Consider the following 72,089-nt stretch of genomic DNA (forward strand, 5'->3'; position numbering starts at 1 on the left):
CGCCTGAAGATTTCATAATTATGGGGAAAATAATTTTTTTTTAGTAGTATATAACCTCATCATAGGTACCAGTACTTAATTTTGTATAAATGCCAGACGTGCATTTCCTTTACCAAAGACTCATCAATGACGCTTGAATCCCAAAAAAGTTAAAAATGCCAACTTAAGTATGGAGTTGAAAAGCATTGAGGACCAAAAATTGAAAATTCCTAACAGTTTTGCCAAATACAGAATATAGAATTACGGTATAGAGTTATATAATGCTACTAAAAATATTGTATTTCCTCCATTTTTTTGCTATAATTATGAAATCTTTAGAAGACTAGTCTTTTGAAGAAATTGTTTTCAGACTGCAATATGGGACTATGCTTCCTATTCTATTGTTTAAAGTTAAAATGGGTATTTATACATACCATTAAATGGTACGATAAAGGCAGGTTCTAGCGAGAACATTGTATATCTGAATGGCCTTTTCGTCAAAAAGATGGAAGACTCTAGAAAATATCGAAATTCCTTAGTCACGTTTACAAATGGCGACTACACTTAAAGAAATACTGTCATAAAATATCAACTGTCGCATGATTTAGATTTGTATCAAAATGGCAGCTAGGCAGTATCATTTGAAATTTGACAAATCTGCAGCATCTGCTGTGGATGCATATGCTGAGTATAAAAGGTGTTACACGAGCAAAAATAATTGATTAAAGTTGGTTTATGCACAGTCGCCTGAAGATTTCATAATTATAGCGAAAAAATGGGGGAAATAAAATATTTTTTGTGGTATTATATAGAATAATTAATTCCCCCATTTTTTCGCTATAATTATGAAATCTTCAGGCGACTGTGGTTTATGAGACTTTAATGAACAAAAATTTTAACTGATTAATTGTTGATTGCTTGATTTTCAGAGATATTTCTTGCCACTGATGGTAGTTGGTTGCTCATATAAAAATTGCAATGACACACTATGAAAAAGGGATGAAAGATACCAGAAGGACAGTCAAACTCATAGATCGAAAATAAACTGACAACGCCATGGTTAAAAATAAAAAGACAAAAAATGGTACAGAAGACAAAACATATAGAAAACGAAAGACATAGTAACACAAACCCCACCATAAAACAGGGTGTGTGTGTGTGTGGGGGGGGGTCTCAGGTGCTCCAGAAGGGGAAGCAGATCCTGCTCCACATGTGGCACCTGTTGTGTTGCTTACATGTATGTTATTACAAAAGCCTTATTTGGTAGGTTTGTTCTTTGTTTAAAAGTTAAATTATCTATACACATTCATAGGACAAAAGTGAGCTCCCACAAAAAAAAATGCACAAAACTAGGGAAGGGCTCAATAAAACTCTCCATTCCAGAGTTTCTTGGATTCTTTCAAAAAAGTATATATTTTTCTGACATTGACCTAATATTCTATATATGTATTCCCCAACTTAAACACTTATAATACTATAAAAGTCCCAGTAAAACAGGGTTCAAATAATATGACATAATTTAATAATAAGAAAAAAACTGGTAGGCACAAACCTGTTATTATCTTCGATTTTGAAGACTTCCTAATATGTATAGAGCGTATAGAGCAATTTAATAACATGTACATGTTTCCTCCATGTTTTGTTTAGAATTGTTGGAGATGATGATGGGGGTGTTATGTTTACACCTGATCAGTATGAAGATTATAAGAAGAGAGTTCTTCCAATGGTAAGAATAGGCTAACTCTTTAATATTTTAAGATCTCATAAACCAGTGTAAATACACATCTACATTTATATGGTCAACAACTTATCTAAGACTTGTATCCATATAGGGTTTTATACATTTATTATGGAAATGTGTCCTGGGGAAACAAATGATCACTAAAAACTTTAGACATAGATGTACATCTCTTTTTATTTTCCTTATATTATATGTTAACTTGTAACTTGTTGATTTTACTCAGCCTTTCATTAATGATTTTTATGTCAACCCAAATTATTATTGTTTTGAGAAGTAATTTAGCACACATTTACATTTGTTTATAAATTTGTGAATATGCAAGGTTCTTGATAGTTCTCACAATGGATATTCTTTAAAAAAAATCGTCTAAATTTTCATCAGAATTCAAAAGCAAAACATTTACAAATGATAATTTTGAAATACATGTATTGCCATTTATTCAAGTTCATCTTAAAAATTTAGGTTTTATTTTAGAGGTAGTAAGACTGAAACAAAACCTATAAAATGAAAGCATATATCTATTGAAGGGACAATTTATACTCAGAAATCCGAAATAACAACAATAACAAATGATGCATGAATGTGTACAATTTAAAGAATGTACAACCAGGAATAAATTTGTTTGAATTAATGTTTAAAATTTTATCCTATTTTCTTCAGAGAATGGAGAATCGGGTGTTTGTATCCTTTAGTAATTCCACTGGTATGGACTGTAAGATGATTGGACCAGAAACATTGTGCTTTTGTCAACATAGGTAAGAAAGGTATCAGTAAGTTTATTTAAAAAAAAATGACAACAAACTGTTTTTACCATGTGCATTTGTATTTTATTTCATCAGGTGTAACTTTTATGCAGTTGTAATGACCATATCATAATACTAGACTTTTATGCTTAATTGTATGCTTTGTACATATTTGCATTTTTGTTTTTCAACATTTTTTATGATGATTTAATATTTTGAAAAGACTCTTAAGTACATGAAATACAGTTTAGGACTGCAATGCATGTAAGTGTAGGATAGAAAGTTTAGCATATAAATTGTAATTTTCCCCGTCTTCTCCCACGCATGTGCTCTCAGATAGATATTATGTAGGTGTCATAGAGTAGAATCATTCTTAGTGTTTTTTTTTGTATTCAATAATTTCTAGAAATTTAAAGAGCCAAATAAAACTATATAAACATTATTTGATTTCCATTCTATTCTATTACAGATTTAGACAACATAAAACAGACTTCACTACTATTCCAACAGAGAGACCTATAATGTTACCATGTAAAGTTAAAGGATGTGGCTGTGTTAGTTACCATTACGTTCCACAGAATGGCACACAACCAATCAGATGTTCTTGTAAACATTTCACAGATGAACATTCAGTTAAAAAACCTCACAAATGTAAATTAAGTGTATCAGGTACATTTTTTCCCTAAATTATCTGTCGTCCTTTTGTTTGAATGTACATTAAAAAAATTTAATTATTGTTTTAACAACAAAAGACTTTGAAACTATTTTTAGTAACAAATAAAATAAAATAATCTGACTTCAATCAGTGTTCTCCCCATATATATCATTTAGCATCCTGGTAAATGGGAAATTGAAATACCATCTTGTTTCACATCCATAACGTAATCTATAAGAAAACCACTTCTGATAGCATCACATTTAAGATTATAGCATCACATTACCATGATGCTAAAATGCCCTTGGGAGAACACTGTTCAATATTTTCATTGAAATAGTGACTTGTGAAAGTAAATTTATCATACTTTTTAATGAACAGGAGGCTGTAAATGCTCAGAATTCAGGAGCTCCTATACATGTGGCTGTGGTGAACCTTATCATTCACATCACATGATAGCTGAGACTAAAGATGAAAGGATAGCTAGAGGTCATCCTGTAGGTCAAGATGTTCCATACCAGGCCATGGGTGGTCTTACAGGGTTCTCATCATTGATGGATGGATATATGAGGTTGGATCCAAGTGGAATAGGTATTGATTTGTGATATGCTGTAATTTTTCAACACCATTTACAAAATAAATGTAGTTGTTAGGTTTTCAAATGTTGTTTTTTTTTCAAATTTCTGTCTTTTCTAGAAGAAATGTGATAAATATTTCTCAGGGCAATATTTTCACTGTGTATTATTATTTTAATGTGAATAAAAGGACATGCTAGTTTGGTACCATGACCAAACAAAACAAAAATCAAATACCATCTAATATCATTATTTGAATAATTAAAAAAAAAAATGAAATACATTTACAATTTACCAAAGACATTTTCGAAAGGTTAAGTCTATTTGTGTAAACTACAAGGAAAAACCTATTGAGCATAATTTTGTTTTAATAGGTGCACCATCAAAAGAATTTTTAGAACAACCTATAACCTCACATGACCATCCTTTCCTGAGAGCTAATGTACAATCCATCAAGACGCATAGGATGAATCAAAGAGCCATTAAAGGTATGTCAAAACTAAGATACAGTGGGTCAAGGAAATATCAGTAGAGAAGAGAACAGTTCCCTATTGAAGTAGAAAAATCCTTATAAAAAAATCAATGTGCTAGTAAATCCAAAATTGTTTAATGTCTATTTTCCTTGTTTAGCATATTTCAGTATTTTTTCTTTTTTTTGCAATTGTTTTTTTTTTTTGGAAAAAGGGGGAAGGAGAGGCAAATTACATCAATAATATTTTGGTTTTATTTTCAAAAGTAGATATTTTTATTTGAGTTTTCAAATCTTTAAGGTGGTACTGAGCCAGAGATAGATGAAGATTTAGCAGAGAGAATGTCTGCCATGAGACGACCAGATGAATCAGACATGGATTATTTTGAGCGACGTTATCAAGAGAGAGTAAGTTTTCACACATGTCATATAAATCAGTGAAAAAGAAAACTAAAAGTTGTTTTGTCTAATATTTTGTTTCTGTATATATTAAACCTCTTTTTGATATGCAATATCATCAATTTTGTAAAAAAACAATACCATCATAACAAATTAACTTTATTAGAACAGATGTTCTTTACTTGGAATTTTAAATCTAAATTACTTATTTACTTAAATTTTGTCAGTGGCTGAAACAACCTTAATAAAAGTTGTCACTTTATTAGTTTATGTTGACTTGAATTATTTACCAAAAAATGAATAAAATAAAAGGAAAGAATTAAGTTTTTATTTTCTCAAATGAATATTATCTACTTGTTAAAAATAGGATATTTGAGTATTAGATCTGGTAAATAAAATATTTGAAAACAATATTTTTGTAGCAAAAGGCTGAAAGGGAAAGATCTCGTGCCAGAGTTGTAGCAGCAAGGTCAAAACCAGCCATTGGAAGAAGGACAAATCCAGCAACTAATTCTAAGTCGAAGTAAACTGAAGTTATACTCAATTAATTAAATCTGACTCAAATTCAAGACTGTGATATTCTAATACATACCTTAAAATGATACATTCTGGGGAAAGGATATTTTAGCAGTTTTAATCACCAAGTAGTTAAAATTTTAGTATGTCAATTTTTGGCACTATGTGTTTGGTTTTGTCACTTGTGGAAACAACCTTTAAAAAAATGATCACCTTATTAGTTTAGCATGTTAAGGGGGAATTGTTAATATATACTGAAATATGTATTATTTTACCCAAGCTTACAAAGTTTTTGGGTCATATAGGATCCACCCTGTCCCTGCCTCCATCTGTCTATCGGTCTTGTCCATTTGCCTTTAAAGGGCTTCTCCTATATGGCTGGGCAGATATTGATGAAACTGTACACAGTAATACACCACTACAAAAGTAAGATATATCTTCCTGGTCCTACACCTGACCAGGGGAGTTAATCAGATTTGCTTCCAATAATATTGTATTAAGTAGTATAAAAGGTATTCTTTTATGCGTTCACTCTCAGTTCTAGTTTGTTTTGACTGAAATACAATTGAAATCCTCTACATGATCACTTTTGATGACTAGAAATAAAGTTAAGGGGGCTCCTGGGTATAAATGATTTTTTTTCTAATATAGGATTTCGCTATATTTTTTCATAAATGAACTTTATCATATACTTAAAAGAAAAATGAAATAAAAAAATGGGGTCACCGTTCATTTAAGCTAAAATCTGCCTCTGAAAAAAGCATACATTTTTGTTAATGTCCTTTTTTTCTGTTGAACTAATAGGAGAAAAAGAGGAAATATCCTAATATAAGAAATCGCTTAAATTTTACAATAATTTAGTTTATGTACAGCTTATTTGAAAACAATAATAAAAAATATAGGTCACCGATGAGTTAAAAAAGATATTTCAAATTTAAGGCCAAATAATGGCATTTTCGCACCAAAGGGAGATAATTTGGAGCTTTTTCAAGTTTTAAAGTCATCTGGGGCTAAACCAAATCATTTTTGTGGGTTGTTTTTTGTACCATATCATAAAGTAACAACTAATTGTGTAATAAATAAAATTTGTAATGAAAAAATAAAGATTTAATTTTTTGCTAAAATTTTTGTACCCAGGAGCCTCCTTAAGTTTCAGTTACTAATCACAATGTACATGACATTACCTAAACTAAGAAACTTACTTTTATCTGCAATTTTATTTTTTATGCCACTTTCTATTGGATAACGTAGCAGGTATTCTATTTAATCCACAAAATACTCTAAATGTGTTATTCATCTGCTTCCTGATCCATCTTATACACTTATTATTGAAAAATATATTTTTAAATCCACATTTCACTAGATGCTTACATTTATTTACTGGATGATCTTAAATGTCACACAGTAATTTATTTTGTAGTCATTAAGTCAAAAGTGCTGCCATAATTTGGTTATGCAACGTTATATTTATGATGATTTTTTTTATTATGATTGCCGTTCAGTATTTTTTATTCAATGTTAATTTTGCATACATATTTATGTTTTCAAATAAAGGAAAATAACAGAAATGAAGTGCATTTATTTATTGACAACACATACATTGAAGTAACAGCTCTTTTATTGCTATTCTTTCTCTTAAAACCACAAGGAGCAAAGTTGCACACCTCACTGCAATTTCATGATTGCTTCTAGCTTCTGATATTGATAATAAAAGATCTGTGAATCTAAGCACACATTTGAAGGGTGTTGTCACCAGTCAACAAACTATTACAAATATTGGCATTAATCACCTGATTATCTTATTGGTGGAAAATAACCAAGAAACAATCAAAAGATTTAGACAACCAAAGAACAAAGTAAACAGTTTAATAGAAAACTTGGCAGTTCATATTAGATCCCAACATCGAGAAACTTTAGAACCTCCACACAATAAGAGAGACAAACTAGGGCAATATAATTAAAAACAAAGGGAAATGGTGTATAAATTCCCTGTACTAATTCAGTGCAATAATTAATTAAAAAATGTTGAGCACAGGAACAAGTGAGTTTCTTTATGTTAAATTCTCAAGGGTTTTAACATTGAGCTAGAGCCCATACATCATTGCAATCAGAAAAAAACCACTAGCACTGTATTTTGAGCAATTTTTTGCCAAATTGAAATAAGTTGCATATTAAGTGGATATCAGTTATAATATCATTGTAAAAGACAGAACTAACACAAACATTTAGACACCCTTGGGATCCATTCAAGTTTTGTTTGATAACTTTGCATGAAATGATGTAAGAACAGGGCAAATAAAAAAAAAAAATCACAAAAAAACTGAACTCTGAAGAAAATTCAAAACGGAAAGACCCTAATCAAATGGAAAAATCAAAAGATTACAAACATCAAACGAATGGACACCATTGTCATATTTCTCACTAGGTACAGTCATTTTCAAATGAAGAAAATTGTGGATTGAACCTGTGTTTATAGCCCTAAACCTCTCACTTGTATGACAGTCACATCTAATTCCATTAAAATTACAATTATGTGTGAACAAAACAGACATAAAAGGAAAGATGGACTTCATGTCTAATATTTTTGATAAACATATAAACAAACCACATAGAAAAATGTGAGACAGTTCATTGAAACTCATCTATTTAATATAAACAGAGAATTTATGAGTAGACCATTTTTACCCTAAAACATTTATTTGGATTAAAAGATGTTCATATTCTAAAGGCCAATTTTGAAAATATTGTAATATGCAATCATCTAGACACATGCATCAATTGATAAACTATCCTAACTTCAGTGTAAGTGAACAGTTATACATATAAATTAAGGCAATAGAAGAGTTTTGATATTTAGAAAAGTGAAGGAATCGATTGAACTCCAAAAGGAGCAAGACCAGACGCCTTGACAGAGTATACGTAATCGTCTTCTTCCTACAAGCAGATCCACACCCTATCAACATGTTAGAATAGACTGTAGGGCATAATAATTTGTCAAAATTGCAGGACAGACGAATATTCTGGTATATTTTAATCTAAGACAGCCAAAACATGTCAGTTGTGAGTTTGAGACACCGACTCATTGCATGAGTCAACTAATTCGTGATTTTGATTATAAAACTTGTGAAGTTGATATTTTGTTACACATTTAAGAGTATTTGTTGTCTATGAGAAGGTCTGTTTGTATTCCGCTCCGTATGATTACAAAAACATGTAATGGTGCATAATCAGAACCATATTGATTACATACTTTCTGGTGACATATCGATCCACCAAATTAAAAAAAAAAGTGTTGTCGAAAAAGGAATAGTTTTAATTTTTTGAATTGTTTGAAATACCAATTCTTTTCTACCTCAGGCATAGATTAGCTTAGCTGTATTTGGCAAAACTTTTAGGAATTTTGGTTTTGAATGCACTTCAATTTCGTACTTTATTTGGCATTTTAAACGTTTTTGGATTCGAACGTCACTGACGAGTCTTCAATAGCAGACGAAACGCACGTCTGGCGCATGTACTAAATTTAGTCCTGGTATCTATGATGAATTTATTTATAGGTCTAGTTATTTAAACAATGTTTTGAAATATTCACTTGCAAACTGTTATTTTTGATAAAAGTTTTTTATATCCAAATCAAACTTTTTCAACTAATCTTCCTAATACGAAAGAAGGTGTTTTATTTCCTCAGGTGTAACTTTCCAATTCCTCGACATTAAAATTTTAATCACTAGGACTGGTTGGTTACATTTGTTTTGATAACAGAGCGTGTTAGCTTTATACTAACAGTGATGCAACAACAATGAGGTAATTTAGAGACAACAGTAGTTTATCGATGTTAAAATATCATAATTTGTTTTAAGATTATTCATTAAAAGGTAACAAACAATGACTGCATTTTCAGTTCTCCCTTGACACCATTTGCGAGTATAGTCTTCAAAACTTGATAGTCCGTCGGAAGGGGACGACAAATGGCTGACCCGAGTTAAGAGAGAGAACCATATCTCATGCACGTAAAAGACACCCTTGTAGTTTTCGATAAAGAGCAAGCTGATGCTGCTACAAGGCAGCCAATCGCACATGTAAAGTAGAAAGGGATTAATATAAATTGCAATTACTTGTTTCCCAATCCTCTATAAGTTTATATGTTCAAACTAAGGTAACAAAAAAAACCAACCTGGAGGAATCGCATAAATTACAAAAGCAGCAAAACCGGTTGCATCGATAACAATGCAAACATCACCTACTGGTATGTCAATCAACACCAAATCATATAGCATTAACGGTACTATGTTTATTGCACCAGACATCACAATCACATAGAACGAAATATGTAAAATAACAGATCAGAACTTTACAACTTCATTCAGAAGGTTCTGACTTGTATGAATTCTGTTTCATACGCGTACAAAAACAAATCGACCGAAAGGGATGCATAAAACGCAGCGATAGACATACTTCCACTCAATCAAAATATAACGAAGATCATATCATAAAAATGCTGGACCTTTTTTTTTTATATCGATAACATATTATTGCGCACCCTATTGAACCTTTCCATAGATTCACCTGATAGTTACCTGTCCATTTAAACTTTTGGCAGTTCTATTGTCCCATCTAACAAATACAACAGGTATTGTTTTCTGTGTAGTTTATTCACTGGGACCTTTAAATTTCTTGTAAGAGAAATCTATCACTCATTGATTAATCTACCAGAGTAAAAAGTTTATCTGCTAAACTGATAGAAATTACATGTTTCACATTAAAAAAAAAAATGCCTGTGTTTTCGTGTTTATTAAACATTTATTATAATTTTTTCAATCTGTTCAAAAAAGATAATAATTTAATCATAAAAAGTTTGTTTGAAAAAAAAAAGTATTGTTCTTTTGAAAATTTGCATCTTTTAGTTTTTGTTTAGTTATAGAATACTTTTAATATATAAAAATCACCATTTTTAGGGTTTTTTTATCAATTTTTTTTAGGAAATAGGAATAATGTTGATTTTTTTTCAGAAATCAACTTTTATTAATGTTTGAATCAGTGTTTACATTCAACAGATTGAAAATATAATACATTCAAACTCATATACAGTTTTAATATTAATAGTCAACATATTATTTCCTTCAATTAAGCAGATCATTTTTTTAATCTGGTAGATTAATCAATGAGTGATAGATTTCTCTTAGAAGAAATTTAAAGGTCCCAGTGAATAAACTATACAGAAAACAATACCTGTTGTATTTGTTAGATGGGACAATAAAACTGCCAAAAGTTTAAATGGACAGGTAACTATCAGGTGAATCTATGGAAAGGTTCAATAGGGTGCGCAATAATTAGATGATATGTTTAGCCAGTTCTCTTATAGACTTGTACTTGGCTCGCACCTATTATAGATAAATAAAAGCAACAGTAATAAACCGCTGTTTAAAACTCGTAAATCTATTGACAAAAAACAAAATCGGGATAGCAAACTAAAACTGAGGTCAACGCAGTAAATATAAGAGGAGAACAACGACACAACATTTAAATGCAACACACACACAGAAACGAACTAAGCATTATACAAAATCCGATGAGAATAACAAATAGATAACATTATCACAGAAGCGCATTCCTGACGAAGTCGGATATTAAGAATGTTTAATCGATATAATACCACAAGCGCAAGGTATGTGCCATTACTGATCGACTGCCAGGTCCGTAACCAGTAACATGTTACAAATGTGTTACAAATTTGAAATACCAACATAATAAATTTATTGTTAATTATCTGCTGAACTGATGAGGTAATTCATTTATATTGTTCTTAAAAGTAGTTTTGTCAAACTGAGTTTGCAACGGACTCTGCCGTATTTAACCTTTTAGATTTTGACTGTTATGGGTAATTGATTATTCCAATACACGTGTAAGTACATGTCTTATGCATGGGAATGTTTTTATCAACAGCATATGTCTTATAAGCACTGAAGTTGTTTCATGCAAATGATCATCTGTTATCAAGGTTGTCTAGTAGTCTTAGGTGCATTTTGAGTTCATATTTCAAAATATAAACATGTTTTTGTGTGACAATTTGTATCATTTTTTGAAATATATTAAGGAATTGAATACATCTGATTTCCTGTTTTCGAATTAACCGTAGCCGCCAAAAAAAATGGACAACTAAAAATCTCAGTTCATTATACATTACCTTATGTGTTTTTTTACCTTTTGTAAAAAAAAATAGAACGAAATAACTCATTTAAATTAAAACGTGTACCTTTATATATCAAGGATTGCGCTTAGATTTTTGAATAGTAATACATGTTTACATCTAGTTCAAGGATGTAAACATGTGTTAGTTAATAAACACAAACAAATAAATACGAATTAAATTTAAAAAAATGAGTATCAGTTATTTTCAAGATTACAACATCTTAAAAAAACTCAATTACATTATTCTGGATTGGAATAGACAAGATGTGCTTCAGTTAGAACATTTTGTATCAAGTACAACAAACATATTGAAAACTAAAAACAATTATACTTGAAACACCAAAACAACAGATCGTGGTTTTCATAATCTGTCATAAGTGTCATAAAGTGACGTTTTTAACTATATAGTGAAAATATGCGAAAGATATCAGAAGGAAATTCAAACTTATAAGTCGAAAATAAACTAACTACGCCAAGGTTAAGAAAAAAACCCACAAAAAAACCCAAAACAACAGGACCCCAAAACACAACATAGAAAACAAAAGACTCAACAACACGAACCCCACCAAAGACTGGGAGTGTTCTCAGATCCTCCGAAACGGTAGCAGATAATACCCGATATGTTGCATCCGTGAGAAAACTCGAATATTCAGGTCTAAATTGTTTTCTTCATTATCAAAATCGAAACAAAATGTACACACGTTCTTAAGTCAGACTTGTTATCATGAGGTACGATAACATAGCAATAGACAAGGTCTCCACACATAATGCCAAACAAATTTATAGGTAAGAAATCAAGCAATTGTATCTATGACCGAGATTGATGTTTATCATTTTTACTTTGTCTCATGAAAACACAAGAATATTGAAAATGTTATATAAGTGATAACTAATACTTATTTCAATTCATTTTATTAATTATTTCACAGGGTATCATAAGCTACGTACATATGTATCTAGTTTTCTGGACAGACATTTTACTGTAATTTGCAAGTTAATAGATTCTGCAATTGTACCAAATCTTAACTTTTCAACAACCTGTGCCATTACAGATTTAAAGCACTGTATGTGTTCTGTGTAGGCAATTCTGTCTGTATGCTCTCAAACTTTTTTTTTTAATTTCGAAGTATTAGGTCTTGAGCGTATCTGATGAAGGTCATTAAAAAACCACAAGTTGAACGTAAATCGGTATTTTAGGTTTTTTTTTAACCCATTTGGTTAGAATTTTTCTCAGCGGACTCTTTTTAGGTATTATCCGCTCGGTAACTGATGCTTCTAAACTGATACATCTTTGATTCGATATTTTGATTTTAAAATTAACTGTATAGTTTAAAGCATTAAAGGTAACATTTTGTAAATTTGTACTTTGTGCTTTTATTAAGCGTTGTAAAATCTCTTGGAAAATTTAAGCATAGTCGAAAAAAATGTCTTTATGAACTATAAATATGACTAATCAAATACCTTCAAATTATGGCTAGAAAATAGATTTTTTTAATAATTTGAAGAAGTACTGAATTCATATGCAATATAAAAAAAATCTCTTTCATAAATCCAAAGGACTTTAACTTCCAATGATACAAATGAAGCTGTAAAAGACTCAAACGTACTGTTTTTGTCAGCAGCGGAACCAAAATTTCAAGAGAAACAATATTGTAAAAAATGGTTTGATTTTGATATTATTCAAATCAATAGAAAGATTCTGATTGTGTTATTACCATGCTGCTTATACAGAACCTACTATATAACATTTTTTTTCCATATAGGGCGCTTATAATTTTTCGTCATCATTGTTATCATTACTTAACCACTAATGACTCCAGACTGGTGAAAGATATTTAGCATGGTGTTTTGCTTCATTTCAGTGATCTCACTGCTGTCATCGTTTATTTTTGAAGTTACAGGTATTTATAATTGATCATTGAATATAAGGGTTCAGCAATAGGAAGCATGGTATCACGGATTGATTTCTGACCTTAAGGAACAGCAAAAATGTCCTGCGCCAAAAGGTGTTACTTACTGTTGTAATAACATGCTCGTAATTCTGTTTCCAAGACGCACGTTAGACAACACCAAATAGGGATTATCAGTGTGATGTAGGTTGACAAAAGTCAAATGAAGAATCATTGATTTGTAAATATGAAAAAAAGTAAGGCTTTTTCTACGTCAAAAATAGATTACTTTAGCTTTGTTTGGCAAAACTTTAAGGAATATTTGGTCTTCAATGCTCTTCAACATCGTACTGTATTTGGCATTTTATCGTTTTTTTTTATTCGAGTGTCACTGATGAGTCTTTTGTAGACGAAACGCGCGTCAGGCGCAAATTCTACATTTCTTTCCCGGTATCTAGGATAAGTTTATCGACTTTATAACTTTCCGACACTGATGATTTCATACTATTTTTGAAAATAGTAAACGCTTATGACAATTCCAAGGTACAAGTATAGACGAAATTGTGTTTGACACTACAATACATGTAAATTCAACACTAGACCATAAACAAGACAAATTCCCTCACAATATTCTAGTACCCATTTAATGTTTTTTTCAAGTTTGAGTTAGGAGATGTATCGAGCTATTAAGTAGACAGAAATACGAGAACAGATGCCACAAAAAATGCCAATCAACCTTACTAATGAAGACCACTATTTTTATATGATTTAAAAAACATGGTATATGTTATATTCTGCATGGGGCATGTATGTACGTCTGCATTCATTCATGACTTATATTAAAACTACACTTTATTACAAGCTACACATCATGATATTATATTACAACAGTAAACATTACTATACAGATAACACGTGTAAAGCAGTTAAGAGTCTGTGTGTGGTCAGAGTACCGTGAGAACTGTTGGATTATATTAATCATGTTTATAGACATGATGATAGATATGACAGTATATAATAATATATAATATGCAATTTGCTTTTGAAAAACATTGTTATATTATGTTAACGTTCGTAACGATGTTCATCACACTAGTTTCAAAATGTTGCAGGATTAGAATGTTATAGTTGTGACGATGTCCACCAAATTTCTGAATGTAAAGTGTCTAAAGTATGTGACCAGGCTGACCAGGTACGATAGTTTTCTGATTAATAGTATAAACGATAATTAAATTCTACTGGGTTCTATACGATAGAAATATGACTTATCAAGATCAACTCCAAATAACACGAGAAAACCGTTCTTTTAGAAGTCTCTCGCCAGGTTGTATGCAATTCAAAAATTGTAACATTATTAATAGTAAAGAATTCTTTTAGCGTATTTATATCACAATGTGGACAATTTTCAAACAGAAAGCATCTAAAAAATACAATGGAAAAGTTAACATTGGATCTTCGAAATAGACTGTCATAAAGAGCAGAGGACAAATATGTGTAAACATTTATACTAAGTTTGTACCTGATATATTTCTTATTTGAAATTAGTTTGAGACATTTGAGTACAAATATATACTTCATTAAATGCGTATTTTAACAATGAACATGGCTTCAGAAATGATCGAGGTCAAATGGTTATATTTGATAATCCAAAACCTGATAAAATATAGTAAAATCAAATGGGATCAGGTGCAATTAATTTAAATCACTCTTTTTGTTCTCAATATATTTTACTGATTTAGTTGTTTTTAGGTTTAAATGTTATTTCTTATCTCGATTGTCACTATTCATCCTCTTTCCAAATAAAAAAAGATATCAGTAGTTTTTACATTTTATATGAATTATTACAGGTGTGCATAACAGCAGAAAATATCAACGCAAATTTCCAATTTTCTTATAAGCTAGGATGTGCAAGAAAAGAGGTATGTAAAAAATCACATAATATGTAAAAAGTATTAAGATGGAATTCTGTAAAAACAGTCAAAAATAAAACGTGTGCCAATGTTTACAATGACAAAGAAAAAAAGTTTTTATTGTCATATTTTGACCAAATAGTACATTTTAAAACTTTTTTAAGAGGATGTGATATGAAGAAATCTGAACACGTGTAGCAAACGTGAAAAAAATCAGTGACAGTGACGCTCGTATAAAAAAATTAAAAAAGTCATATAAAGTACGAAGTTGAAAAGCAGTGAGTACCAACAAAAAATCAAAGTTTGTAAACAGTAAGTTTAAACAATGTTTATTCAGATAAATCAACATTACACGATATCATACAAATGAAATAATATTCAGGATTCACAAAACAAGTAATTTGCTTTTACTATGCTGTCTCCTTTTACAATTCAATTCAATTCAATTCAATTCAATATTTTATTGGAAAGAGCACAATAGAGGCGTGATCCAAATACAGACAATTATAATATTAAAACAACATTTACAAAAATAATACACTTATTGAACATTACTGTATTTGGCAAGGCTTTTGGGAATTTACGGTCTTCAATGTTGTTCAACTTCTACTTTATTTGGCCTTTTTAACATTTTTTTGACTCGAGCGTTACTGATGAGGCTTTTGTAGACGAAACGCGCGTCTGGCTTATATATGAAATTTTAATCCTGGTATCTATGAGTTTATTTGCAACCACTTGGTCGATGCCACTGCTGGTGGAGATTTATTTACCCGAGGGTATCATCAGCCCAGTAGTCAGCACTACTGTGTTGACTTGAGGTATCATTGATATGTTCATAATTATAAATTAACTGTTAACAAACCTTTGAATTTTTCAAATACTAAGGCTTTTCTACCTCCGGAATAGATTACCTTAGATGTATTTGGCAAGACTTTTGGGAGTTTTCTGTCTTTAATGCTCTTCAACGTCTACTTTATTGGGCCTTTTAAATTTTTTTTTGACTCGAGCGTCACTAATGAGTCTTTTGTAGACGAAACACCCGTCTGGCGTATATATGAAATTTTAATCCTGGAATCAGTCAAGACAAAACATCATAACCGTAAAATACATGTTTGATGCATTACCCAGATTTTAAGTATTCGGACCGTAAAATGAAAACGAATGATAATAGTTATTTCCGAAATCGATTTGATCTTTGAACAATGTGGAAATATTTCTTTCTTTTTAAGTATTGTGGACAAAAAAACAGAAATCTAAGACACATCTGTTGTACCACAAATCTCTGTAACAAATACAATTTGAATACAACACAGTCAACCACCATGGTTACAAAACCACAGTATACCACTACTGTTCGGCAGATCACAAAACAACCAGCGACGATGCAGATAACACAAGCTCCATCTACTACAAAATTAACTATTACAGTCCTACCAACTACAGTAAGGTTACAGCAAACATCACGTATGTTCAAACATAGTAGAATTCGGAAATTAATTTTGATTTGTGAATATGTCTCCCTCATGTTAAGCTTTTATTCATTGTCCGGATTCGGTTATAGTTTATAGTTTTTTTTCTCTGTTTTATTCCCTTTGAAAACATTAGAATACATATCGGCTATTTAAAGTTGTTGACCTAAAAAAATTACCGAAGAAACATTAATTGTCGAATTGAGCATCTGGGCACTAGTGCATTAACATTTGGACCGTTTTGTGCTATTTAAGCTTTATTCGTGAATTGTCTTCTTTTTGATATATCCTAAACCATTATCCTATTTTTTCAAGTTGAATGTTCATGCACATCTATTAAGAATGGATACTTACAAATACCTACAAGTTAACAATTATTGGTAAAAAAATTGTTATTGAAAAAAATACCGAATTTAACAAGGAGGAATACAATAAAACCTGAATTCAAACGTTTGAGAAAATCACCGAACAGAGCGACTGCAAAACAACTGTCATATTCATGACTTTAAACTCGTAAAAAAAAATTACCACCAACATTATAAGAATAATAATTTATATCAATTTAGCAAATAATCAATGCACTGGACATGGTTACCATCTTTGGAGAGCTCACTGTTATTTCATAATTGATCTTCCTGAAATTTGGGCAGGAGGGAATGTAGGAAACCACCACTTAGTAAGTATGACTAACACAGATATATATTTTTTTAAATTGTTCAAAATCTCACAACCACTGTTGCTTTATTTATTCATCCCTTATCTTATTAATTTGGAATTTACATTGTGTCAAATTTATTCATCCAGTGTGTGTTCACTAGTGTTGATAAGTCTTTTGATTGAGTTAAGCCATTTCAATTGATATTGTATAGTGTGTCTTTCAATGTCGTGAAGTTACATTGTTGTTTGTGATAAGGGGTGAACGTTCGTTCGTATTAAAACGTTTAAAGCCGCAGTATTTGTTAGCACCTATCCTAAGTCAGGATTCTGATGTTCAGTAATTGTCGTTTATTGATGTGGTTCAATTCTCATTCTAATGCTCAGTTCGTTTCTGTGTGCGTTACATTTTAATGTTGTGTTTCTGTTGTGTCGTTGTTCTCCTCTTATATATAATGCGTTTTCCTCAGTTTAAGTTTGTAACCCGGATTTGTTTTTTCTATCGATTTATGAATTTCGAACAACGGTATACTACTGTTGTCTTTATTTTTCATATATATTAGACCGTTGTTTTTTGTTTGTTATGGTTTTCACTAGTCATCTTTGGGGCCCTTTATAGCTTGCTGTTTGGATGAGCCAATGCTCCGTTTTGAAGACTGTACTTTGACCTGTAATGGATTACTTTTTGTTCAAATTGTGACATGGATGGAGAGTTGTCTCATTAGCACTGATACCACATCTTTTGAATACAAATGTATCTATATAGCATGTAAATGCAGCGTTTTTAACCTCGATTTGTGTTGTCGGTCGTATCGACAAGTTCACAATAACACAGATCTAAAAAATTAATAAATTCAAACGATTCAAAGAATGGATTACACTTTTTGTTTGGGATTTCTCTTAATACAGTGTATCTTAATTTTGTAATTATGTGGAACGATGTGTCCTTTGTAAGTAATATTGTAACCACTTCTACACATTACATTTCAGGATCCTTGCCAAGCCCTTAACATGCATATGGTGAAAATAAACACAGACAGCGAGCATAATGTGATTGTAAATTTTGTTAGGAACATATATAATTGTAAGATATCATTAAAGACATCGTAAAGAACAAAATGATGAAGTACTGACTATTCAGGTGATACAAATTATTTCGTCTTGTTATGTGTATTAAAAAAAACCCCAACATGTATAAATGTCAAACTTCCGAAGCGCTTTTCAAGATTTTGTTTCAACATGCAAATAGATTCTATTTTAATCATTTTAAATTTCTTGCGACTGGTGTTGAAGGTCTGCATGTTAGACTTACATCTAGAAATTGACAATGAGGGTCGGTTGAAAACAAAACTTTACGACAAAAGAGATGACTTAAGTATATGCACTTAAAAAATAGTCTGCTGCTTATTATAATATATATTTATATAATTAGACCAAGGTGACGTTTGGCTGGGTGGTTCATATCATCAAAACACTTGGATGTGGAAGAATAGTGAAGAAACCATAGACGTCCATGACAAACATTGGAAACCAGGACACCAGCATCTACATTGTCTTGCTTTACATGGACATCAATGGGTTACCCATCACTGCAATGAGAAGTACAAGACCGTGTGTGAAAAAGTCATAAAATAGGTGGAATAAATAAACAATTTTGAAATTGAGTTTGTATGTTTTCCCTCATGATTGGAGATAAGGTTATTTATCAGTCTTGAGATTGATTTGATGTATAATGGCTTTTTATTACGCACATGGGTTGTGGGATGTTGGAACGCTAGGAAACAAAAACCTAGCAAGTCCAGATTTGAAGAGGCAAACTTTTGCCTCTAAATCGTAATAGATTCATTTAAAGTAAATAGATCATTCGATTCGTTATGAATTATACTCCACAAATGAGTATTCATAGACTAGCTCTGTAGCTCAAGCTATAGCTTTATTGCCATTAAACCGCTGTTTTAATTGGACAGACTCATTACTTGTAACAAAATCTTAATGATATTAAGCTATTTTCTCACAGTAATTTAAATTAGATAATAACTTGGCAGATGTGTTTTGTACGATGTTAATTCTCAATAGGATAGGAAACGTTGTTTTTTTTTGCATTACTTCAGGTAAGGGCCTTTCCGTTTTGACTATTCCTTGTAGTTCCAAAATATATATCCTGGTATAAAATTCTTTTTTTTTTAAATCTTTTTTGACAATTGCAAGTTTGAATCATTTTAATAAAGAATATCAAATAGGTTCCTTAATACTTTAATACGTATTCAATTCCATTTCATAATTGTGGTTAAAACATATTAAAGATAATCTATCATTCACGCAATTGTACACAAAAAAGTCTGCACTATGAAACCGGGTGAAATTGAGGTAATACGATGATGATTTTCATAACTATTTAAAGATTAACTAGCTACGAGATAATTAAAAAAATAATGTATGAGTTTGCTTGTTCAAACATTAATGAATGTGAAATAGTGAAATAATTATTCACTTTTTACAGCCAGTTCGATTCAAAAAAGGGGGAAAGTAAAATGCTTCTGCTACATAAAAATAAGCTGTTTTTGCACAAATATCGCGTTCTAGCATCTACCGAAATCATTTTTAAAGTTTCAGCATTTTGGTTAATTTTTAGACGGTTTCCGTCTAAAATGAAAGTGGCCGCATTCTAGTTCATTCATTATATTAAAATGTGAGTTGTATTTGATGATAACACAAAACAAATATAAAGGTTGAGGATAAACACGGATACGGCCACTTTCATTTTTGACAAAAACCATCTGAAAAGTGACGTTTTTTTGCATATTTGATAGATTTTTCATATTTAAGCTTGACTCAGAGCGTTTTTAATGACTAAATCAGTTAAAATCTTTCACATAAATTAATCGAATCAATTGAAATAGACACTAAAGTGTTTAAAAAATGTCCAAAAACTTTCGTTAGATGAACCTGGAATTTGAGGCCAAAATCGACCCTCACCGGACCTACTCCTTTGTCACAATAAATCAAACATCGCTAATGAATTATTCACTTGACCTCATGTAATCCACATTCATGTATCCTTCAATTCAACCACTTACCTAGAGATAGGTTCATCATGAATTATGCGCGATTAAGTTAGTATAAGGAACACAATGTTAATATTGAAGGTGAAACAATGGTTAATTAAGGCAACAGTAGTATATAATTAAAGGCAACAGAGGTATACCGCTGTTCAAAACTCATAAATCCATGGACAAAAAACAAAATCGGGGTAACAAACTAAAACCGAGGGAAACGCATTAAATATAAGAGAAGAACAACGACATAACACTTAAATGTAACACACACAGAAACGGTCCGAGCATCAGACAAAATCCCACGAGAATAAATACCACTGTTCGAAAGTCATTTATCGATTGAGAGAAAACAAATTCGGGTTACAAACAAACCGAGGGAAACACATCAACTATAAGAGGAAAACAACGGAACAACAGAAACACTTAACTGCAACATAAAAACTAAGCGACAGTGTAACACACACAGAAACACACACACACCAAAACCATTTGATTGTTTGAATCGATCCACAAAAACTCATTCCTATACAAAAAATGATACTTGACATATATGTTAACCTATGATATGAAATAAAACTGACCTAGAAAAATCCAATTGCTCGAGATCGCTTTCTATTCATTTATGTATTAATGTAATATCAGGTTATATGACCGACTGCAGTGTTCGGATGTCACCTCGACAGTTTATCATATGGCGTATATACTTAAATTACATATGAATCGCTAAAAAATGAATATTAACGATCCTTTGCTTTGAAAATTAAAATTAATTGATGCAAGCTATACTTTATTGTAGTTTTAACATGGATAAGCTTTATATTCCTGATCTTTTTTGCTTGAACGATAGTGAGGGCTAAAATAACACAAATGTAATGCCTATACCCAACTTAAAACTACAATTACTATTGCATCACTTATTTCGATTCACATTAGGAGAATTAAGGTAATTTCTATGTCCGATGTGTGTAAGTGTAGAGCAAACAACTGGCAATGTGAACATTCCGAGAATGGGGTTTTTAACAGCAAGCATGAACGGTTGTCGTATCTGGGTAAATATTTCAATTTCGACCGGCAACACATACATTCTTAATAAATGATTCAGTAACAACATGTGCATCAATTAAGAGTGTGGAAGTGTATTAAATTAATGAAATATATTAAATGCATGCAAATTTCATAAAATTCATTATTCTGCAGTGGTCAATATACACATGTGCAAACAAATTGAATTGGATTAAGAGCATTGTTTTTTTTCGCAAAGCGAGAGAAGCACGTCACATAATAATTGCTTATTTAAGACTTTTTATAATTGGACCCTTTAGTATGTTATGAATCAAATAAGAGAATTTGATTCAAATCTGTGAACATTAATTTGACACCTAATGCACCCTTACGGGACATGATGCATTACATCATGCTTTAAAACACGGTATGATTGATACGGCCTTTTAACATCATATAATTTGATGTGAGAATGACTTACAAACCGCTTCTTTTCCAATTCGTGTTTGTTGTATTTATAAGCTCGTGTCAGTCATGATCTAAAATGTCACTGTCTTATATTGAGGAAAAACGATGACTTTGATATTAATGAAAAATGATATGGCTAATCACAACCATGAATTTGACTAGCGCTAATATGATCGTTTTTGCGATTTGCGTTTTCTTCAAACGAGATATACTCACTAGACCTTCAATCTATTACATGTTGAATATATGAAAAATAATTGGAATATTTACATTTTAACGGTAATTATTTATTGTCATGGAATGAGCAGCCCAAATGTAGAATTAAAATAACAGGCTAAATATCGTCTTACCATTATCAAAAACATTTAAATATCTTGATGCTGATGATCGATCTAAGGTATTCTCTGGGTTTAAAACTGACCTCCCCGATGCAAGATACAAAAGGGAAAATAAAGCCTTTGAGTCAAAGGCAACCAGACACGACAAAACAGACATTTACAACTCATCTCGTGTTGTTTATATTGTAAGGTACATGATGGACATATGCTTAAATAGCATGTTTTCATATTCATACAAGTCATAACAAAATGTACAATTATTTCATAAACTCATTTTATTTATTAATTTTTTACATTGGTGATTCACATAAATGTTTATAACGAGATTTACCTACACTGCTATTCCATTTCCGGTTACGTAGATCAAGGGCTTCGTTTTTCATGTTTCACAGCAAATGACCTCCCACGGTTGTCATCAAGCGTTATAGAAGCATCGTTTATCCAGCGCCAATGATGGAAGATAACATTGCTATGTGCACCCAGCCAAACACGTTTAGACCCTTCAAAAAATGTAATACATTAACGTATAACATATGTATAATTCATTGTTCAATGATATGTTTTTATTGACACATCACTCTATGCAATATTTCAATTTTGATCTAAAACTATCAAAAGAAGTCGATTATTACTTAAAGAACTCTTATCATTATTTTATTTTTTTCTATTTTTCGAATCACTGCTTTGTCAGCTTAAGACATATTAGAAAATGAACGAGAAATCGCGGTACAATTGGGCAAGTGTTAATACAAAGAGTTTTAAATTTCAAAGGCAGAACGTCGACTGAGCATGGGCAAAAGCGCAATTTGGATATTTTGTCAAAACTTAGCGTATTCTGTGGGAAAAAAAAGACAGTTTCAAAATCTTTGATGAGTTTATTAATATCTTAAGATGGTCTTTGCAGAATTAGAAAGTTGAAATGAGTTGTACTGTTTTGGATGAAGTTTGATCCAAACAGAAAAGAGTTTGGAATGCCAAAATGTATATTAAAAAGTGTTATCTTTTAGTTTTGTGGTTTCATCAAATAAATTACCATTAATCTTAAATAATTCTAATTGATAAACTGGTTGGTCTTGACTGAGCATTTGCATTGAGTTGTCTTGAATCAAATATTTACTTTGTGTTTTATTTCGTCAGTTGGTTGGGTGTTTAATATGTCGATGTAGACTTGTCAGTTAGTGTATTGAATATCCATTTTGTGACACAAAATAATAAACCAAGTGGAATATCGACGTTTGCTAGATAAGAAATATATAAAACTTAAAGAATATGTTTTCGAGCAAAACATCCATTGTGTTGATTCCAGAACCAATGCTAAATGTTTTTTTTTATTAAATCAATACGATTCTTCACAAAGTAATATTTTTCTTGACCAAAAAAAAAATGTACAGCTAAGGTTCAAATGTTTGTATAACACGCTCTATTCAATGAGACGATTGAGTCTATTCTGTATTCAAGTACAAAAAAAATCCAGTTGTTGATGATGTTGTTCCAATTGGTGAAGTTGAAATCAATCCTTCGTAAATTTTGTGGACGCCATCACGAGTTGGTTGACCGTTCTGAAATATCCGTTTCACAGACGATATCGGATATGTTCCTTGTGTCGACACTTCAATTCCCTTCCCTTTTCACGAACGTGACCTACCGAATTAGACTATTTACCGGATTTGTAATAACATGAGCAACACGATGGATGCCACATGTGGAGCAGTGTCTGCTTACCTGCCGGAGGCCCTGAGACCACCCTAGTTTTTGGTGGGGTTTGTAGTGTTTAGTTTTCTATTTTTGTGTCTTGTGTACTTATATTTGTCTGTTTGTCTTTTTATTATTTGAGTTTTTAGTTTATCTCCGATCTATGAGTTTGACTGTCCCTTTGGTATCTTTCGCCCCTCTTTTACACCGATCAGAACATTTGAAATAAAGCATGTGACAAAATTGACAATCGCAAGTTTCTTCACAAAATATTGAATGCTAATTTTGAAATTGTTGTAGAATGGCGTTCAGAATTAAAACTTAAAGCATTACTTTATTTCTTTACATCAATGTTTATTTTGAGTTAACCAGAATTGTTCATGGTTTTTTTCCAAGATATTGTTTAAATTCACATGAGACATTTTGGAAGCAAATATTTCAATCAAGTTTTCGAGCTTTTATTGTAAAATAAGCTATTTACTACTTTGAGGAAGCGCATCGACGAAATGGTTCAAATGCAACACACTGGACATTATTCAAGGCAATGTAGGAGTATATCTAGTAGATCCAAAACCTATTCACATATTATTCAGTAGAAAATACGCCATTAAAATGAATGGGAGTTTGTACGGCAGCAAGAATGATTTAAATGAAAACTGGCGTCCGTTCGCTGCCATACAACAGTGGGAGAATATACCAAAGTGGTTATCAAAAATCATTAGTACAATAAAACACCATGATTAGAAAAAGACGGGAAAAAACCCAAACAAAAATAACCAAAAAACATAGAAAAAAAGAAGGATGAGTTAAAGCATACACAAAAGTTTGTTTCGAAACTGCTTCGACGTACCTGTATCAAATGTGCCCGGATGCCTCTGAAAAACCAACTGAATAAATGTAAACCACTAATAGAACGAAGCTACGTTTGCAAACACCGAATACTATTAAAATCAAAATCACAAATGTGAAAAGAAATTAAAAAAATGCACTTTCTTATATCTTTATTCATTGACTCCATGTTTCACATAGGTGTCTGTACTCAGCACTACAAGGTCTACTTCTCCATTTGTCGTCGATAAGAGCCACACATTGATGGTCATTGGGTTCCGAATGCGAATGCCAATGATGATCGTCTGTATGTATGTGCCCGTGGCTGTCAGTAATCCATTGCCATTCATGTTGACTGTGTATGTAAGACCCGCCAAGCCAAACAGCATCATGGTCTTCAAAATATAATCATTAATTTAAAAATATATGTATCTTAATCATTCAATGTATTCGTATTTCGCTTACATTATTACTCAAGTTCTGATTTTTAACTTTCAAAATGTGTTCTATTCAAATAAAAAAAAATTGGAATATCATCGTGATGCGGACTCATCTTTTGTTCCATAGAGTATAACAGTAAATTGTAATTTTTAGAGTAACAATTTTTAGTCCACCCTTTTTAAATATTTAACCAAACATTTAGTACCTGTAGAAAACGAACTTAAAACGGAATAGGACATCATAAATTTTACGGGGATGTTGTCAGTTTCCTTAATTGAATTGATTCATATTTTACATGTCGGGGCCATTTATAGCTGGATAAACGGTATGGGGGGTTTATTGGTTGAGTCATACGGTTGCCTCTGATTGCCTACATCCACTTCATTTGAACTTTGGTGGTAGATCGTTATCTCATTGACAATCATTTGCTGTTTTTTTTATACATTTATGACGTTTGCTACTTCTTCTGTTTTGGGTTGATATAAAAAGATTCGCCGACTTCCCTGGTTTTAGTCATCCAATTCAAAACTGTTGGAAAAATGTATCTCATTACACAGAACGTTTACTGACCCTGATTTCTGTAGTCCAGCCACATATTGATTGTTATAATCTATAGGCAGCTATTGGTGTCTCACTTTCGTGAAATTATATTTTATTGAGTAAAGAAAATTGTTTAACGGGTACTATAGGAATATGTTTCTGATTTTAATAATATCCTCTGTATTCATCTATCAGCGACTATTTCAGAAACCTTTTTTTTTTTTTTTTTTTAAATTTTATTAAAACCCGATAGATATATCCTTTTTTCTCTATATAGTGTACGTTATACCATGAACAAGTCGAAATCGAACTAGGGCGTCCAGATTTTCATATTTTTATCTGCTACTTCAATATAAATGAGGCATTTGAAGATGTAATTGTTTGACTGATTTTAAAAGATTTTATAATTTTGTTTCAATCAAACAAGGCATGATTGCCAAACGTCATACTTTTGATCCAATAGAAACAGGATAAATCTTAAACACTAACGAAATAACGAGTTCATGGATGTCTGGTTACTTGATTTGGATAAGACAAAACTGTGTAATTATGCCACAGAAGTTCCAGAATTTTGCACGATGAATCTCATTTCTATCGTCTTATAATACAGTCAGAGCTGGCATAATTTTGATTCTAATTAAATTCTGACTAAATCCTGACCTTATTTTGATTGTTTCGAATAGCTCACATATTAAGAAACTACAATTGATGCATTTAATTCATTTAGTCTCACTCAAGACACGTTCGGTGTGAAGTGATTTGCCAGTGGGGCGATATGTCCTTCTTCCCGTATTAGTAGAAAAATTCAACAATGTTTGATAAGACTCAGAAAAACCACCGAAAAGGTGAGAAACAATCGTCATTTACGTTGCCTTGGAACATCTATATTTAGATACATGGGCAGTGATCATATTATTGAGGCGTGGTTTATTCGTGTTATGAAGCTCGTGTCTGCATGTGCTACTCTTATTGGTTGTTCCTTATTTAGAAGGGATACACGTGGCAGAACTCATCTTTGTTATTCTGTTTGGATAGAAGGACGTTATTTTATATTGTGAAGCAAAATTTTTCGTTTAATTCTGTTATATTGTTAGAGTACTTTTCTTTTATTCTACGATTTTAGACTTTTATATAATATGTTGTCATCTAGATTAGAACTTTAAGCTTTGTTTTAGTTTCCTTCCTTAGATTTAAGTAAACTTGGATATTTGTATTCCTTTTTCACACAGGAGCGGTAACTTTTATTGTAACATTATAATCAAGTTCCATCATTAACATTATGTCTACCAGAAAGTCAAAGAGGCAACCGAAAAAGAAAATGCCTTACGATCGTCCGCCTGTAGACTCTAACGAGGACCCATCCACGTGGAGTAAGACAAAACTCATCAAATAATTAAAGGAGTTGGGTATCGAAGTTCCTGTCGATCTTAGTAAGCCAATTCTCTTACAATTATTTAAAAGTAATATCAAACGAAAGGAGACATCCGTTGTTGAAGCAGAAGTAATTCCGGATATTGGAACTCTACAATCCCCACCGGAGCAACGCCCATTCATCAACCCAGAACCGGAGTCGGGTATTCCAACGAGCAACATGTGTAATGCATTCGTCGCTATGTCCCAATGATTTACGGGTTTACAAAGTACCGTCACCCAACTTCTTTTGAGGAATCCCGGAGAAAAGCAGAACACAATCAAAGACGGATTTACCCTTCAGCATTGGTACAACCAGTCTACTACCGTTGATAACTATACCATTAATACTGCTTCTCATTCCGGAATACAGGAGAATTGTGTATCCGTAGACACCAACAAGGGAGCCAGATCAGATGATTTTACCGGTATAGATATTGTATCATCATCACTGCAGCGACAGATTATTGACGGTAAGGATGTTAATATAGCTGCCTTGCTTATCCCTAATTATGAATGCCCACAATCACATACTGTAATTGCTGACAGCATTGAGGTTAATCTCCCAGGGAAACCCGACATACGATTAAACCGCACACTGACCATTCAGGAATTTATTAAGGCATTCGGCAAATATAAAAGAATAATGTCAAAAGCTTATCCAGAAAGACGCGTCGAATTAGATGCATACGAAGAAGACATAATTGATATAAGTAATTTTTACGGGTCTAAGTATTACGATTACCATAAAATGTTTTCAGCCAAAGCGTCCACACTATTAAGAGAACATCACGTTAAGGTAGACTGGAGTTAACGTGACCGTGATTTATTCACACTCGTAGCTGCAGGGCTTCAAATCAGCATATGTAAATTATGCCACATGTGCGATCACACTACAGAATTTTGTCCACTGCAGCTCAGAAACACAGTAAATCACCAAGAGATTAATAGTACAAGAAATGATGATCGTGGCGATACGTACGGCCGACCAAAATATTTTCAGGACGGTAAAGAGATTTGTAATAACTTTAATAGCATTAGAGGGTGTACAACACGCACTTGTTCTTTTGCACATGTTTGCACCAAATGCCGTTCGCCAGGACATTCACAGGTTCTATGTGGGAAACGCCCATCAGCAACGTCTTCATCCAATCAGACACCCCCGATTGATAAAGAAACTCCAAAGACATCTCGTAAAATGTGACTAACTAAATTTGATATGCACGCTACAACCCCGGTCAATGTCAAACTGCTTAAAAGTGAACTAATGAATCATCCAGACAAACATTTCGTTGATTATTTATGTAATGGGTTACAATATGGCTTTGATATCATGGTTAAATATGATAACATTAAAACAATGGAATGTAGAAATATTTTAAGCGCTAGGTCACAGAACGATACAGTTTCAGATCTTATTAACAAAGAGCTACTTAACGGTTTCGTTTATGGTCCGTCTGAAAAATTACCTTTTGATCATTATCGAGTAAGTCCGTTAGGAGTTGCAGAAGGTAAATATTCTTTTAAAAAGAGTCTAATTTTAGACTTGTCCGCACCGAACAACGGTACAAACGCAAGCATCAACGATCTCATAGACAAAGATTTGTGCTCTATGACGTATGTCAAGATAGATGACGCAATTCGTCTCATTACTAATTACGGGAAAGGGACAAAACACTGTAAGTTCGACATTCAAAATGCATTTAAAATATGCCCAGTGCTACCGAAACAATGGCCATTATTTTGTTTTAAATGGGAATCTCATTACTATTTTTATGTGCGATTGTCATTTGGATGCCGTAGTAGCCCTAAAATATTTGATAATATCTCTACAGCGATTTGTTTTATAGCAGAACATAATTACAAAGTTAAACATATTCTACATTTACTGGATGACTTCCTTACTGTTGACCCTCCAGAGTTTGATGCCGAAAGAACAATGGCGTTAATGACCATGATATTTAATCGATTAAATGTTCCACTTGCGGCAAACAAAACTATGGGCCCACTAACGTGCATTGAATATCTTGGTATTGTGTTAGATACAGATAAATTGGAGGCTAGATTACCTGCAAACAAAGTAGAAAGAATTTGCAAATTCATAATTTCCATAATTCAAAAGTCAACATGTACAAAAAGAGAACTACTTCAGCTTTTAGGCCATTTAAACTTTGCATCGCGAGGTAGATCTTTTGTTTCATATCTCATAAAATTATCCACGAAGGTTAAAGAACTTCATTTCTATGCCAATTTGCGCAAGGAATCTCGAGTTGACCTAGAATTTTGGCACCGATTTCTACATAATTGGAACGGAATAAACATGTTTTACGACTGTAATTACACTTCTAATTTCGATATGCAACTATACACTGATGCTTCATCTACGATTGGGTACGGAGGTTATTATCAAGGAAAATGGTTTTGCTCGACGTGGCCAAATGAATTACCTTTTTTAAACGATAAATCGCTTTCAATGGCATTTTTAGAACTATATCCGATAGTAGTAGCTGCTCTTTTGTGGGGTAAAGAATGGAAATGCAAAAAAATCCTCTGAGGCGACTGTAGCAATTGTTAAAAAGGGAAGATCAAAATGTATCGAAATTATGAAGCTTATGCGACAGTTAACGTGGTGCGCATGTGTAAACAACTTCCAGGTAACTGCAAAACATATTGAGGGTCGTAAAAATAACATTAGTGACGCTTTATCTCGTTTGCAGATGGAAAAATTCCACCGCCTCGCTCCACATGCAGAGAAGCTGCCACACAACTGCCCGAGTGTCTACAAAGTAATGTGGTGTTGAATGAAACAGTCAAACAATTATGGACACATGCTGTTGCTAATACAACACGATCTTTGTATGATATAGGTTTTTCTCACTTTGTTAGATTTTTGTTGCTAAATGGTATTACATATAATTCACACGATCTACCTCTTATATCAGAGGACGTTCTACATTTACTTTATAGCACATTGTTTTAAAGTTTTGAAACTCATACACACTACTATTAAAATTTATTTATGTGGTATAAGACATGCATATTTGAAGTCAGGATATCATAATCCTCTAGAAACGCCTCATGGCGAATTTTTACCAAGACTCACTCTGATTTTAAAATCTGTTAAACGCATACAAGGCTCACAAACTAGAACCAGGTTGCCGATTACATTTCCAATTTAACAGGAAATCTGCCTAAGAATGATAAAAGGCGTGTTTGATAAATATATTGATTGTTTGATAGAAACAACTTGCATAGTTGCGTTTTTCGCCTTTTTGAGATGTGGAGAATTTACCGTCATGAATGTTGATAAGTTTGACCCTCTAACTAGCTTATGCATATCTGATATTATTTTAAAGACTGATTATGCTATTCTGAGACTTAAAGAATCTAAAACTGATCCATTCCGAAAGGGGATAGATATTAAACTGTTTAAGATAGATAACTCTATTTGCCCTTTTTTGGCTTTAAAAAGATATTTAAGTATTAGACATTCTGAATTTGGAATTGGATGTCCATCTGAACCGCTTTTTATAACAGGTAATAGAGAAGCTTTAACCAGACATTTTTTTGTAGTGAAATTGAAGAATATTTTAGAACTTTGCGGTTATGACCCAAACCTGTATAATGGTCATTCTTTCAGATCTGGTGCCGTAACTAGTGCGGGGAAAGCACGCGTAGAAGATCATATGATCAAAGTACTTGGTCGATGGAAATCAGATAGTTATTGTATATATAACAAGATTTCCCCAACTTCTATCAAATATGCTCAACAAAGTTTAACTGAGTCGTAAATATATTTTTACATTTGTATATACTCATCGTTATATAGCTATATGATTGTTTGCTTATGTATACATATTAATACACTTTATTCTTAGTTTACGCGGTTAATTTCTCTTGTCTTTAAAACAAGTTTATTATCGTTGATATATTGAAGGCTAAACCACTTCACAACATCCTTGGGGGCACTCAGCTGATTCTCATCTGAGTTTTTGGACATTAATGAAATTTTATTGTCTGGATCTATAAACCAAATTTCATTTATTCCCCCAAGAATTCAGTTGTCTCATCACCACCGTCAGTTCAACTCGTTCGGCAGCCATGCTGCGCTGTCAAAGCAGTAGGGAGCCATGCTGTGCTCCCTCGGAACCATGCTGTGTTCCTTCGAACTGACGGGTGTGTCACTGCCTTGGAAGTTTGCTTCTCATGAATGCTAATAAACTTTTTAGGCAGGGACCGGTCAAAATTTATACACAGCTGAGATGATTCCCAAGGGCCAAAAAAATATTGTATAATCATAAACTTATGTAAATCTATTGAATACAATTTGGTAGTCTGTATTTTCAATTTTATGTTTAGAAGTACTTGATTTTCCACTGGGTGATGTTGACCACAAATCGCCAATGAGACATATTTATTACTTTCACGGTCTGTATCAATGATCTAAATATTTACTTGTTTTACAGTTCAACTCACACACATATTATGTTCTCTACAGATGTCTTTACTTTGCGGTCAGTCAAGACTTTGATGTATCACTATTTAATTAGTATTTCGATAGGCACGTGCATAGTATGAAAGAGATATTCCGGACATTAAGCTGTTCTCCATCTAATTATAGAGTTCAAATGCACATGGATCTTGGGTCATTTAAGGTCTTTCACCTCAAGGATTCCGGGATGATTGACAGGAATAAATCTTATATCAATCTCTCGTGATTATATCATGTTTTATCAAAGAAGATTTCCTATGAATTTAGCCAATTAAAAAAACAGAAAATTCAAAGTAATATATTAAACCCATGCAATGCAGTACTTAGTATAATAAATATCAATCTCAAGTTAAGAGTAATCATCGAAACGTACAACATTAACATTAAGAAGTAAACAATCTCCGTAGACTGTTGCTAAAAATAAAAATAAAAATCTTACATTTGTAGATGTGACGAATAAATTTAACAAGGGCTACATGTTCTGCGTCGGAACTTAAGACAGCCATATGCATATGGTGTTCTTTACACGGATCCTAAAATAAAAAATATAACGTTAAAATGTTCTGTATAGAGTTTAGATACACATTCTAAAGGAATGTATAAAATGAAGTATTTATCAATTAATTAACCTACGTAAACTTTTGTTCCTTGTATTTCGTTTGTTTTTCCGGTTTCAATTGTCTAAAACGCTAGTCAATTTGAAACAATTTATAGATTGATTATTCGGTGTGCACCAAGACTCCTTGTCAAAGGTCTAAGTTATAATTGTCATTTTTTTTTATACATCTGACTTGCATAGAGAGTTGTCTCAATGCCATTAATATCACATCTTCTTATCCATACTAATTATATATATAATATCTTCTTATGTTTTGTCTGTAATACCGATTTTGTTAATTCAATGTGTCAATTGGTTTAATTTTGATTGTATGATGTTCTTGCTTTGACCTTTAAATCAAGCGTTGTCACTCAATCGCTTAGTCAAATTTACTTGTCCAAATCCAGGAATTTTGTAAGTGGTGTGAGGATGCCGTCTTCTCATATTATGTTTTATTATTAAAAAGAAATGAATATATCAAGGGAGCACTATGAAATCCATACGATGAATAAGAATACACCATGGTAACAAAGACAGATGAAGATTAACAGTGCATAAAAAAATACAAAACAGATTAGTTCATTGGAAACCGGGTGTTAACCCTTTAGGGATAATCAGAGTGTAGTTGACTGCTAGTCAAAATCAGACTAAAAGTCGCAATAAAAGAAGACAGAAACAGATTTTGTTATAAAAGAGAAAAGATTGAAAATATTCGTGTCATCTGCAACTTTTAATAATGAAAACATTTGAAAGCGTGCAATGAGGGGTTAAGCGACCAGAAGGAATAGCGGCCCCGGTAAACTTTGCCTAAGAGATTTTGAATCTTGTTTCTACGTTATTAAATAATCTTCGTATCAACAAGTACGTTTACAATAACATGTGTTATAAACCATGCATGATAGCACTGACAACTGAGCTTACGATACACCTCGAAACAAGAAGTGTACTAGCAAAAGCCAATGCACGTGGTACCAACACAATACTAGTATATAAAACGTTTTCTACACATTTCATGCGTCTGAATCTTTTTTCTGGAGTTACTCTCAGCAGTATATGAACACTCACACACACATATTTAGCTTCCTAGGATATATAAATACTTAACAATGTCATGTGTTTATTATTTGTAATTGGTTTTGAACCATTTTTTACCTATTTTAACAGTTTGTTCTCATGTTGTGCTGTGTCACCATTATATGAAGTATGATGACGACTGACCGCTAACAAAGAGATTGAACTCTACATAACTATAAATTGTATATGTGTGCCTCTCTCACGTATGAAGTCTGTGTTTCTTAGTTCGGGTGTGACATATCTGGTTTTTATTTTTGGTACGTAAATCAGGCCGTTGATTGTTCGTTTAAAATGTGTCTCGTGTTATTATATGGGGCCTTTATTAGTTGACCTAGCGTAAGGGAATGGTATTTGGACTCGTTGATAATTACATCAGTTTCCTTAGTTTTGTGTATAGCTGTATGATCAAAAGACCTAGCAACCGTAAATTTCAGATTCAATCTAATGACTTATATAGTCCTCCTTTAAGTGAGCGTATAATAACCCGAAAGCAGCTTTATATTACATGGCACATACAAAATATCAAAGTGAACTGAAAAAATAGTAATAACTTACACCATGGTGATCATGCCTCGTTTTATCCCACGATGTTTCATGTGCAGTCAAATAATAGCATTTGTGATTCCATAAATAATACCCAACATTCCCTCTGCAATCATTTTCAACTGAAATATAGAATGACACCCCTTATTTCTTAGATCTATACATTTACATAGATCTAAAAAGCTACACACAATTTATGTGATTATACTAATATAATAATAATAATAAAAAAAAAAACACTTGATAATACATTCTAAAAATCAATGATATAATATTATTATTTTAGACAATTTTCATTATTAATGTTTGAACGCAAATATATCATAAAGAATCAAGAAAGGATTCAGTGAAATAAAAATAAAGAGATATGATATGATTACCAATGCGACATCTTTCCACCTAAGTTCAAACTCATGCCCGCATGTGATTGATATTGATGTTTTTAGAAGTCAAGCTCCAGGAAAAGCGGTCCTCAAATTTAGATTGGTAGTTGTAGTGGAAGTAATAATTTTTATATGTTTTCTTTTAAACAATTTTAAATGGGAAACATTTTTTTGTAAATTGTTCATTAAATACTTGTATAAGCAGATTTATGAATTTTAACTTTTGATCGGTCATAATTAAAGTATAACCTCGGGTTTAATTTTTACATTGTAAGTGAAAACAATTCTTTAAATGTCGTGCATTTGGATTGCTATATTATAAAAAAAGAAGATGTGGTATGATTGCCAATGAGACAACTATCCACAAAAGACCAAAATGACACAAACATTAACAATTATAGGTCACCGTACGGCCTTCATATATTCATTTTGACCTAGAACGCTAAAGTCAAATACTGAAACCAATAGAAACGTTAAGAGTTATTTGATCTTGATTAATGTAAAAACAATACCAAAATTCATCTAAGGAAACACAAGAAGATGTAAAATTGCCAATTGGACAACTATTAACCAGAGTTCAAGTAAAGAGGATGTAAACACATAGGCCGCCGTACAACTGTCAACAATGATAAAAACCAAAACAGTGTTGTCCGTTATGAAATGCACCGTCATACGATTTTTGAAACAATTCGAACGAGAAAACTTTGGCTTAAATTAAAGCATTATTACGGAAAAACAAATATGACAATATCAACGACAAAAACTGAACTAAAGGCTCATGAATTGGGACAGGCACAACAATGTTGAGGGGTTAAACATGTGTGTGAAATATCAATTTCTAACCTTGGACAGTGATGTTTTATTACAAATAAAAAAGAAAGAGGTAAAACAACTAGTAATTTCAATAGAATTGTAATTTTTGCTAGGAGTTCGAACCTAATTTTCATAACAATTTTTTAATCTATCAGCGAGGATTTTTTTAAAGAAAATATATTATTATTCAGTTTATTATGTAACTTCTTGAACATTGACTTCCTAGCTATTAAACATCAAGGGATAAACAGTTTACAAAATAATGCAAAATTTGGGTACTTTATATATTTTAAAACGCATCTATCCCATCGCACTAGAGATAAAGAATACAACTTGAATTACATCTAGAAATTGACAATGATGGTCGGTTGAAAACAAAACTTTACGACAAAAGAGATGATTTCAGCTTTCCAATTGTGAACTTTCCATTTCTAAGTAGCAACATTCCAGAAGAACCTGCATACGGGGTATATATTTCCCAATTGATACGACATTTCCGTGCTTGTATTTCTTATCATGATTTTCTTGATACAGGGTTGCTGCTCACAAGGAAACTATAAATCAAGAGTTCAAAATGGTGAATTTGAAATCATCCCTTCAAAAAGTTTACGGACGCCATCACGAATTGGTTGACCATTATAGAATAACCGTTTCACAGATGATAACATATATGTTCCTTACGTCGTAACTACAATCCCCTTCCCTTTCATGAATGTGACCTTCCGAATAAGACTATTTACCGGATTTGTAATCACATGAGCAACACGACGGGTGCCACATCTGAAGCAGGATCTGCTTACCTTTCCGGAGCACCTAAGATCACCCTAGTTTTTGGTGGTTTTCGTGTCGCTTATTCTTTAGTTTTTTTATTTTGTGTCGTCGTGTTCACTTGTTTGTCTGTTTGTCTGCTTGTCTTTTTTTCATTTTTAGCCATGGCGTTGTCAGTTTATTTTCGATTTATGATTTTGGCTGGACCTCTGGTATCTTTCGTGCCTCTTTTACTAGAAGTTGTATCCACCCAGTGCTAGTGATTGAAAAACAAACTTTGTAAATTTCGTGCCTCTTACACTTTTCTGGATTCACCTTCATTAATGAGAGGGGCGAAAATACCAGAGGGACTGTCAAACTCATAGAATTAAGATTAACTGAAGCACCATGGCTTAAAGGAAAAAGACAAACAGACAAAAGAAACAAACAAGACTCAACATAGAAAGGCTAAGCAACACACCCAAACCTTAAAACATTTAAAAGCCAGGAATTATCATAAAAGCCATAAAGTGAATATCGGATCCGTCAAAGATAAACTTTGTCTGATTATTGATATTGTACGAATCTTAGTGTCTTCGTCATTTTCTTACTCAAAGCGGAATAACAAAATATTTTAAAGAACCTGGTTTTATATCACGAAACCTCTCACTTGACAGTAGCATCAAACTCCATAATATTTACAATTATGCGTGAACAAAACACAGAATAGGTGAAATAGTCAAAAACAACCCATACGTACAGTGTGGCGGAGCAACAGTAGCATGTGTTGTTGTTTGTTGTGACGTCAGTGTCGTTTGTGTTGTACGTTTTGTTGTAGGAGATACAGTTGTTGTTGACTGAGTTGTACGTAATGTTGTAGGAGATACAGTTGTTGTTGACTGTATCGTAGAACTTGAAATGTTATATTTGTTGCACAGATCGGTAGAACAGCAAAGGTGTCTTAAATTTCTCTTCTTCGAACCATGACAGTACTGGAATACAAAAAAAAATAATTATACTATAGTAATTTTTATCTAAATAATTACATGAGATGTATGCTTCATTAAAATACTTTATTTTGATTGGCTAACTGCATATCTCGCGTAATTCCTTAATCAATTGCATTTCACAATAAAATATATCATTCATAATGACACGAGATCCCACAATAAAGTGCACAGGTGAATTTAATAAAAACTTGATAACAATCATGTTTTCATGATCCTAGCTAAAAATGTAATTATAAGTATTGAATGCTTCTTTTTTTTTAAATTTCATAGAGTTGTAAAAGCGTTGACCGTGCGCACATTTTTAGAAGTTGAAGTGCATTTAGGACCCAAAGTCCTACATATTTTACCTTAAAATGAGGTAAAAAGCCTTACTATTTCAAAAATGTTTAGTTTTGTAAACGCTGTATTTATAATTATGATCATCTTAATGATAATTCATGTCTTAATAGAAGTGCTGACTACTTGGCTGGTGATACATTGGGGGTTTAAATTCCGACAACAATAGGTTCGATTTAATGGTTGTAAATAAACTCATCATTGATACCAGAATTTTGCAGTTGCGCCAAACAAGTTACAAATGCCAAATAATGAACGAAATTAAAGAGCATTGAGGACCAAACATTCCTAAAATACTGATGTTAAGTATGGAAAGCCAAGAACAAATTTTATGTGTAGCTGTCTTGTTTGACCTGAATATTCACGAAACACTAATTCGCTGCACGCTAATCAATTCTTTATTCAGACAGAGACGCCAAATATTGTTAACATATGAGGACAAATTAAATACAATTAATGACAGAATAGACAAAAAACGAATAAAAAAAGAACAATAGCTAAAGATAATAAAAACTATAATGTACAAACATCTAACCAAATGATAGTATATAGGTTCTTGATAAATAAAGATAGATTATGCAATAATTGGCAGTGACATAATCAAAATTCCAAACAATCAATCCAAGTATGAAAAAGTAAATACCTGAATTCCACCACAGCCTAACTTGTAGGAAAATTGGAAATCGGCATTCACATTTTCTGCTTGTATACATGCCTGTGAAAATATATCAATGCAGAGTAATTCAATACTGTTGAGGTTTAATGTTTGATTTGTTATTCACATGTTCCATTCAAATCAAAGATATAATCTGAACGGGGAAAACTGCAAAAAAACTGATTTTTAAGTACTTACATTAATAAAGGAAGACTCCCTTGTATTATTTTGCATAAAATTTAGCATCATTGATTAAAAAAATTTGATTGATGAATGTTCCAGTCCGTTTGGATATTTCAGCATGTGGTCGCGTCAGCATATGGAAATTGATAGTAATCATTGCTTTTTTTGTAGTTTTTATTAAAAGAAAAGCTTATTATGGTGACATTCACATAATACAAAGCAATTACAATTTTATATTATATCTAATTTAAACACCCACAAAAATAAACTAGAGTAAGTGAGTAATTAAGTAAGTTAGTGAGTACTTTTTATTGAAATAAAGACCAGACATTGAACTATCATTAAATACAATATTTACATAGGAACATATACACATGCATGTTAAAATTGAATGGTTACGAAAGATAAATTCCCTTAAAATTACATGCACATCTTAAACGGGGTTTTTACACACATAAGAGCAATTATATTGAAATTTGTGTTTCTTGTAAATAAGTTGTACAAACTAGAAATCTGATTTCTATTAAGCAATCAAAAATTAACAAAACATATTTAATTAAATATGCATTAACATCATGTTAAATTTTGAAACAAACAAAAATCCTATTTTTGGTGGAGGGAGTGACCATTTATTGGCAACAGCAAAATGCTTATATTTAAATAAAGCATGTTGTTGGAAACTGATGACAGTTTTGTGAATTATGCTGGATAAATCTTTTTGACTCGATAAGATATAAATGTGCAGTACAAAGTTGTACATCAGGTTGATGTATGTATAGGAACCTCAATAATCATTGACCTACATATCAGAGTAATTTATTACAAAAAGGTATATGATAAAAAGATCGCAAGAAATATTTTTTTAAACACTGAGGATAGTTATTAATTTTGTTTTTATATAGATAGCATCAAAGGGTCCTGCCTTGAATTTCTGAAAAAATGTAAAAATAAAATAAAAACCGTATTCAAAACAGAAAGAAAAATGGTAAAATCAAAAGCTCAAACAAAAAAAACGAATTGAAACAACTGTCTTACACCTGATTGGATACATGCATTGTCTAAAGAAGAAAATGATGGTTCAAACCTTGTTTTATAAATATATAAACCTCTCACTTGTATGACATTCTCATAGAATTGAATTATATTGACAACAATGTCAGAGCAAAACAATCACTAATTATAGGTAAAAGATATCAAACATTTAGGCGAATCAGTCAACATTGAATGTCAACAAAGAAAAGAAAAAATGTCATATGGCGAATGACCGGAATGAAAAAAAAAGCAATACAATAAAACTAAATGCAGTATTTCATTTACAAAAAAATCAAACAGACGTCGCACGATTGTACAAAATCTTGACCATGCCATGTGTAATACTACTTTTCAACAAATAAAGATATAAAGCATGAAATGAGGGTTATTATTTTTCTATTCAATCATCATGCAAACAGATTTTGAGCTCTTTAGCTTTTAGAAATAAATAAAATTCGCTGTCAGAAGAAACAATCTCTAAGAAAAGAAACTACTTAATTATCTCAGACGAATAAAAGTCTAAGATGATAAAAGGGACAATAGCTGTCAAATTCATGTTCATCGATTTTTATCAAATTCTCATATTTATCCAAACTATCAAGAGTCTAAAATAAATAATAAACACGACACGAGCATGAAAATACGTATCCTTTTTTTCCGTGTGTATTTTAGTCTAGACGCCATCTAATTAATTATCGAGTTGACCTCTAAAGACATACAATCTCCATATACGACCATGAAAACATAAATATATATATAAATAGATTAAGCACACTTGTGCTTTTGGGTTATTCTAGGTCTATTCAATTTCATATTATAGTTGAGAATAAATGTTTATTATCGTTTTTACCTTCATAACTGTGACTTTTTTGTGGATCGACTCATTAAATCAAATGATTTATTTTTGATCCACTTTGAATGTTGACATTCTTTTCCTTTAAATAACTTTACACATACAATTCACGTGTTATCCAACACAAGCTAAGGGGTTAAATTGAAGTTTACATGAATACGCATTCAACGAGGTCAAATTATTCACTTGCAATAAAGAATACAAGGACAATGAGCCAACCTAGGAATCAAAAGTGAGAAAAGTATTTTCCTACCTGACCTGGCTGGGAACATACTTGTGATACATTACATAGAGACGGCTGGGCAACATCATCACAGGTGTAGCATTTTAAACCTAAGGTCAATTAAAAAAGCCTCACTCAAAGTCATAGTTTCGTATATTTATTTAATAGATTTTCAGTAAAAACTGCTAACATCACAATGCAAAAATATTGCATTAATATGGTTTCGGTGTTCGTCTTTTATTATAATTAATACAAGGTTCCGTCGATAATAAGGCTTTACAAATTGTAGTTTTATGCTAATTTTCAACTTTTTTTTTATTTACTTCCATATTTTTTTCGCTGTACACATCTGATGTTGTGTCATTGAGAAGTACCCAATATTCTTCGTTAAGTCAGTTACCACTTTTAGGTGGGGTATGTGTTGCTTAGTCTTTACTTTACTATTTTATATCTTGTGTACTATCATTTGTCTGTCTGTCTGTCTTTTCTTTATTTAGCCATGGTTTTATCCGTTTGTTTCCGATCTATGAGTTTGACTATTCTGGTATCTTTTGCCCCTCTTTATAATACTAGGGAAACGAATAATTAGTTATCAAGGTACCAGGATTATAATTTAGTACGCCATTCTTGGGGACTTCTCAAACTGCATCCATGCTTAAATCTACATCCTTAAAAGTCAAATAACAGATGTGTTGTTCTAAATATTGAGAACAACTTGACATTAGTCCATGATTACTTTTCTTTCCTGAAGAAATGGATGCTACTAATATATTGCATATGCTCATTTTTGAAAGATGACTTTTTATGAACGTCGCATGGCGACGTTTCCGTGGATGTTACTTTTACAGTAAATACTTTATCTGTTGAGATATACTTTGACTGTTTTGTTCATATTTAAACATATTTACTTATGCTGAAATACGTGTATAATGTCAAATCTTACAAAAAAAAATTGTTTAGTTTCAAATAAAATAATTTGTTCAATAGGTGCTATTTGAGTAATCGTTGCAATTTGGGAACTGTGATGTCATTTATATATTTACATTTCTATGTATTTACCTGTTACACTACCAGATAAGGAACACAACAACAATATTGAGACTGAAAAGAGAAAAAAACCCAAATGTTTAGTTTGGTTACTGTAGAATATATGCAAGTAACGTGTATCCGATATGCTAAGTAATCTGCCGACTAAAGTATTCAAATTTCTAATCAAGATTTGATTAAACTTTAATCTCTTACTTTACCAAGGTTAAATCTGCCCACTGACAAAGTGCAGTGCATCAGTGCAAGTTCTCCGTACTAATTTCAAGTTTACGAATTTCAGAACTGTCCTTAAACTGTAATTAGGTTAAAACTCAAGCAAAATGGACAGGCACTTTTAGCTGTTCTGTTTACTAGTAAATCGTTTTGCTATTTGCTTCGTCATAATAGATTTATAAACATAGTCTATGTATTTTTACAAATGTCTGGTCTTGAGTACACCTGCTGATCTTTATTCCAGACAAAATGATGTAGCACAATAAAATGTATTTGTATATTCAAAAATGGCGTTTGCACTTGGTATGACGTCTTGTTTTTAGGTAACATCCTTTTCCAATTTGATACTGTAAAATTGGGGAAATGTATACTTTATACCGGAAATTTCAGACAGAACACAAAAAATAACATTTCCTAATGAACGATCCAGTTTAGAAACAAGATGTTAAGCTCCAAACTGAGACATCAAAGGACAGGTTAATCTTTTTTTCGAAAAGACAATTAAATATCACTAGATAAGATACTAGAGGCTCTAAAGAGCCTGTGTCGCTCACTTTGGTCTATGTGAATATTAAACAAAGAACACAGATGGATTCATGACAAAATTGTGTTTTAATGATGGTGCTATGTTTGTTGATCTTTCTTTACAAAACATTCTTGCTGCTTACAATTATCTCTATCTATAATGAACTTGGCCCAGTAATTTCAGTGGAAAATGTTAGTGAAAATCTACAAATTTTGTGAAAATTTGTAAAAATTGAAAATGAAGGGCAAAAACTCATTAGGGGGTCAATTGACCATTTTGGTCATGCTGACTTATTCTTAGGTCTTACTTTGCTGTACATTATTACTGTTTACAGTTTAACTCGATCTATAATAATATTCAAGATAATAACAAAAAACTGCAAAATTTCCTTAAAATTATCAGGGGCAGCAACCAACAACCAGTTATCTGATTCATCTGAAAATTCCAGGTCATATAGATTTTGACCTGATCAACAATTTCAATTCCTGTCAGATTTGCTCTAAATGCTTTGATTATTGAGTTATAAGCCAAAAACTGCATTTTACCCCTATGTTCTATGTTCAGCTGTGGTGGCCCTCTTTGTTGGTTGGCCAGGTCACGCCACACATTTTTTAAACAAAAAACCCCAATGATAGTTGTGGCTAAGTTTGGTTTAATTTGGGCCAGTTGTTTCAGAGGAGAAGATTTTTGTTAAAGATAACTAAGATTTACGAAAAAAAATGGTTAAAAATTGACTAAAAAGGGCATTAACTCCTAAAGAGGTCAACTGACTATTTTGGTCATGTTGACTTATTTGTAAATCCTACTTTACTGAACATAATTGCTGTTTACAGTTTATCTCTATCTATAATAATATTCAAGATCATAACCAAAAACAGCCAAATGTCCCTATAATTACCAATAATTGATTGTGGCCAAGTTTGGTTTAATTTGGCCCAATAGTTTCAGAGGAGAAGATTTTTGTAAAAGTTAACGACGACGGACGACAGACGACGGACGACGGACGCAAAGTGATGGGAAAAGCTCACTTGGCACTTCGGGTCAGGTGAGCTAAAAAGGGCGAGGTAGATATATTTAGACATGGATTGCTTTAATAAACAATTCACACCTTTTAATAAAAATGTCTCGATCATTACATCAACAAAATGTTGTGAAAAATAAGTTTAGTAGAAGAAAAAAAAAAACCCATCTTTATCCGTTTTACAGTCGACAAAAAAACTGTATGCAGCAAAAAGTATGCAACATGGTATCTATGGCGAGTTTATTGAATATAACTCCTAGCTTTAACCGCGGTTCGTATTTCTCAAAGACTTTTTAAAATATCAGCATTGAAACACAATTCTTACCTATTAGACAACGTTCCATTGTGTACATACACATACACTTATGTCATACCAATAATCTTGTGTAGGCATTGCCCTTGGCACACTTAGATATCAACATGACATTTTCAATTTGATAAAGATCAATCTTTGAGTGTCTTTCGATAGTCCTGACCAATGACGTGTGGAGTCATATTTTATGTTTTTGCACTCTAAATATGTTTTGATACAGGAATAATAAAAAATACTGAGACCATAACCAATTTCACCTACAAATAAACGATACTGTTATTGTTGATAATTATCTAAATATATGTTAATAATAAATTTCGCGCGTCCGAATCATTTTCATGGACTTCCCACCAAATATTTTTTCTTTGCTTAAATTCATAGTATCACAGTACAATTTGAATTATTAAATGCATCAATATTATGCAATATCCAATTGGTACATGAAAGGCATACGGTTCATCAATGATATTGTAGATGATAAAGGCGATTTTTTGTCTCATGAATCTATTAATAAAAAAATATAACCTGAATGTTACTTTTGTAGACATTCTATCTATTAAACGTGCTGTACCACGTGACTGGAAAGATTTGTTATTACAACAACACATGTCACCTAACAGCAACTCATTTGGATTCGTTTTTGAGCATGGGAATAAAAAAATGCCTATCAGTAAATTATTCGCTAAAGATGTATATTCTCTTTTTATCGATCGGGAAAGTGTTTCTCCCATTTCACAAAAAAGATGGGAAGAAAGTTTTAATATAGAAATTAGTGACGAAAAGTGGAAAAATATTTATTCACTAGCTTTTAATTGTACCATAGAAAGCAAACTACAAGCTTTCCAATATAAAATGTTACACAGAATAGTCTCACATAATTATCTTCTTGAAAAAATTAAACTTTCCTTTACTAATGAATGTGCCAGTTGTAAAGAAATAGAAACCATAGAGAATAAATTTTTTGAATGTACAGAAATAAAACAGTTTTGGAGAGAATTTTCTAATTGGTGGTATTTAGTTTTTGGAGTAAAAATATTTTTGAATAAAGACAGTGTAATTTTTGGTGTAATGAATTCTGATAACTTAGTTTTAAATTATTGTATTCTACAAGCAAAGTATTACATTAACTGTGCTAAGAACACACAATTAGACAGACTGTTAATATCTGTGCAAGCGTTTCTTAAATTTTTGAAAAGAACTAGGGCTAGAGATATTAGAATATTTATATCTTTCTAAAGACAAACACGAGTCATTTGTCGACAGATGGGGGGATTTATGGAAGTTATTTAACTAAATTTATTTTTGATTTGATCATATATGTTTGAATGTATTCCAAAGTATCCTTAAGAGGTATGATATACTGAGTATTCACATCATTTACTTGTACATTTTTACTATGTCTTATTCGTAAAATAGCAAAAGTATAGCAATGCCATAAAAATATCATGTTATTTATTTATGTATGTTTGCACTGTAGTTTGAACACCAAAAAGATCAATAAAAAATTTAAAAAAAAAGATATTGTTCCTAAAATACAATTGCACATGAAAAAAATCAAATACGTCGGAAATGTTCGTTTCTTTTAAATATACCATTCAGCTTCATATTTGAATTGGAATTTACAATGCATTGAATTGTTTATCCTCAATACAACAGTTCGCAGGGAAACATGTCACTACCAGGACACATTTAGCTGACCCCGACCTAAGCAAACTTTATGCATAGGCATAGATTACATAAGTCGTATTTGGCACACATTTTTGGAATTTTGTATCCCCAATGCTTTTCAACTTTGTACTTGTTTGGCTTTATAAATATTTTGATATGAGCGTCACTGTTGAGTTTTAGGTAGACGAAACGCGCGTCTGGCGTACTAAATTATAATCCTGGTACCTTTTATAACTATTTACTTTTACGATTAATGTCACGTGCTGAGAATCAGCTAATACCAGTGTTCTAGTGTTTGGTTTGATCAAGTCAATAATTCCTAATTTCCGTGGAACGTAGTGTAACGGGAATTAATTGCTTTCTCACGTAGTAGTTCGAAGGCGTATACATTTTTTGGGCGGGAAAAATTATTGTGTTAAATGATAGGATATATATGGTCATTTCTAGCCCTGCTTTACTTGAGTGAACATCAAATTTTTTCTGAGTGCCATGATGGATCCGGACATCGAGAATAGTGTTAAGCGGATTGTCGGGGAGGAAATTCGAAAAACGCAGAATGATTTGTTGTCGCAAATGGAAGGGATGTTTTCTATAAAGCTACAAGAATTCGATCATCAACAGAAGGAGAGATCTGAGCTACAAATGAGCAGATTACAAAACGAACTTTCGGGGAATGATGATTACAAGTTTCAAAGAAAGTCGTGTGAGGATCAGTTCATATTCAATCGCAAACTAAGTGTAACTTTGAAGGAAGCCGATGCCAGTTTGGAGTCCAGGGATCCAAGTGCCAGTTTAGCCAAGCAGAAAATAGCAGAAGGTATGCAACTAATACGCTATAGACAGAAATTAGTGAAAATGGCCGATTCGTCCGAGATGGGATGGAAAGTGGTACAAGAATATACAGCGAATCCACTCGCAGATGATTCAGAGAACGACCGTAAGATTCTTAGAGCGCAGACACGAGCGGAGAGAAAAACAAAATCGGAGAAAGCCAAGAAGAAAAGACCAACGCCATATAGCAGGCCAACTTCAACTGCTACTTCTAGTGATGCATATGGGAAAGCAAGTGGGAGGCCCGGAGTTTGCTATAACTGCTACAAGCCTGGTCACTGGAAATTTGAATGTCCAGAGAAAAAACGAAAGTTAAGTACAAATTTATTTAATGTTAATAAATTAATGAGCATTTGCTCAGATTTAGTACATGATAATAGTTTTCAGGTGAATACGAAACACCTTACTGATAAGTCTTTAAAGTATTTCATGAATGATGATAGTATTTGTTTACTCGAGCGTGAACGTATCGAACAGGTGTCTAGCCAGTTAACGGTAAATTCAAGTTTACTCATACCTGTAGGTAAATTGAAAAAATCAATACACAAATGGAGAGATATAGACACAAGCATGTATATTTTAAGTTTTATAGAAAAGGGATACGGTATTCCGTTTAAAGTACTGCCAGAAAATGTTGTATTGAGAAATAATAAATCTGCTAGGGATAACGGGGAATTCGTTATTGGTTAGATTTTAAAATTGACAGAAAAAGATTGCATTTAAGAAATTAATGATATACCTTTTGTGGTTAATCCTTTAACGGTAGCTTTTAGTAGATCAAAGAAGCCCCGTTAATTAGTTTTGGACTGTCGGCATATCAACGAATGCATACACCAGTTTAGGTTTAAATTTGAAGATGGTACAGTTGCAAGAGAATTGTTTGAAAAAGGCAATTTTTTGTTTAGATATGATCTTAAAAGTGCATATCACCATTTGGAAATATTAGAGGAACATAGAAATTATTTAGGTTTCAGTTGGGATTTCAATGGTATCACAAAGTACTTTGTATTTAATGTTCTTCCTTTTGGTCTGGCCAGTGCTGGTCATACTTTTACCAAAGTTCTTAAGGAAGTGATAAAATACTGGAGAAATCAGGGGTTGAAGATAATAATGTATCTTGATGATGGGCTTGGAGGTGCACATGATTTTCAATCAGCTGAAAGAGCTAGCTCGTATATAAGATCTAGTTTGTCTGAATTTGGTTTTTTAATAGCTGAAGAAAAATGTGTTCGGTATCCACAGCAAAATATGACCTGAATAGGTTTGGTATGGGATATGGAGTTCGGGAAACTTAGAGTTTCCAGTGAACGTATTGACAGATTAGTTGATGTTATCAGTAAAATACTTTTCTGTGTCGGAAAAGGAAAAATGTTGCACAATGCAAAGTTTGTTGCCGGAATTAATTGTTGGCCAGATTATATCAATGCAAGCTGTGTTAGGTAATCTAGTTAGGTTTAGAACTAGAGAATTGTATAACTGTATACTATTTAGGGCAAGTTGGAAGTCACTTGTCGCTCTGACAGCTCCGGCTGTCGAGGAGCTCAGATACTGGTTAAATTCAGTAACACAGTTAAATAAGCAAGGTAATGATCTGCATGAGTCAGATGTATGTGATTTGGTGGCGTTTACTGATGCATCAGAAGTCGGTTTTGGGGGTTATATTGTGCCCGCAGTTAATGGCATATTTGCCGAGTCGGTCTGTGACTCGTTAGAAATTCTGACTGACTGTGGTCTAGAATTACCAGGTAACAGTTTGAATACTGTAGTAGGAAGTTGGACAGTATTGGAAAGTGGTAAAAGTTCAACATGGCGTGAACTTGAAGCAGTAAGCAGAACAGTGAAAAGTTCTTTAAGATGTTTAGAAAACCATTGTTTAAAATTGAATACAGACAATAAGAATGTAACTAGTATAGTTAAAAATGGTAGCAAAACACCGGAACTGCAAAATATTGCTTGTGAGCTAAACTATTTATGTTCAGAGAACAATATAAAAATTAAACCACATTGGATTCCAAGAGAACAAAATCAAATTGCTGATGGTCTGAGTGGATATTCAGATTGCGACGATTGGGGTATTAAAGAATCTGTATTTCAAATGTTAGATAAGTTATGGGGTAAACATACAATAGACAGATTTGCTACAGATTACAACACTAAATGTTCGAGATTTAATTCTAAATGTTGGTGTAAGAATACAGAAGAAATTGATGCATTCTCACAAAATTGGTTTGGTGAAAACAATGGATTAGTACCACCACCAAATGTTGTTTGTAAGGTTATAAGAAAACTGTGCAGTGATAAGGCAAATTGTACATTGGTAGTTCCATTGTGGATTTCTTCACCTTATTGGTTGATGTTGCATGATATTTTTGGAAATTTGAAACATTTCATAAAAGATGAGCATCAAATAATGAGCATTAGTCCTGTTGTTCCCAGAAGGGGAAATAATGGTGTATTTGGGAAATATATGAACTTTTCCTTGATTGCATTTAAGATCAGATTTGATTGATTTTATTTTGTATTTTTTGTACAGGGTTAACGCTTGGACGTTTTGTAACAGAGGCCATGGAGGATAGTGGTATCGGAGAGGATCATCCTTTACATGATTTGGTGGATAGTTTTTCGTTGAGACTGCCGTGATTCCAGGAGTGACAGTACTGTCAGAAAATATAACTATGCTTTTAAAAAATGGAAAACATTTTCGCATGAACATAATTTGACTTATTTGCCAGCATCGCCTATTCATGTTTCCTTATATTTAGTTCATTTGCTTGATTCAGGTACTACATACAGTACTATCTATAGTGTTTTATATTCTATTAAATGGGCCCATGACATGTCAGGTCAGTTAGATCCTACAGAGAATTATTTTGTAAAAAATTTAGTTGAGTCAGCTAAACGTACTGCTAAAGCTCCAGTTGTAAAGAAAGATCCTGTCTCCAATGACAATTTGATAAGTTTATGTTCTATGTTTCAAGGGTCGAATGATTTAACTGTAGTTAGGGATCTGGCTATGATTTTTCTGAGTTATAGTGCTTTTCTTAGATTTAGTGAGTTGAGTAATCGGAAATGTAACGACATTATTTTTAAGGATAGTTATTTAATTGTAAAGATTAAAAAGAGCAAAACTGACCAATATAGAGCTGGAGATGAAGGTTTGGTTTCTAAAGGTCAATCAATGGCTTGTCCCTTTGACATGTTATTAAAGTATGTTGGAATGGCGCATTTAGATATTTTTTCAGACAAGTATTTGTTTCGTCCATTATATAAATCTAAGAACAAGTCTGGTTTAATTCAGGTTAATAAACCGATCAGCTATAGCACAGCTAGAGAATGCATTCTGAAGCGTTTGAAATTAGTTGCTCCAGAGTTAAACCTTGGTTTGCACTCTTTGAGGTCTGGTGGTGCCACTGCGGCGGCTAACTCTGACGTTAACGAAAGGTGCTGGAAGCGCCATGGTAGATGGAAAAGCGATTCTTGTAAGGATGGTTATGTGGCTGATTCTATTGAAAACAGATTAAAAGTGTCGAAGAAATTAGGTTTATGATTTATGAATCGCAAGTCTGATGTTAAGAATTATTTTTTGTTTAATTTGAAATTTATTTGTTTCTACAGTCTAGCTATCGTTGTTGTTTTCTATACACACAAGCAGCAAGCTAGTCGACAAACATACGTTTGTGTTTTAGTTGTCTATTGTTAGAAGTGTTGCTATGTTAGGAACATTAGGTATAGAGAAGACTTGAACTTACTGCCTTTGAAACCATGAAACCATCGAGGCGATGATTTTATTTTTAATTGAAAAAAGTTTAAAAAGATTTATTTCTATTTTCCTGAATTTGCCGTTTAGTTGATTGTTACTAAAGGGTATAAAATAAACGATAAAACTCACTATAGTGCGCAAAGAATTGCACAGGTACCTGTAGTATGAACAAACTATTTTCATTGAGAGATGAATAAATTTAGGTGAAATGGAACGGTTAGAAGATTTGTCTCCGTTATTAAGAATTGTCGTCAAAAGTTAAAATAAGATGATATGTACTATGACAAAACTTTGAGTTTGTCGGAAAAGTAAGGATTTTATTATCCCAGGAATAGATTACTTAAACGAATTTGGCACAATATTTGGAATTTCGGTTCTCAATGCTCTTCAATTTTGTACTTTATAACTGTTTTGATTTGAGCATCACTGGTGAGTTTTATGTAGACGGAATGTGCGTCTGGCGTATCAAATTATAATCCTGGTACCTATGATAACTATTCAGTGACAATGTATTAACGGTGGAAAAGAATATATGTGATGGTTTTGTTCGACACACATAACTTCTCGCTATGAGTACTTACTTCGTACTCCATATCGCTAATCCGTGGGTAATGCAATCAAAGCAACCTTTCTGCACAAATATATGCCTGTCCTAAGACAGGAATCTGAAGTAGTTGTCGTTTGTTTGTGTAATTTATACGTGTTTCTCGTTTCTTTTTTTTCTTATATGGATTAGACCGTTGCTTTTCCCGTATGAATGGTTTTACAACTAGTAATATAGGGGCCCTTTATAGCGTGTTGTTCGGATTGAGCCAAGGCTCCGTGTTGAAGGCTGTACATTGAACTATAATGGTTTACTTTTATAAATTGTTATTTGGATGGAGAGTTGTTGCATTGGGCACTCATACCACAACTTCCTATTTCTACGACTAGTAAATCTTTTCAATCTTATATATATTTAAAATTAAAGATACTTGAACTTTTTCCGTGAACTACATGTGTTTGTTTCAGATGAGGTTGATAGCTAAATAAGTATTACATTTTACCATATTGTAGCAAAATTGCGTGTTTAAATGTATTTACAGGTCTGTTTTCTTCTTTAAAAATTTACTCACACCCTTCGAAAAAATGAATTTGTTATAAAAAGATTTATATAGGAAACCTAACAACCTAACAAAAACATGTATATGAATTAACTCATCATAGATACCAGGTTTATATCTGTGGTTTTTTTTTAATTTTGTGACTCATTTGATGTAAATATTTGTTCGAAACAGTACTAGTGTATCTATCCTTTAATATTTATAAAAAAAACAATTCCTGATATTTTTTTATTTTAAGTACTGTTCTACAGTGATTTCTCACACAAGTGAGGGTAATGCTGAGTACAGTCATCACTCCCCCATTTATCTCCGTGCAGTCCAAGGCATTGATGTTCCTGTTCCTCCGTACGTGATTCCCAGTGTGAGTTATGAGCGCTTATTCCATGATCATTATAAAGCCAATGCCAGCGAGTATGGTTTTCAGGATAAAATTTCGCACCTAGCCATACAGTACCCTGGTCTTGATGATAAAATAATAGATCATATTTATATTATTGATGCACTATCCTAAAACTTCTTTTTCTAAATTATGGTCAATAATAAATTTATTATGACATGGGTCTTCCTCGTCGTTGAAGGGAGTAAACTGACATATGACTGCTTACACCTACTACATTTATGCTCAGGGAGACATTGGACCTTTTGTTATCATACCACATTTCCTTTTCCTATATTAATTGCATGTACGGCCATTCCAGAGCAAGAAGTATGTTTCTGTTACCATTTAATTTTCTACATAATAAAATGCCTATCCAGAGTCAGGAATATGACATTTGTTATTCATTCGTTTGATGTGATGAAACTTTTGATCTTGTAATTTGATGACGGGCTTCCCGTTGTGAATTTTCTTCTGAGTTTTTTTTTTTTCGCTATTTCACTTTTTAATTGCAATAAGTTTTTTCTCTTAGTAGGGGAATATCATTATAAAAACTACTAAGTTGTACAATTCACTCAGGTCGATATTATAAATACAAACTCAAATCTCGCAATACGAACTAATCAAGAAAAATACATGTGTACATGGCAGTTTGTTTTTGTGTACGTTACAATGGTGTTTGTTTTGGGTGCATTCATTAATTCTGGTCCGTTGTTGTCCTCATATAGTTGATGAGTTTCCCTTTGTTTTAGTTTGACACCCGGATTTGTTTTCCCTCAATCGATTTATGACTTTGAACAGCGGTATACTACTCTTGACTTCATTTACCCTGAGTAGATGGGATTATGGATCACTCCAGATCTTGTGGAGTTCTTTTTTTCAAAGTTAAAGACGTTCTAGCTAAAAACTATTTCCAACATAGGGTTAACATAAAGCAATAAAAGAAACATGTATCGGAAATTTAGAATCAATTCATGTCAACTTATTGTTCGTCTGACATCTATTCATATATAAAAGCAATTGTTTGAATTAAATTATGTAATATTTTTGATGTCTCCAATAAATGCCTACACTTGAAAAGTAAATACTCAACCAACTCCTACAAACAGGGTACAATTTATTACAGACTAAATATAGTTAATAATTTTAAGCATTTAAAATACATCTTGAAATTAGAGAGAGAAAAAAATATAAATCAATACAAAAGACGACCTAATACTAGTGTTGTGGTGAAATATATAAATTTATAAAAATAACTTAAAATATCTAAATATATTGAAATGCTAACACGTGAGACCCACAGTATCTGTGGGAGATCTGTTATATTTATCTAATTTTTCAAATAGTATTTAACAAATTAAGTTTTGGCACGGTACTCACATACCATCTCAATACAAAGAGTTACTGAACTTACATTTATAAATAGCTCTAACAAAATGGATGACTGCATCATGTTCTTGATCAGTTTCCAGAGTTATCATTTTCATATGCAGTTGAATACAAGGATCCTGAAATCAAACAAAACCATTTATAGAAATATTGCCAAGTTTTTGATTTTACGTATTTTGCAAGTTTTTAATAGCAATGTTTGCTAACCTATCATTATCCTACAATTACCAAGTAAATATATTGAGAAATTTCTGAATTACCAGAAACTTCCATAAGCAATTAAAAATATGCGGTACGGTCATTGATATGTGCTGTTATTGTCTTTTGAAGTACGAAAACATAAACAAGGTCTAGGAAAGTCTTCAAATATGATTTCTGTTTCATTAAAGTTTCAGAAAAGGATCATATCTTTATGAGTATTGGATATAGTTTATTTCCAGTTTTAACGACAGTATGATATCACCGATTTCGACGAATCACTGGAATTGTACTATGAGCAACAGGTATATTTTATAGAGCACATATGTTAACTACTGGGTTTTTTTAAAAATAAGTTACTCAATTCTTAGTTAAATTTTAAAATTTATCAGGGGTACTGTCTTTCTGTTCGTTATCTTTTTTTCAGTCATTGCGTTGATTTTATAATTGTTGTAACGCCCTTGGCATCTTTTCTCCTTTTTCATTTCATACTTTGTAAGCATAGATATTTTTACAACGTCTGTGATTTATTCGATCTTTGTTTGTTCCTGCCTACGATATCCGAGTGACAGTCTTCCTGCTTTAATATCTTACAATACCGAAACATCTAGTTTACTATCTTTATAACAAAAATACACTTCTTATATTTGTTCGCATTTAGGTATGATATACGTACAACGTCATGGGCATGGCTGTCAACTTTCCATTGGCTTGTATAGGACAAAATACAGTACCCATGTCCATTCCATCGGTAGTAATGTCCACCATTGCAGTCATAATTATGATTGACTAGAAATGAAATTTAAATAAAAGTAAGCTTAACTAGTGGGAAAAAAGATATTTGAAAATTTATTAAATGTCTTTCATTAACACAACGAACAAATTTTAGATACGTTAATTTGCATCGTAAAATACCTGTAACAAGTCAGGAATTTGGCAGTTATTTTCATTTATTCCGTTAACTTTCTCTTTTTAAATTTGCCTTTGAGCTCGATATTTTTGTTTAATTTGTTTAGCGAAAAGTAATTGTTGATAATAGTTGCATAAGCTTATGTTAGTATAGGATTAGAGAGAAACAAAAATGATAGGATATGTGAAAAACTACATGTGTTCGGAATAAATACCGGCGTCTAAAGAAAAAGAGAACAGATACAATGTGGTTTATGCACAACCCTCAGTCGAAGAGCAAAGCACAACATCATGGCAAAACTCTAACCAAGAAAAAAACACAGTTCACAAAACAACACAGAAAACCAAAGCATAAACCCTAACCAAAAACCTATAGTTGCTAAGAAGGGTATTCAATCCCTACTTTACTAGTTGTGCTCAATATAATACTCATGGCAAGAACCCATTACTTGTATGTGACAAGGCGCTTTCCATGATTTCACAACTATCGGAAAAAAAGGTAGTATCCTACATGTATATCATATCCATATTCCTCAACGTTAAAGTAAATCATGATAGCCTCCTTATAACTGTCAACAAGAATAAGTCCATGTCCCCCTTAAAACATTGATTCCATTAATTCCTTCAGCAAATCATAACCAAGAAAAAAGATGATAGAAACTCCTGAACTATTGTATCAACTTGAGATATATTATCCCATGCGCCTCTGAAATGTTAACATAAAAGAGAAATGGAAGAGGGACGAAAGACACCAAAGGGACAGTCAAACTCGTAAATCTAAAACAAACTGACAACGCCATGGCTAAAAATGAAAAAGACAAACAGAAAAACAATAGTACACATGACACAACATAGAAAACTAAAGAATAAACAACACGGAAAGTTCACGATAGGAAAATATTTATTTGTCGTCAAGTTTAGTTCTCAATCGACCATCACTTGTAATTTCTTGGTGTTAGTAAATTTATGATGCAGACTGTAGCTGTTTTCATTAGAATATATAGATAATCTTTGTAGTCCTCATACATTGAATTTTTCAATGAGGGGTTGTCATCTGTTTATTGGGTTCCATAGGAATGTGGATTGTCATTTAAATCACTAATCCTTAAAACATAACATATATGGTATCATTTAAATATAATCCAAGGATCACGATTATTTTTGTATCAGAGAACTATGGGTTTGCACCAGAGTGTATGGTTAAAGAAGCTTCACGTTTAATAAATATCTTTGATTGAGATTCATGTGTCAAAACTCCAAAAAAACACGATTCGCTTTTGAGAATGTGTAAATGGATGTTTTTGTCGTTATGTAACCTCGACAACATATCGGGTATTGCCCGGAGATAATGGAAACAATGTGAGAGAATTCATAAAAGATAAAGTTCACTTACTTGTAGTGTGGTGTAAAGTGGTCGTAGCACTTTGAACTGTTGTAGAGGGTTTGATTGTGGATGTTGCTTTACTAGTTAACTTGGTCGCAGATGTAGTAATGTCGTATTTGTTGCATAAATTGGAAGAACAACAAAAGTGTCGTAAATTTCGTTTCCTTTGTGTATGGCAGTACTAAAATAGAATCAAAATGCAGTCCTAACAAATTATGTTCCTTCTAATTTTTGAAGTAAAACACTAGAAGATATTTTCACTAATAAAAAGATACATTGTGTGCTAATTGAAACAAAAGAGAAAAACAGGGACTATAAAGTGTCATGAAATGAAACGCTAATTGTAAAACTAATCAATTTTCATAAAAAAAAAAATGGAAACTATCAGAAAAAAAAATCACCGATACCGGTTGAATACATTACAGTCTTATTATCTATTTCATAATTAGACAATTAGCTGGTTAACAAGTCCAAATTATAACACGCTTACATATTCCCCTCAATACTTATTTTTTATTTGATTTCTCCACCAGAATTGTTTTATTTATAAAGACACTACATTTCGAATTTGTTTTTCTCTTTTCTTTTTAATGTGGGTTTTTCATGTTTTAGTCGTCATACATAATATTGGACTGTTTTCATTGTTCTGGGATTTAAAACGCAGCATATATGTTTTTTAAAAATCTATATAATGTGAAGTTTAGGTGTCTGAAAGAGGATCACAAAATTTTCTATATCTGTATGAACCATTAATATTTCATATCAAAAAGTAAATTATCAAAAAGACTGATCTCCGAGAAAAATTCTAAACGGACAGTCCATGAGCAAACGGTAAATTCAAAAGCTCAAACACATCAAACGTTTCTCTTTTTTTATATAAAGATAAGATCGTTGGTTTTCCAGTTTGGATGGCTTAAGACTAGTAATTTTGGGTCCCCTTTATAGCTTGCTGTTCAGTGTGAGCCAAGGCTCCGTGTTGAAGACTGTACTTTGACCTTTAATGGTTCACTTAAAAAAAAAAGTGACTTGGATGGAGAGTTGTCTCATTGGCACTCATACCATATCTTCCTCTATCTATGGATTGCGAGTCAATTACTCAACTCATTCGATACCGAATTCATACAACTTTTTTTTTGACTTTTAGTGGAAGTGTGTATCATGTGGTTCATTCATTTGAATAGAACAGATTTTATATATTATGAAGGGGAAAAGGTAGCCGCCAGGAAAACCATGTCGTTGGTCTATCTGGCCAACAATATATTTTCTTAAACAAGTAATACAATGATTTAAATCTATTCTTAACCTAGAAGAATACATCAAGCAGACCTACAAAAATCTGATGGCACGTGATTGCCATCTTTTTATATTCATGTTTATACCGGGTTATATGACGATCTGCAGTCTTCGGAAGTCATCTTGATATAAAATTAGAAGACGTCTGGTCTTAAATACCTTTCGAAAAGGTGATACTTTATAGTGAGCACATACATTGATGATTTAATTGTTTCTTTTGGACTTTCTGTAATTTGGGTATACACTTTTGTAAATTATGATTAAAATATGAAAATTTTGGCCAAATCAGGTACATACATTTCACACATAATAAATGTTCATCTAACTCACAAGTAATCATGTTGTTAAATTCACCGATTGATAATAAAGTAAATAAGCTAAAATAAATTGTTGACTTAGTAAAGTTTATAACGTTAAATCTCACGCCTGGTATGAACTGAAGAGGATCTAAAGAACTAGACATAAAAGCATCAATTAGTTTTGGTTCCAAGTTGTCGAATGTAAATGTATTACAAAATTGGTTAAAAATATTCCGTTTGACTCATAATTACTAGTTATTTATCAAGCTTGATATCAAAGTACTTCTTACGTACAACTTCAAGCATAACAAAATTAATGTTTAAATTTAATTAAATATATGATATCTTTAAAACTCTGCTTAATCTCTTGTTTGTGAATTTGTACTCGTGGTTGTTTTTTTTTATATTTGGAAAACTTGATTATTTTAATATTTCCCGTTGCTGGATTTTGATAGGGTAAGTTTTAATATTTTATATGGTAGCCAAAAAGCCAACGAGCACGTTTCGCTATTTGACTCTGTGAGATGATGGTCATTTTTTACTGTCTATCGGATAACACTTTTCCTATGTTCAATTTTCCTATATTCAAATTATCCGTTTCATGTAGTGATGAAAGAAGTCACTAAACGAATAATTTTTCAAATAATACATATACAAATATATACATACCACATTTTGTGCACAACCCAACTTGTAAGAAAACTGGAAATTGCTGTTTACATTTTCAGCTGTTATACACATCTGAGAAAGTATACAATTCTATAGTACATATTTATAAGGGTTAACGCTTATTGAAATAGAATGTTTTTTTATACATTTTTTCTGCATAATTTCGTAATTACCGATATGTTAAAATGGTCTGTGAGTCCTATTTGTAATAATTGAAATCCGCAAAATATTGAACTCCGATGAATTTCTAAACGGAAAGTCCCTTATCAAATGGCAAAATCAAAAGCTCAAACATATCCAACAAATGGATAACAACATTATCTCTTCGGTCATTAAACTGTCCGATTTTTTCATGGCTGGTGGTGTATGTATTGCAAGAAACTCTGAAGCTACTATTAGAAACTCGGTCTCGTGTAGTTTTGATTCTATGATTTTATATGGATTTGTGATATTTGAACATCGGTAGACTTCCTTCCCCTTTGACTTACGTCAGTTGCTTCAGGTCTACTACTACATAATGTATTTATTTGTTTTATACTGGACGTTAAGAAAATAAAACGGTATATAATTTATAAATAAAATACTAAAATTACATCATACCTGGTCAGATTGGGAACAGTTGTGAGATACATTACACTGGTAAGGATGCTGAACATCATTACAACTGTAGCACTCTAAGCCTGAGATAAAACCAATAAAACGTATGTTGAGAAATAAGGAGGATGTGACATTGTTTTACACGAAACAATCTTACAAAGATGTTTGGAGATAATCATACATTTTATTATTTATTGTTTCTATGTTTCTGTTTTTACTCTCCCTTGAAGTTTGGTGTGTTTTTCTTGTTGTTTGTTTTCCATGATTTTATCTTTTGAATATATATTTAAGATTTAAACAATGGTAGACTACTGTTTTTACATTTTACATTATGAAAACCGGACATTTTCTTTTCAATTGCGGTTAACATATTAAAATGTTCTTAATTCACAATATATATATCACAATATATATATATTAATGTTATTGATGTTCAAAATAAAATAGAGATTTTAATTCGTAAGAATCGGACCGAATCTAGAATTATTTAAAAAAAATAATTTATGAATCTTTTAGGAATATCTTATACCTTACTTAAATTATTATGTTTAGTTATGTTATTATCTATATCAGTTCCATATTACAAAAAAATAATTGCTTCTTGTTGAAGTTAACTTTGTAATATATCATTCGTAACCAATACTTATTTGAGTATATAACATACACGTACCTGTCAGCTCCCGGAAAGACGAAGAGAGCAATATGATTGCTGTAAAAGACAAGTCAGTTGCTATTATTATCATCACTTTTGTTATGATTTTTACTATTATTATCATTGTCATATGCACCACAATTGTTTTCAAAGGTAAACATATAGGGCTGTACGGCATATTTTCGACGCTTACATGCCCTGAACTTCTCCGAGTTTAAATAACACTAATTTTCTTGACTACCCCTCGAATGAAAGGTTACCACAGATCACAACGTTAACAATATGCACATGTTTATTTACTGGTAACATTCCCAAGTTATGTATCTGTGAGATGGAACACATAGAGCATAACTGGAAACCAGTATGTAAACAAAATAAATTTTCTATGAATATTCAAGATCTCCCAAAAAGAGGCGTGTTTTGAGAAACAGTTGTATTTACAAAGTGCAACCTATAACAGTTTCAAGAAAGGGGAAAAATATATGATCTGACAAGATGCGTTATATTATATGTTATTCAGGTCTCAGACAGGGTATATACTGTGACATTCCCGGCTTAGAGTTTATATCCCCTGAGCCGAAGGCGAAGGGGATATACGACCTAAGCCGGGAATGTCACAGTATATACCCTGTCTGAGACCTGAATTACACATATATTACGGATTACCCATGACTTAATGTTATTTTCCAGTGCAAGTATTTGTTGACAACACATATTTGTTGAAAAACCAAACCCGATATGTTCGGCATACGTGAAGGATTTTCTAATTTGCTGTGAACATAATTTTATCGTGTATGTAATAATTTATGATAACACTTTTAGCATTAAATTTAAGTATTAAAAGTGTAAATTGCGTGATTTTGTATGAAAAATGTATTATTGACTGACGCACGTCATTATTTTCCCTCTGTGAGCCTCTGACAGTCCCATAGCTTTTGACTACGTCACATAGTAACCAGGTTTATGATGACGTTTTTGAGGTTCCAATTGGGAATAAAAACGTCGTATATACCCCGGCAGTTTCCCGAATATATACTGACATCTCTGTGTTGTTAACCAATCACAAACCTCGACACATTTGTAATCCGTAATATATATTGATAGCGTTCCGTAGAATAAGATTATAACTGTGTAATTGATATTTTGCACTTCATAAACAATTAAAATCTCACAAAGTCTGTCATACCTTTGGCCACTGGACTATTAGTATTGTCATAACAAACGATGTGCACCGAAGAAACAGCAAGTTCAATGATTTTGTGAGAGTCTACTAACTTGAATGTTCTGTTTAGGGACATAATCGATACTAACAAAATTGAGATTAGACAAATAAAGGGAAACAAGAAAGATTACAGAAGACTCCAGGTGTTTACTCTATAGTTATGGTATTGAAGTAAATATGCGTAAGTATATCATATTTTTTTACCTAAACAAAGATGTTCCATATGCACAATATTCCCTGTACAGCTAGTCTTATCAGTTGTTGTTATAATGAAATACATACTATCTTAACTTAGTGGTCTAATTTTTCGGTGTACTTACAAAGAGAGGTCATTGTGTTTTCGTTAATCTATATTTTTAACGATAGTTCAAGTTAAAACAGCATTGAGAATTTGAAATAAGCATAATACATAAGGAACGAACAGATACACATTCTCCTTCTCACCAATTATAAAACACTTTATTGAGGTTAAGGGTCCTGGACAATACTATACGTTATTATATTGAAAAACCTGTTTGTCCTCTTTGAACAATAGAATACGATTGTTTTAACTAACCAATAAAATCGTTCTACAGATAAAATTACATTAACTTTTTTCTTGTGCCAACAACATCTACCCAAAGGAATATTTGAAATCTAAAGAGAAGAATTACTATCGTTAAAAAGATATATGATGTGTACATAGACATTTAAACGGATCATGAATCTTTTTCGTGTCTTTTTTAATCATAGTTTAAAATAATTCCGCACAATTTGACAGCGAAAGATTGACGATTCTGAAAGTTGAGTATTTGTTTTTTTTTTTCTTCTAAAGAATTGAAATATACACTGAATGGTACTAAACCAAATAGATATATATCCCGGCCAGGGAAGAACACAAATGTGCTTTCACAAAAAAAATTCAGTTTTATTATTATCCCTATAAAATAATCAAATCATATCAAAACTATACACAACAGAAAGTTAAAAAAAAGATAATAATTTTCAAAGTTTCAAATGTAAAAAAACATAATTCTTGAAGCAGTATTTTTAAAAATCAAATGTCTAGCCACTATGTCCAAACGTTATTTTTTGTCCATTCCTTAGGTGAATCATGTTGTATAAATACTATATGTGCATTTATAATACAAAACTAACATATTTATAATATACAAACTATAAGTTCATACAAATGGTTAAATGAGTCGGGTGTTTTCGCGAACATTATGACCTTACTTTTTTTTCCCGGAAAGTATGCCCTATGTCTAGCCATTATGTCCAAGGGTGTCATTTTGACGTTTCTGCACAGTGGCGTCTTTTATACAAATACACACTATTTATGAACTGTTCGAGCAGTTAAAATGATGCCGGGAAATATTTATTCCAAAATGGTCTGCTGAATCAAAAGTAGAAAAACATAAACACCCAAGGAATAAACCCTTTATAGACACAGGGAAAAGGGGGGGATGGGCGGAGGTATAATTTGTTATGGACACAAGTTTTCACGCAATTCTGAAACACCTTCATAGATTAGAAACCGTTTAGAGTCCGAGTTAAAATGGTCTTATAAAATTTTAACAACTATATAAATACGTATTTGTAAAATTAAACCATCAGTGCTAAAAAGATAGCGAAATAGTCACAGATATTGGACAAAATTGATATCAATAAAAAAAATTCGTTTCAACTAAAATCATTATAAAAAGAAATATTGCTGAATTATTATACGACAGATTTTTACGAAATAAATACCTTAAATTTTTATGTTCACTTTGTAAAAAAAATGTTCAGGCTAAATTCATCTTCTCGTGTATACCTTCGGAATCAAGATTTTTTTTAAAGGTTGCTATGTATTCTATAAAAAGAAAATTTGAAAAAAAAAATCACAAATCAGAAAATAAAAAAGATCCTTACGTTATTAATTGCCCTATAAATTTGAAAAATTTCTTCAGCTTATGGTATTTATTTTATAAAAGTCGATCGAGTAGGTTCTCCGCACTTGATAACAAAATGTCAAAGTTAGTATATGGCGTCAAATTTGTCAATTATACATGTTACGTTTTGCGACGCAATACCGTGCGTAACGTAAGTCAGCTCTATAAAACCAGGTTTGATCCACCATTTCCCTCATAATAAAATGCCTGAACTAAGAGTCATAACTATGACAGTTGTTGTCCATTCGTTTAATGTGTTTGAGCTTATGATTTTGACATATGATTAGGGAATTTCCGATTTGAATTATCCTCTGAGATCAGTATTTCTAAGATTCAATTTTTCACTACACACATTGACCTTAATTAAAAAAAATAAAGGTTTTAACAGACATTTGACTATTATATATATATTTCGATGTTCTCCATTTTTGTGTAATTACAGCATATTTTAGGGTATTGATAATACTTTTACTCTGTATAAATATCAAAAAAAGTTCAATATCTCATTAAACACCAACATTGCTCAGAGAAAATTGACCGCTCGTAGCCAGGTTGAGGTCAAAAAATTGTTTCAATTTTCCGTAATGTATTTACTGGCATAAACAATGGAAACGCCTCAAATATCTTGTCAAGACAAATAAATTCCTTTATCTACGGGCCCTGATAAATTCGTAAATTGGCATGTTTATATGCATTAAAAAACCTAAATAATTTTTTGTGACTTTTCAAAACTTGAATTTCTTCAATGCACAAAGAAGTAAATAGTTTTTTTGTAAAGACAGTTTTTTGCTAATTGTTTGTGAGTTTTATTATTTCTATTGATCGTACGTAAATATTTATACACGGGTTTAAAAAATTGATGAAAACTGAAAGAAATTATAAGAAAAAAGTTCCAAAATGTCGACATTTTTTAGACGTTCTTCTATTCCAACTTTGCTTTAATCACTTTTATGATTTGTAAATTTATAGGTTAACTCGAGATGAAAAAATATCAAATGCAATGTTTACATTTGTTGAAAGTGACATTAATTATGATATGCTTTGATCATAAAAATACTTCATTATACAACTAAAGTGTCCGATTTGACACTTGCAGACAAAGTGACTGGTTATTGCAAGATATACATCAAGGCCATTACTGCAAAACAATGGTTTCGTCATGATAAGCGTACAATTAAATTAATTTGTTCATGTAAGATGGATACAGAGGGCAGACATAAAACATGGACGAAGACAGAAAATAAAATGTATATGGAATAAATAAAGGGAAAGCAAATTCTGTCACAGGGGTATGTTCTCATTTCGCATTTCGAATTCGCATTACTATAAGACGTGTTTCTGTACTGGTTTATCCCAAATGCATGTATTTAGTTTACATGTTTAATGTTATATTTGTAATTCTCATCAGATTTTGTCAAATGTGTTGACGTCTTCTTATTATATATTTAGGTGTGACGATTAGAAAAATTAATCACCTCCTCTTTATTAATTATATTAAATTTTGTACGATTATTTACGTTTGAAGTTGGATTCATAACAAACTGGACATATATATATTACAGTTAATTGCTATTAATAAGTATTACAATATGCATTTTGCTTAAACGAATTATCAGTATTTAGTTCTAAATCAATCCTAATTCTATCTCATTTTTGAATGATAGTTTTTCGTATGTGACGTCATGCTGTTTCTAATGTGACGTCATGCTGTTTCAAATGTGACGTCATGCTGTTTCTAAATTTCATAAATTCAAATGTGGCATAACGTTTCTGCCTTTTCGCCATCGTATGTGACGTCACATTTTTTTAATTACGTTGACGCCTGGACTGATTCGGATGTGTGTCTATTTTGTGATAAACTCGGGTTCAGTTTTCTGTAATTAGTTAATACTTCAGTTTTATTATATATATCTCTTTCATATTCATTTGTTAAAATTTACTGTTTGCAATAGCATTAAGTGTTCTATATAATAAGAATGTTCGTATCCCGTGCATATAAACAATGCCGTATTTGTCAAAACCTTTTCAAATTTTGATCTTCAGTGCTGTACAACTTTGTACCTTTTTCACGTTCAACTTTTATATCTAGGCTTTATGTATTCAGGTTTAGTTTTCTGTAATTAGTCAATACTTCAGTTTCTTTGTGTATATCTTTTTCATATTCATTTGATAAAATTTACTGTTTGCAATAGCATGAAGTGTTCTATATAATAAGAATGTTCTTATCCCGGGTATAAAAACAATGCCGTATTTGGCGAAACCTTTTCAACTTTTGATCTTCAGTGCTGTACAACTTTGTACTTTTTTCACTTTCGATCTTTTATATCTGGGCGTCCCTGGTGAGTCTTGTGTGGACAAGGCGCGTTTTTGGCGTATTGGATTTTAAACCTGATGCTTTTTGTTATCTATTAATCATGTTTTTCTTTGTCTAATATGTTCTCCTATTTATTTGTATTGTGGTCCTGTAATATTATGTTGTCATTTCAATGTTATATTTAGCTTTGCCATTAAAGTGCGAGGTTTGGCATGCCATAAAACCAGGTTCAACCCACCACTTTTATTCCCCTTTAAAAGTGTCCTGTACCAAGTCAGGAAGATGGTCATTGTTATATTATTGTTCGTTTCTCTGTGTGTTGCATTTTAACGTTGAGTCGTTTGTGTTTTCTCTTATTTTTGAGATATTGAGATAAGACGTGGCACGGTACTTGTCTATCCCAAATTCATGTATTTGGTTTTCATGTTATATTTGTTATTCTCGTGGTGTTTTGTCTGATGCTTGGTCCGTTTCTGTGTGTGTTGCGTTTCGGTGTTGTGTCGTTGTTCTCCTCTTATGTTTAATGCGTTTCGCTCGGTTTTGGTTTGTTGCCCCGATTTTGTTTTTTGTCCATGGATTTATGAGTTTTGGACAGCGGTATACTACTATTGCCTTTATTTTTGCCTTAGCTGTGAATTCCAGGCAAAAGAGGTAAAAAATATACTAAGGCCAGATAGGAATTGAACTACGGCGAAACGTGAATTTTCTGACATAAAAAACATCAAATAAACAAATTTAACCTCTGTGTTTTTATAGCAATGTTAACAACATTAAATTAGGGAATTGTTATCTTTGATAAAAGTGACCGTTTTTAAAATGTTAAAAGTTGTGAAATCAGATAAAAAATCTACAATAAAACATGAGTCAGTAGGAAAGTTGTTTCTTTAAGCTAAATGTAATAAAAGTTTCAACTGTATACATTCAAAACAATTCAATTATCCTTACATTGTGCAACACATTTAAGGGTTTAAAAAAAAGAAGAAAATTTATACCAACAAACTTGTTTACATATATTACAGAAACTTTAATCAAATAAGTAAAATATATTTTTTTAAATTGTGTTAATTGTATAAAAATAAAAGATAATAAATGGTATACTATGACTTGACTTCTTCAAGCTTGGTCCAAATTACCAATGATTAGGTCATTAGTTAACTTTGTCCGTCGTGCAGCAGCCTTACAATCACTGCCCTTACCCACAACCAACATTGAACCACCACCAAACAGAAGGACCAAGGAAAAATAATCATTCAGAGGGCTGACATAACAAGCTGAAAAAAGAGAGTAAAAACCGGACATACAAATAAATTTGAAATAATCAATGTTTTCAACAGTTAACAAGGTAAAGAAAGTACAGTATGCGGCAGGTGGCAAGATGAGGGGAAAAGCTTATAAGTATAGAGAAATAGAAGAAAGATTCATCACTTTGAAGAAAAACCTACTAAATGGTACAACTGACTATATTCAGTATGGGAATGCAGCAGCTTACTTCCTCAAACTTGGAAACTAAATAAACATTGAACATTCAAATGTGTACATCAGTGCCTTGTTTTTCATAATATGAACTATATTGAAATGATTTTTATCTTATATGTATAAGTGTGTTTTTTTTCTCATGCTTTTATTTATAACATGTGCATTTTCTCTATTAGTATGCAAATTTAAATTTGTTCTTTGAATTCAGTGCTGAATCAGAAATAAGATATTTGTTATGATAGTTTGATATATGTCTTTATTTATTCATTAAAATATAAAATATCCATATACAATTTGTCATATCTAATAAGACTTTACTTACCAAATTTAGCACATGAGTAATAAAAAAATAAGTAAAAGAAGAGCAATTATAAAAAAGAATTATTTAAAAAGCGGGACACCAAAATAAATAATATTTAATGGTAGAATTTGACATCAAAATTTCAAATATCAAATAATTGCACTACAAACAAAATATAACTTACCTCAGGCATAGATTACATTAGCTGTATTTGGCAAAACTTTTAAGAATTTTGGTCCTCAATGCTCTTCAACTTCGTACTTTATTAGGCATTTTTAACTTTTTTTAGATTCGAGCGTCACTGATGAGTCTTTTGTAGACGAAACGGGCGTCTGGCGACTATACAGAATTTAGTCCTGGTATATATGATGAGTTTATTTACCATGTTTACAGAAGCTCCCATTTCGTCTTAGTTAATTCTTATGTACTTGAAAATTTGTACTAAGGCAAACTGGGATTAATTTTATAAAATTGTTTTGACAGCTAAGGCGAAATGAGAATAAGCCATCACAAGGGGGGGGGGGGGGGGGGGGTCCAAATCTCAAAGGACCATACAACTAAGACATACAACCGAATCAAGACAAGTTAACAGACTTCTGGAATCATAACAATCTATGCTATGATACAATCCTAAAACAACTCTAAAAACTTTTCTATAAAAAGAGTAAAATCACAAAAATACAGAACCCCGAGGAAATTCAAAAAGGAGAGTCCCGAGATTCCGTAATCAAATAGCAAAATTAAACGCTTATTCAGATCAAAGAAATAAATAACAACTGTCATATTCCTGTCTTGGTACAGGCATTTTCTTTTGTTGAAAATGGTGGATTAAACCTGGTTTTAAAGATAGCTAAAACTCTCACAACGATGTGAGAACAAAAACAAACAGAAAATATAAATCAATTGCTTTCAAAAAGCAATTGTAAAAGGTCTTTCCCCCTTTGAAATTGATTATATGGGGGAAGGGGGGTTGTTTATTTGTTTGTTCGTTTGTTTGTTTAGGTATGGGGTCTTTATTATTGTGTTACCGGAGAAGTTTCATGTTTAGTTTGGAAAGTTTTGATTGAGGAGACATCACGTGACGCGGGTTTATATTACCAAAAACTTATTCTTTTTATTTCTCTTTAGGTCGGGACGTTGAACATTAACATGTATTGAGATGGAATGTACACAATGTTATTTCTTTTGTCATTGTAGGAAATTGACATTTTGATGACAATTCACGGGCAGTGCATGTTTTGGATTTAATTGATCCTGTGTAACTTGAAAACACATTTATTGATTATTTTCTGATATTGTATATTTTTCAGCACCTGTTTGTAACACAGATTAGTATTTCAATCTCGGAGCGGACATTTTATTGTAGGTTTTTACTGAGATTTACGGACATAGCAAGCGATGTTTACGGCATTGCCATTTCTTTTCTCTAGGAAAAGCTTTGAGAGATATCTGCACCAAGTTTTTTTATAAACTTTTAGTACATGTATGGCCTGCTGACTGCAAATTTTGAGGTCGATTGTACTTGTAGTTTCAGAGTACATGTGGAATTTTTTTCAGAAGTGACGCAAGAACAATATTAAATTTCAATTTTTTATGAAACATGATTGATTGATCATGATTGATTGATTGATTGATTGATTGATTGATTGATTGATATTGATTGATTGATTGATTGATTGATTGATTGATTGATTGATCGATTGATTGATTGATTGATTAGTTGGTTGGTTGGTTGGTTGGTTGGTTGGTTAAACACGTTAGATAGGGTCAATTGAAACAGCGAAAAAGAAACAGAAGATCTTGGACCCTATATTAAACACATGAGACGGAAACATGATTGATTGATTGATCATGATCATTATTGGTTGATTGATCATGATCATGATTGATTGATTGATTGATTGGTTGGTTGGCAAACACACAAAATTCTTCAAATAGTGCCCTAAATCACATATGTACATGACCTTGACCTTTGACCTTGTAACCTTTGTCAAGGTCATTGCTTCACAATGTCATTGCAAAAGACCCTGTGGGTCAAGGTCATTTTGTTTAAGAGTTTTTCCTAAAAATGGCTTTATATAAACCATCTATGAGGATTATGTCCCTTACACAATGGTAAAACCAATACAGCCGAAATGTAACAAAGTTGTTCTTGAAGTACCAAACATTTTTCACTATGTAAATTTTCTGTATCTATAACCATTCCAAAGTTATAGGAAAATCAAAGACCAATGAAAATCTAAAATACGACCTTGACCTTTGACCTTGACCTAATTTTCATTTTTTTGGACAAAGGATCTCAAATCAAAAGACCCGAGGTCTCTATCACTTATGGTTTTCCAGTTTAAAATAAATTTCAAAATTTCAAAAACAAAACGGGAAATAACTCTCATATGGAATCTCTATGCGGCTTCGGTCAAAATAAAACAGAACATCCTGAGGATGTAACGCGCCATTTGGAAAAATAAATTTGTCGGTTTCTTAAACGGTTGTGAAGATTAAGCGATAACAAAAAACACAGTGTTCGGGGAGATAACTCTTATATGGGAGAGTATTGGGTTTTGCGGTGTCAGTTTCAAAAGCGCATAAACTGTTCGATATCATATTTCATTTATCTAAGTGACATCTTGCGAAACAAAAAAACAGCGAAGGAAAAAAAATAATAATCAGAACAAAAACAATAGGTCTTTTATCCGAAAGGTGAAAGACCTAATAATGGGTAAAAATGTCAAATGGCAAATGTCATACAGTTCACTTGTAATGAGGCTTCCATCAATCCTCACCAGCAATCAAGTGTTGTATAAAATCTGCACGGTTGATTGATTGGTTGGCCAGTATAGGAAAAAAATGACATTAGTTTTGCATTTATGTTCGACAAGGAATAAATGCTAGAAATGAAAAAGAGCGAATGTTAAATAACTAATAAAAAATAGCAAGAATACACAATTTAACTAGTTTGAAACATATAATAACCTCTGCATTGACTTTAAACATAAATGTTCATTTTAAATTCTTAAATATACTTGTAATGTGTAATTTAGTCATTTTGGGCATAATTGCGTGAATGTTGTCACCCTTCATAACCCTCTAGTAGTTCTGTTAATCATAGGAAACTTTGATTGCGAAAGGCACCTAAATCCGTGTCTTATTAGACATTTGGAGACAAAAAGATTAGTCTATGCTGACAAGATTAATATCGTAGATATTACGACTATTTCCAGACTACAATTTCTGTGCGATTATCGAACAATTACTGTCGCATTGAGACAAGAGATAAACTTGCATAATGGAGTATATGCAGTCGTGTACATCAACCATCTACTAATGTCTCGTGTCGTGTATCCATCCATTGTCTATTATTGGCATAGTCTTTGCAAAACAAAGCAGTTAAATAACGTGTTTTAACGAGAAATATATAAATGGGTGTTGTATATTAAGTATTTACTATCAAAAGTACTCTCACTGAAAACATTTGATAAGAAAACTTGTTAGAAAATAACCACTAACTAGATTATTGAAAAAACAGAGAAACTTCGAATTCCCTCGCTTCTATTAAAAGGAAAATATTACCGCAATTAAATGCAGACATTTGGAACGATTGCTCTATTAGGATGAAACCAACAATTTCATTAAAAAAATGTTATCGGTCGGCCCAAAATTTACAGAAAAATTACGATTCATGCAAAATTTGTAATGGTATTTTCTTTATTTTTTATTTGAAAGAATTGCTCTTGGTAATATGTTAGTTGTAGAAATATTTTCTAATCATACATTAGAAAATTAACATAAAATATATCTATAGAACAATAAATATGTTTTTCTAGTTCTAGATATTTCAAGTTCACTCTTGTTTTTTTGTTGTTTTTTTTAGCAAGGGAATGTTTCTTTTGGCCACTTGATACGGCGTTTTTAATTTCTATCCGTTTCACTATTGTCGTGACGTTTGAGATTTTATCAAACTTAATATCTAATAACGGATAAACAAGTCAGTAATATCAGAACCACAAAACAAGTATTTCCTTAAACTTGGACAGTGGATTAACAAGACTACATTGAAATAAAATTAAATCATTTAGTAATGTTATTCATAGATATAAAGCTTTGATTTGAAAGATTGACGAAATCTAGTTGCAACCAGCATATCGCATTATGATATTTGAAGAGTCTTTATATCTTGTGATTAAAGATACGAAGCAAATCCTTGTTTGTCTATTAGCTTACCCTATTCTTAAAGTTATTTATTTAACATGGTATTAAGATCTTTTAATATTGTATTTATTAGTATTCTATAATGGCCGGTTAAGGCCATGTCACATTTCCACGTTTTCGAGTTTTCGCCCTTCATATTCTATAGGGCGAAAACGCGAAGTCGAAAAGGCGAGAAGGCGAAATATTTTTTCTCTTCGATTTCGCGTTTTCGACTTTGCGTTTTCGCGTTTACGACTTCGCGATTTCGCGTTTTCAACCTGTAGAATATGAAGGGCAAAAACGCGAAATAGCCTTAACCGGCCACCATATAGTATTTAGGAGATAACTGTATTGTATTTTAAGCTTGGCCTTCGTAAAACGTAGATTTTACTGTCGCAAATTGAGTTTACCTAGTGACGCGGAGCGGAGATAGGTAAACGGATATTTGCGACAGTAAAATCAAGTTTTACGAAGGCCAAGCTTAAAATACAATACAGTTATCTCCATTCTAATGCCGCATCTTAAAATAAATGTTATTTTTTGGCTTAAAAATGGCATTAATGAAAAAGTCCGCGAAACTGTCGCATTGTTTTTAGCATCTTAATAGTGTGACGTCATGTGTTTAATCTGGATGTCAAACATGAATTCTAAACGTATTTTTACTTTTCGTACGCTTCATAATGGTTTCAATATAGACAAAAAGAAGATTTTGAGGCTCAAAATGAGAATATCTTGTTAATTTTTTGAGAAATTACATATCCAAAAAAAATCGGAATTCAAAATGGTGGCTTTCTTAGTTACGGACTGGTAGAACGTGGAATCTAACCCCTCAAAATATTTATCAACGTCCAATGAAAATTATCGTTACAAACTAATTGCATTAGAATCACATTTACCTTACTAATACTTGAATATATAACGAATGATAAAATGAGGAGATAATCGTGTTTTACCATCCTGCTCCTGTTCCTATATCCTACCAATACCATATACTGGCATTGCACAAGGTCATGCCTTTTCTCTCACTGCTTATTGATGGCATTTTCAATAAGTCCGTGTAATATGTATCAATTACATCAATAACATCACTTCTTCATGTTATTTCTCTTTTATAATTTATTTTTGTGGTTAGTACCGGCCTGAAGAGCATACCCCTTTCCTACTAAAGTTTAATAGGCTGTGTATAAGTAGTATGCATATACAAAACTGTCCCTGTTTAATGTGCGGGGTTGGCACTTACAACCATGCACGTTTAACCCACCACATTCTTTTTTTAGTAGGAGTCTATGATTTAGAGTTTTTCTTTGGTGTTAATTTGTCATAAATGTTGTTTTGGCTCTTTTGAATTATTTCATATTTTGTCATACTGGTTGCCGTGTAATTGCTCATTACGTGGTTGATTGTCTCATTATCAATCATACTATATCTCTTTTTTTTTTTAATTTATATTTAACGGGATTGAAAGTGTCATTAGTAGAACGGGAACAGCTTGCAGCAAAGTCTCCTGAGTTATTATAGGTTTGTGTGTGTAATTCTTTCTTTATGTTGTCTTTTTGTCATTTTCATTTTAGCCATCATTATTTTGTGTCTTTTTGACTTCTGAGTTTAGTTTTTTTCCTTTGATATCTCCCAACTCGTTTTTTTTTTAATCCAATGAAAGTGTACTGAAAAAATTGAATTAAATGAATTATTCTTGGTAGGTCCAAGAACACAAGTGAGAACTCCTTTTTGGCTGGAGGTTTTTAATGCTTGGACTGAACTACAAACCAAAGTAGCCATTGTCTTTTATTGGCATAGTCTTGGCAAAACAAAGCAGTTAAATAACGTGTTTTAACAAGAAATATATGGGGCGGAGTCTGATAGATTAAATATAAACTATCAAAAGTATTCTCACAGAAAACATCTAATTAGAAAACCTGTCAGAAAATAAACACCAACTAGATTGTTGGACAGACAGAAAAGGATGACTAAATAAACATATTTGAGAACACTCCAAATTTTGTTCATAATTCGTCGAATTCCCTTGCTTCTATTTAGACTAAAAGGAAAACATTACCGCATTTAAATGCAAACAATTTGAATGATTGTTCTATTTGAATGAAACCAACAATTTCATTAAAAAAATGTTATCGGTCGGCCCAAAATTTACAGAAAAATTACGATTTATGCAAAATTTGTAATGGTATTTTTCTTTATTTTTTAATTGAAAGAATTGCTTTTGTTGATATGTTAGTTGTAGAAACATTCTCTAATCATACATTGGAAAATTACCATAAAATATATCTATAGAACAACAAATATGTTTTTCTAGTTCTAGATATTTCAAGTTTACACTTGTTTTTTTGTTTTTTTGTTTTTAGCAAGGGAATGTTTCGTTTGGCCACTTGATACGGCGTTTTTAATTTCTATCCGTTTCACTATTGCCGTGACGTTTGAGATTTAACTGAACTTAATATATAGTAACGGATAAACAAGTCAGTGATATCATAACCACAAAATAGTCTCTCCTTAAACTTAGACAGTGA

The 72,089-nt window shown here is 32.0% G+C and overlaps 5 protein-coding genes across 5 annotated transcripts; 3 read left to right on the forward strand and 2 right to left on the reverse strand.

The window, feature by feature from the left end:
- Nucleotides 1–469: 469 nt before the first annotated feature.
- Nucleotides 470–6,625, forward strand: LOC134688279 (protein FAM221A-like). The gene is made up of 8 exons (XM_063548829.1): nt 470–676; nt 1,627–1,705; nt 2,381–2,475; nt 2,933–3,132; nt 3,500–3,709; nt 4,068–4,181; nt 4,464–4,570; nt 4,984–6,625. The coding sequence occupies exons 1-8, from the start codon at nt 600–602 to the stop codon at nt 5,086–5,088; spliced, it is 987 nt and encodes a 328-aa protein (XP_063404899.1). The 5' UTR covers nt 470–599; the 3' UTR covers nt 5,089–6,625.
- Nucleotides 6,626–11,961: 5,336 nt separating this feature from the next.
- On the forward strand, nt 11,962–18,845 carry LOC134686426 (uncharacterized). The gene is made up of 8 exons (XM_063546094.1): nt 11,962–12,049; nt 13,027–13,164; nt 14,265–14,344; nt 15,000–15,071; nt 16,292–16,526; nt 17,098–17,207; nt 18,176–18,269; nt 18,618–18,845. The coding sequence occupies exons 2-8, from the start codon at nt 13,104–13,106 to the stop codon at nt 18,818–18,820; spliced, it is 855 nt and encodes a 284-aa protein (XP_063402164.1). The 5' UTR covers nt 11,962–12,049; nt 13,027–13,103; the 3' UTR covers nt 18,821–18,845.
- A 5,882-nt stretch (nt 18,846–24,727) lies between these two features.
- Nucleotides 24,728–43,139, reverse strand: LOC134686427 (uncharacterized). The gene is made up of 8 exons (XM_063546095.1): nt 43,035–43,139; nt 40,962–41,003; nt 39,933–40,012; nt 37,600–37,671; nt 36,371–36,602; nt 33,680–33,789; nt 31,892–31,985; nt 24,728–24,964 (listed from the first exon to the last, which is right to left on the reverse strand). Exons 1-8 carry the CDS (start codon nt 43,066–43,068, stop codon nt 24,747–24,749), a joined length of 882 nt encoding a protein of 293 aa, XP_063402165.1. The 5' UTR covers nt 43,069–43,139; the 3' UTR covers nt 24,728–24,746.
- A 5,218-nt stretch (nt 43,140–48,357) lies between these two features.
- LOC134688040 (uncharacterized) lies at nt 48,358–49,068 on the forward strand. Its single transcript, XM_063548507.1, has one exon. The coding sequence runs from the start codon at nt 48,358–48,360 to the stop codon at nt 49,066–49,068; it is 711 nt and encodes a 236-aa protein (XP_063404577.1).
- A 1,530-nt stretch (nt 49,069–50,598) lies between these two features.
- On the reverse strand, nt 50,599–55,997 carry LOC134688041 (uncharacterized). Its single transcript, XM_063548509.1, has 5 exons — nt 55,971–55,997; nt 54,650–54,821; nt 53,024–53,136; nt 52,175–52,268; nt 50,599–50,844 (listed from the first exon to the last, which is right to left on the reverse strand). Exons 1-5 carry the CDS (start codon nt 55,995–55,997, stop codon nt 50,630–50,632), a joined length of 621 nt encoding a protein of 206 aa, XP_063404579.1. The 3' UTR covers nt 50,599–50,629.
- Between the last annotated feature and the right edge of the window lie 16,092 nt (nt 55,998–72,089).

This window comes from Mytilus trossulus, chromosome 10 (genome assembly GCF_036588685.1).
Source record: "Mytilus trossulus isolate FHL-02 chromosome 10, PNRI_Mtr1.1.1.hap1, whole genome shotgun sequence".
Taxonomy (NCBI): Eukaryota; Metazoa; Mollusca; class Bivalvia; order Mytilida; family Mytilidae; genus Mytilus; species Mytilus trossulus.

Excerpts from the sequence above, each read along its gene's own strand:
- LOC134686426 (XM_063546094.1), top strand. The coding sequence starts at position 13,104 with ATGGTGTTTTGCTTCATTTCAGTGATCTCACTGCTGTCATCGTTTATT. Across the intron at positions 15,072-16,291 it reads TAGGATGTGCAAGAAAAGAG|TATTGTGGACAAAAAAACAG; the intron begins GTATGTAAAAAA and ends TTTCTTTTTAAG. Across the intron at positions 16,527-17,097 it reads AAGGTTACAGCAAACATCAC|CAAATAATCAATGCACTGGA; the intron begins GTATGTTCAAAC and ends ATATCAATTTAG.
- LOC134688040 (XM_063548507.1), top strand. The coding sequence starts at position 48,358 with ATGTCAGGTCAGTTAGATCCTACAGAGAATTATTTTGTAAAAAATTTA.
- LOC134688041 (XM_063548509.1), bottom strand. The coding sequence starts at position 55,997 with ATGGCAATCACGTGCCATCAGATTTTT. Across the intron at positions 53,137-54,649 it reads CACTTTACACCACACTACAA|TCAATCATAATTATGACTGC; the intron begins GTAAGTGAACTT and ends TTTCATTTCTAG. Across the intron at positions 52,269-53,023 it reads ACAGCCATGCCCATGACGTT|GATCCTTGTATTCAACTGCA; the intron begins GTACGTATATCA and ends GTTTGATTTCAG.
- LOC134686427 (XM_063546095.1), bottom strand. The coding sequence starts at position 43,068 with ATGTGTATGTACACAATGGAACGTTGTCTAATAG. Across the intron at positions 41,004-43,034 it reads AATGGAACGTTGTCTAATAG|TCTCAATATTGTTGTTGTGT; the intron begins GTAAGAATTGTG and ends TTCTCTTTTCAG. Across the intron at positions 37,672-39,932 it reads TATGTTCCCAGCCAGGTCAG|GCATGTATACAAGCAGAAAA; the intron begins GTAGGAAAATAC and ends ATATTTTCACAG.
- LOC134688279 (XM_063548829.1), top strand. The coding sequence starts at position 600 with ATGGCAGCTAGGCAGTATCATTTGAAATTTGACAAATCTGCAGCATCT. Across the intron at positions 4,182-4,463 it reads GAATCAAAGAGCCATTAAAG|GTGGTACTGAGCCAGAGATA; the intron begins GTATGTCAAAAC and ends CAAATCTTTAAG. Across the intron at positions 4,571-4,983 it reads AGCGACGTTATCAAGAGAGA|CAAAAGGCTGAAAGGGAAAG; the intron begins GTAAGTTTTCAC and ends ATATTTTTGTAG.